The sequence below is a fragment of the Beta vulgaris genome, chromosome 5 (assembly GCF_026745355.1).
Source record: "Beta vulgaris subsp. vulgaris cultivar EL10 chromosome 5, EL10.2, whole genome shotgun sequence".
NCBI lineage: Eukaryota > Viridiplantae > Streptophyta > Magnoliopsida > Caryophyllales > Amaranthaceae > Beta > Beta vulgaris.
The window spans coordinates 12,446,235-12,501,778 of record NC_079206.1 but is presented as its reverse complement, the minus strand read 5'-3'; the positions used below and the strand labels follow the sequence as shown (position 1 = coordinate 12,501,778).

The 55,544-nt window shown below is 34.6% G+C and overlaps 4 protein-coding genes and 1 long non-coding RNA gene across 8 annotated transcripts; 3 read left to right on the top strand and 2 right to left on the bottom strand.

Annotated features, from left to right (window-relative positions):
- Positions 1–33,247: 33,247 nt before the first annotated feature.
- On the top strand, positions 33,248–33,871 carry LOC125497900 (uncharacterized mitochondrial protein AtMg00810-like). Its single transcript, XM_048645614.1, has one exon. The coding sequence runs from the start codon at positions 33,248–33,250 to the stop codon at positions 33,869–33,871; it is 624 nt and encodes a 207-aa protein (XP_048501571.1).
- A 2,949-nt stretch (positions 33,872–36,820) lies between these two features.
- On the bottom strand, positions 36,821–37,708 carry LOC125497349 (uncharacterized). Its single transcript, XR_007273979.2, has 2 exons — positions 37,401–37,708; positions 36,821–37,312 (listed from the first exon to the last, which is right to left on the bottom strand). It is a non-coding gene; the product is annotated as an uncharacterized LOC125497349 (long non-coding RNA).
- A 3,218-nt stretch (positions 37,709–40,926) lies between these two features.
- LOC104892833 (F-box protein CPR1) lies at positions 40,927–45,663 on the top strand. Of its 4 annotated transcripts, none has more exons than XM_010678842.4 (3): positions 40,927–41,174; positions 43,464–44,597; positions 45,304–45,663. In XM_010678842.4, the coding sequence occupies exons 2-3, from the start codon at positions 43,478–43,480 to the stop codon at positions 45,309–45,311; spliced, it is 1,128 nt and encodes a 375-aa protein (XP_010677144.2). In that variant the 5' UTR covers positions 40,927–41,174; positions 43,464–43,477; the 3' UTR covers positions 45,312–45,663. The 4 variants fall into 4 exon arrangements, with proteins under 4 accessions (XP_010677144.2, XP_019105056.2, XP_010677145.2 ...); XM_019249511.2 differs by having other exon boundaries at positions 43,420–44,597; XM_010678843.4 differs by lacking the exon at positions 40,927–41,174 and having other exon boundaries at positions 41,195–44,597; positions 45,219–45,663.
- Positions 45,664–48,219: 2,556 nt separating this feature from the next.
- LOC125497580 (uncharacterized) lies at positions 48,220–51,557 on the bottom strand. The gene is made up of 2 exons (XM_048644891.2): positions 48,389–51,557; positions 48,220–48,313 (listed from the first exon to the last, which is right to left on the bottom strand). Exons 1-2 carry the CDS (start codon positions 48,683–48,685, stop codon positions 48,245–48,247), a joined length of 366 nt encoding a protein of 121 aa, XP_048500848.1. The 5' UTR covers positions 48,686–51,557; the 3' UTR covers positions 48,220–48,244.
- A 1,633-nt stretch (positions 51,558–53,190) lies between these two features.
- On the top strand, positions 53,191–55,215 carry LOC125497901 (uncharacterized). The gene has a single exon (XM_048645615.2). It carries the CDS (start codon positions 53,646–53,648, stop codon positions 54,756–54,758), a length of 1,113 nt encoding a protein of 370 aa, XP_048501572.1. The 5' UTR covers positions 53,191–53,645; the 3' UTR covers positions 54,759–55,215.
- Positions 55,216–55,544: the final 329 nt, after the last annotated feature.

Genomic DNA, 55,544 nt, shown 5'->3' with positions numbered 1-55,544 from the left:
TTGCGCAAATAGCCATGAGAATTCTTATTCAAGGCCGTCTTGAAAAATTTAGAGGCCTTGTTAAAAAAAAAACTTTAATTGGTTGGACATATATATTAGGTAATAATATACAAATTTTATAAGCACATTATAAAATGTAGATTTTTTGTCACGCAATGAGGAAGAAATAAGCATTTTTCATAAGAAATTTTAAAAAATTTAAATTTTAGGCCCTTTTAAAATTGGGACCCTGTGCGATTGGGCTCTTTGCACACCCTCTAGGACGAGCCTATTCCTATTCATATCATCTTTATATTTACAACAATACTAATTAGAGTTATGCGAACATTTCTTTAGAGTTATAGGAATTACTAATTAGAGTTATATGAACATTTTTTTAGAGTTAAAGAAATCAATTACTAGTTAGAGTAATATGAACATTTCTTTAGAGTTATATCAATTACTAATTAGAGTCATGCTAAATTCATCTAAAATCAAAAACATCTCTCAAAGACGAAAATCAAATTAAGTTGCAACACCATTATTGTCTAAACTGAGAGTAAATTCTCCCCTACTCTCTCTCTTTCCTCACGCACCACCACCACTGCATAACCACTCTCGCAACATCTTCTTCAGTTTTCTTCGGCCTCTTCACTAGCGACTTGCTTCGTCCCTCCTCGTCGTTTGAGCTTCCTCTGACATTGTTGTTGGAGCTCCAAGGTATAGAGGACAGATAGTGAGAGGAAGGTGATACTTGAGAGAGGAGATATATTGAAAGGAAGCATATACGTATGATTTTGGGCATGTCATATTGAAAAGCAGAAAAGAAAGAAGTTAGCTATATTACGAGTTTGCCATTAATAATGTGGGATCTTGTTTAACCTTGGATTTTGCTGATCTAATGGTCAAAAATTCTTCGTACTTCTCACCATAATATCCATCCTCACATTAACTCATTTATATATATAGTATTATATACTAGTATTTTTTTTAGACAAAAAAACTCGATTTTCTTCGACATAATTAAAAGTTAAATTTGAGACAGACGAAGTATAATTGTTTTTAGTTGCAAAATTTGATTGGTTTAGTCTGTATCACTTAAGTCTCTCACCAGTCCTTTTTTTAAAAAAAACTTTTCAAAGTTAAATTCTATGAACCAAACAGAAATTTTATTGAATTTATTTATGACTACAATAATTTTTTGTTGATTTTTGAATTAAGTACACTAATTCATAGATTGTGAAGAAAGTGGAAACTTTAATTTCAAGTCAAATTTTTGTGAATATTTTTGTGAGTATGTATTAACGTTTTAGTGTATTGGTCATTTGGTTGCAGTTTGTAAGTAATTTTTTTAGTTTTTGTAAAGTTTCTTCATTTAAGTGATTTGTATAATGTAATTATGCAATTCTATAATTTTAGTTGACTTATGAGTGATTGTTATAATTTTATTTCCGGTGTTTTTGTTTGAAGCCCCCCTTGATTTATAAGTAAATTTGTAATTTTGCAAGGAAAGAGGGGTAAAATAGTATCTTTATTCGGGGACATCATAGCTCCTCCCTTCCCATATATATATATATATGAAAAAATAGTTACAATGAAATACTTAAGTATAATTAATCTATTACAACTTTATATATATATGTTAAAAAATAATAATATTTTTGTAGTTGGGAAGTATTTCAAAAATGGTTTTTTTCACCACGTACTCTTGTGGTATTTCGAAATTCATGGGATACCCCTTTTATTTCCAAAATGCACCAGGTAACCTTATTTTGAGGGTGAAATGCACAAAATGCCCTTAATGACTAACGGTGTCAAGTTTTTGTGAGTCATTAGGGTTAATTAATCCCTCTAATCCTAATTAAGCCCTCTAACCCTAACCTCAAAACCATAACCCTAACCCCCTAACACCTAACCTCCACCATAAACCCTAACCCTAACAATCTAACCAACACAACCCTCTTCCACCCTCCCACCCCTTCCCACACCCCTGCAGGCCCCTCCCCCTTTCCCCACCCTCAAAGCCTCCCTCTCCCTACCCCGCAACCCCATTCCCCCTCCTTCTCAGCCCCGCAACCCCCTCCCTCTCAGCGCCACAAAATCCCATCTGCCTTCTCTGCTTGCCCTGCCGAAACTCTTCACCCTCGCTGCACCTTCGTTGTTGGTCTTGAAGTAGAGGAGGCAATCAGGCGTGATTGAAATAGCAGGCGTGATTGAAGCAGAGCTAGCAACAGCCTGGCACGAAGCAGAGGAGGCAGAGCAAGAGAGAGAAGAAAGAAAGCAGCATAATAGAGAAGAGAGGAAGCTCGTCAGCAGAGCTGCAAGCAGAAGCAACGAACAGGGGAAAGAGCGACGATGGTTAGCGTACTAAGGGGGGGCAGCGGGGGTGGGGGGCAGCGGGTGGGGGAGGGTGGACTACGGGGATGGGTGTGGGGGTGGGGGTGGGGTGGTCTAGGGAAGGGGTGGGAGGGTAGAGGGGGGATGTGGTGGTTGGGTGGTCAGGGTTAGTGTTTAGGATCGGGGTTAGGTGTTATGGAGTTACGGGTTATGGTTAGGGTTAGAGGGTTTAATTAGGGTTAAACGGGTTAATTAACCCTGGTGTATTTTTGAAACAACAGTGGTACCCCCATGAATTATGAAATACCACAAGAATGCCTTGGTGAAAAAACCGTTTAAAATAAGGTCCAATGATAATATTCTCCAACTCTATATTAAAATAATGTTAACAAATAATTAAAAAAAATCTTTATTGCAGTAGCATATTAAATTAATTGATAACCTACTATAAATAGAATTAGGGATGTATACGAAGTTTCTGTCTCCAACTTTTCTACAAATCCTATTCATGTTAGCATTACAAGATGTGTAAGAAGTAGTTTTCCTATATAAAAAAAAATTGTATAAGAATATTAAAGTTACAAAAAGAAAATGGGAAAATTTTCTGCAATAAATACATAAAAGAACAAGAACCCAGCTAGGTTGGCCTGTTCAGCAAAGGAGAACAAAACTCTATACATTATATATTTCTCACCTAATCAATATGTTCTCTATCTTTCACTGTAATTCTATTGAGCATTACACTATACATTCTATTAATCAAAATTATCTTCATTTGTTGAAAAATCTTCTCATCACCCTTGCCAGCATAGCAGCTGAGGTTATAAAGAACGTGAGAAAAATACAAATAATCGAACGTAAAAATAATAAAACAGACGACAGATTTACGTGGTTCACCAATTTAGCTACATCCGCGGGCAGAGAGAGAGAATATTTTTATTGATGTGTGTGAGGAAAAACAGAGTTATAGATGTTATATATTTTAACTTTGTCAAATAAATGATATTAGGTTGAATAGGCATTTAATTCGGCTAATCTAATTTGGAAACACCTAATGCGTGTCAAAGAACCCCGCGCCAGGGGCGAGACAGGGTGCTTAACATGACTCGCCGTCAGCTCTGGCATTTGGCCGCGAGTCGAGACGCTTACCACGAGTCGTCATTTTGTAGATAGCCCGATTACAACATATTCAAGGCATATTTTCACAAATCTCCACCTTGACTTGATCCTCTCACAACAAACCAGAAATGAGATGCATTGCTCATAACGCCCAAAATCTCTCTACAAACAGATATGTCCCAAAAGACAACCAGTAATCCCGGCCCTATGGACCCCAGAACTACCCCACAAGGGCAACTAACAATCATAAAATTGAGTAAGTCGAAACAATAATGTTGAAACGTACTCTGTGAAACCACCTTGGTGCACATATCAGCAGGATTATCAGCAGTTCCTACCTTCTTCACATTAATTCTCGTGTCACTCCTCATAAAATGATACCTCACATTAACATAACTTAGTCCTCTCATGATGGGTTTGATCCTTGGCGAAGCATATTACACTCAAACTGTCACAATTCAAAATAAAGTTTGTGTATTTAGTAGAGATCAAATATAATCCAGTAAAATGAGAGGTGATACGCTTAGCTTTCTAATAAAGAGAAAGCAACTAATTATAAAATCTTACCTAATTTTTTTTACCATCAATCCATCCCCACAACTTCCACTTTCTCTGTTTTTGCTTGCTTCTTCCTTAACCACAAATTTATTACCATCAATCCATCTGATGGACTCGTATGGACTTGTGGGGGAGGCGGAGGAACTCTAAATCAATACTAAGGCTATGTTTAGTGCACCTGAAATTTTCTGATCTAATCTGATGTGATCTGATCTGATTTACAAGATCTTATCTTTTATGAAATATATTATAACTATTATATTATTACTTTGTAATTCATTATTATGCAATACATTATAAGATCTTATTTATGGTATTACTATTATTATCATTTTATTTCCATTACAACTTTTATACAACTTTTATTATTATTAATAATAATAATTATTATCATTATTATGAGAACAAAAACAATATTTATAATCATAATAATAATAATTATTACTAAAAATAATTATATAACCCAAGTCATTAATTTATAAGAGCGCTTATACAATGTGTTCACACTTTCCCATGAAAAAAAATTCACACTTGAGAAGTCGGCAGACTCAACTCTTTTTTTTTCATATAAAATAAAATAAGATATGACATTTATAATGATAACAACAAGATTAATAATAATTACCAATATTAATAATTAATAAGTACAACAACAACAATAATAATCCTTTTGAACAAATGTACTAGTAAATAATATACTCCTTTTGTATTTTTTTTATATTTCTCACTTAAAATCTTGATACTATTCACAAAATCACAACTAGAGAGAATCTTTTAGATTTTTTCAATATATAAGAAAAAATATAGTCACGTGGGGTCTTGTTTGATTCGTCTCAATGAGTACTTTATTAATAAACAGTTATTATAATTTTTACTAATATGTAATGAAAGATATTTAATAGTAATAATGAGTTTTTAAATATAAGCATAATCTGATCTGAACTGATATAATCTAATCTGAACTTATTTTTTCTGATCTGATCTGATTTGATTAGATCTGAAATAAGCAAAAATAAGGTGAATTGAACATAGCCTAAGTGCAAAAATACTATTGTACTGGAGGGGTAGAGGGTGTGAATGGGCTAGGCCCAACGAGGGATAAAGTTTAGAAAAAAAATACCGAGTTCCGGGTACCCGGTTCACAAAACTAGACAGCGTGTTACCTGACCTGGAAAAAGCGGGTCGGATACCCGACCCATTAACTTTCAAGTTTCTTTAAAAGTACACTATTTTTTTAGTTGCGCGTCGGTGGGTCAACGGGCCAAGTTGGCCGAGTCGGGATTTTCTAAACACTCTTAATTGCCTTGAGTTACTCTATGTTAGGCAACCAATGAGACAAAGGTTTGAGGGGGTAAAAAAAATAGAAAATGACTATTTAATAGTGTGAACACAATTATTGCAACTTAAAACTAATAGAAAATTTAATTCATACTCCATTCGTTTTTTTTTTATTTACACACTTTCTTTTTGGTCAATTTCTTTTAATCTACACGCTGTTGCTTTTTCTAATTTTAGTAACCTATCACATCTACTTTCTCCTCTTTTCCCATTCATGTCATCCACTTTTTAATATTTTAACTCACTTTTTAGTTTCTCCCTCTACCTTTTCAGTTTCTCTTTCATACTTTTGTACTTCCTCTTTGATTTTCCTCCAAATAAAATGAGTAAATTAAAAAGAAACAAAGGAGATAAATTTTACTATATGTGGGAAGATTCAAAATAAGAACAATATATTGAACTTTCGCAAAACAAAAGAAAATGGATGGAGTAATTTAACACCCCCTCAAGACAAAAGATGCAAGTAATTAAAAAGGTACATTAACCATGATAGTTATTATCTATCTTGCGGACTCTTCCAAACTACATGTTTTATTTAAGGAATTGACCTGGCACCCAAAACCAAAGTTGTTGTTCTACGATAGAGACTTTAATTTGACACAGTTACTAATTTACCATATATGTAGTTCTAATAATCCCGATTCTTTGAACCTCATCTCAGTAATTTCTCTTAGACGTTTCATCATTTCATCAGTTAAGTAATTCTTGTGATCACCTACTTTTCCTTTCCTGAAAAAAACATTATTTGGAACGTTTGCACCCGGTAAAGTATTCCTCTCCACTTCAACTCGATTCACTTCAAAACTCGTCAAACTCTCAAAACTACAAAAATCAATAATTTTTTCAATCACAACACTTTCTTCCTCAGCCAACGTAAAAGGATACCCTACAAATTCAGCCAACTTCTTCAAAAGGGTAAAAGGTTGATTTTTCATATCTTCATACCTTACAAATAAAACCTTGTTTGGCATTTCTATGCTTGCTTTCCAAAATCCTAAAAATGATCCCAGTAAGAACCAAATGGTGAAACTCCTTTACAAAACAAATCAAAAGCCTCTTCAATGTTTAAAGGTTGAAGTTCCTTGGGCCTTAGCTTATTTGCAAAGTGCCAAAGTGATACAAACACATCATTAGGATTGCGGCACACGTAAATAATAGGGCAACTAGAGCTTTTGATGGATTCAGGCAACAAAGGGTAAGGTATATGTGCAGCAACAAGGGGAAATGTGGTTGGCATTGTTGGATTTGAAGGGTTTTTTGAGGCGTAAAACTCGATCCCAGGAACACAATCATGTGGGCTAGAGGTGAGTAATGGATGTGAGGAATAAGAGTAGCGAGCGCGGTTCATGGTGGTGAAGAGAAGAGCAGCAAACCATGTGGTGCCAGATTTAGGAAGGGTGACTAAGACCACAGTATTTGGTTGCAGCCTTGAAAGTTTTTTGAGTAATAAGGGTTCCTTGAAGAAGTGGTTCATCGAACCAAAATCCTTTGTATTTGTAAATAGTTTTCAGCCACACCCTTTTTCTTTTGGCAAGGATGGGAGGATCCTTTCGATATCTACTACAACCTTATACTTTCACTCAATGTTGAGACTGGGAGTGCCATATTGATATTGGCTTCAACTATGGATTTTTTTTTGATAGATTGGCTTGAGTTTATGGCCTTTTAATAATGCCATTGTATACCTTCTCTCTTTGATGTTAATGGCCATGTTTGGATTTTTACACTATTAATACACTTTTATGGAATTTTCTAACATATGCTTCAAGGCATAGGTTAAAAGTTCCAAAAATCCTATATATATCAGATATCATTATACACTTTTATGGAATTATCTTATGCTGCACAAGGAAAAAGCAAGCTGGTAGAACTCCTTTACACGCCTTAGAATTTTAGCATGCCCATTGACAGCATATCACTTGTAGCACGTCACTTGTTTCATTCTGATTGCTTTTGTTATTAGAATTTTTTAACTAAAATAATACAAACTTTTGACATTTGCTCGTAATAATACAAACTTTTGATTATATGTAATAATAAAAACATTACATCAAAATTCCTATAGTAGGTCAATATGACCTATAACCTACAAAATCGGTAAAAAAATTTTGCCACTCCTCCACCATATCTCCAACACTCCCAGCCTTGAATCTCCCCCCCCCCCGAACTGAACTCCTCCACCAAACTCGAAGAAACACCCTGCCACCACCGTCAGCACCACAAAACCCACTGCCACCACTGAAATCACCCCTAGTCCGTCTCCTCCACCCCACTGCCGCCATCGAAATCACCCCCAGTCTGTCTCCCCCCATCCAAACTTTCCCCTTCTCCCAAATCCACACCAAAACCTATGCCTTCTCTCCTCCAGTCCCAAAAATCTCCCATTCCCTACCTTACCTTAGAAATCTCACAAGAATCCAAGCAAAAAGTTCATCAATGACGTCCCTAATTCGAACCTTATCTCTTTATTCTTTCATCTCTTCGGTTCATTCCAACCATGGCGTCCCCAAGTTCGAACCTTAGAGAGAATGGAAGAGACGAAATCATAGGGGGAAATTCACTCAGGAAGCCCTGAAATTGTTGCAGAGGCGAAATTGGCGATGCGAAAGAGAGAGATAGTGGAGTCCAAAAAAGAGACCATGAAACCACCAAAAAATAAGCAACCATCATCAAGGGCGGACGACAAAGCAACATTCTCCAGAACCGCCTCGTATTCCTCTTCCTTCACAACCGCCATTAATACTCACTGAGCTCCTTCACCCAACACCCACCACAATTTCAGCACCTTGACTCGAAATTCGACCCACCACATCCGTTCCTCCTCGAACTTCGACCCACCACAAAATAACCAATCATGCTCAACCAATTGGGCCAGGGATTTTCGACATTCGGGAATGCGATGGCAGAGGGGAGAACGACTGAGACGAGGAGAGTCTGCGGCGATAAAGAGGCGGCGAAAAATAGTCTGTTTAGGAGATATGAGGGACACGAGATAGTGAGGGAGGGAGAGAGAGGATGGTTTCAAGTGGGGAGGGGTTGGGGAAATGATTATGGGGTGGGGGAGGTATTGGGGAAGTGGTTTCGGGGTGGGGTAAGGGACTGGGATTTTGTTCATGGTTGAGGAGGGGCTGGAGGACAGGAGGAAGAGATAGCAACAGTTAAGGGAGAAGAGTAGAGAGGTGAGGTGGGGTAGGGAGAAAAAGAGTGGAGGGGACCAACAGAAGAAAGAAAAAAATATTTGGGTTTTTCTACGTTATGCCCTCGTATTTTTTCATTTTCTACGTTGTACCCCATCTTTTTGAAATTTCTACACTGTGCCCTTCTGTTATCTATTTTTATTACGAAATGCCATTAATGAGGGCTTATTAATGACGGACGTTAGCTTTGGCATTAAATGTGTCACCTACCGTCAATTTTATATTTTTTTCGAACCAAAAAGAAAAAGAAAATAAATGGGTTAGAGCTTCCAGAAAGGCTTCCAAAACTATTAGAAGAAATTCCTAATTCTCCACCCCAATTCCAAGGCCGCAACTGAGGAAGAATTTGCAGTTGACATTGTTAATGATGGAGAGGAGCTTCAAAGAGAAAAGGAAAAAGATTAAGATTTGGGGCAGGGGAAAGAAGTTAATAAAAGGGAGTCAAACCCTAGTTTTTTTTATGGGAAAGTTTCCCTCTCATGTTTTTTTTAACAGCTACTCAAATTAATTCAATTAATTATTATTAATTCAATTAATTAATTATTATTAATTTCACTAACGGGACACATAACATCCACTTAACGGCAATGGCATTTTGTATTAAAAATAGATGACACAAGGGCACAGTGTAGAAATTCCAAAAAGATGGGGTACAACGTAGAAAATGAAAAAATAGGAGGGCATAACGTAGAAAAACCCAAAAAAAATTTGGTTTTTTTTTGTTTTTCAAACTAAAATAAAACTTTTAAAAACCAACCAATAAGATAATGACCCGTGTCATAGTGACCTGCTGCAACAAGTTAATAACCGGTATTGACCTACTAGGGAATTTTTTTTAAAAAAAAGTTTGTATTATTACCTAATAATAAAATGTGTGTATTATTGTGAGCGAACGACTAAAAGTTTGTATTATTCTAGTAAAAATCCTTATTATTAACGTTACAATTTTTGTAACGTTAATATTTCAAAAACTAAATTTTAAAAAAAAAAAAAAAAACACCGAAATTCATACTTTTTCATTTTTTATAAATAGACACCCATTTTGCTATACTTTATTCACAATTTTAGTTTTCTCTTCTCATCCTACTATCATTTATTTCTTTACATAATTTTGGTTTAGCTTGCAATTTTACAGAAAAAAGCTTCATAATTATGGTTGTTCATAAACCAACAAATAATACCGAAATAATTAAAGAGATAGAAAATGTGAAAAACAGTATGCAATTTTATCAGTTAAAAACATTGCTCTTCCCCTAGATTGCAGAGGTACTAATTATTTAATGTACTATACTATATACATGTCATTATTAATAGTACCTCCATTTCACAAAACATGCACTGCAACATAAAGGAAGTAATTTCATATTCAATATTTGCAGTGGAGGTTGAAGATGAATTAAAAACTGAATCGTTTGATCGTCATTTCTCATTCCAATTTTTAGTTCTGAGTTTCTCACATTTTGTTTTGTTTTGGGTAATTATTTCTTGATGCTTAGTTCTTTAATTTGGAGAAAAAAATATTGTTTAGTTTTTCAATTGTTTATCACTTACTCATTTTCTCCCTCCATTACTAGTTCAAATTGTTTATTTGTCGATGCACCCCTAGGTAAGTGGAAATTCTCAAGGGAAATAGAATTTCCCATGTTCAACCAAACAAAAAAATTTACTTCCTAGAAAATGAAATTTTCATGAGCAATGCAAATTCAAGGGAAGCTATACTTCCTAACTTCAACCAAACGTTGTCCGGTTTGGTGGGATTAGATTTATAGGGGCCTTGGAATTTGGATTGTAGCCTCTATAACCTCTATTTCCATGAAAATAAGAGGGGGGGGGGGCATTCCCTATGGATAGGATTGCCGAAAATGTTGGAACTTTGAATGATAAACACTATTAGGAAAGGGAGAATGTAGTAAGCCCTTTATTTTTTTAATACCTTTTTCTAGTACTTTGGTATCAGTGCCTTCATTCTCTCATAAAAGCAATTTTTTTTCCTTCTTACTCTAATTTCACTATGTTTATTTGATCAATTGTATATCGATTTTTGGGGTAAGGGGACTTTGAGTGAAGTTCTGTAAGAAAGAATGAAAGATGTAACCTGTATTGATTGTATCTTTGAATTCTTTGTAGGAAAATTTGAAATACGAATTATTTGCCATTGTTGTGCATGTTGGACATTGGTCCACTTCAGGGCACTACTTTTGCTATATCCGTACTTCCCCGGACAAATGGTATCGGTTTTACGGTCGTGTATTGGGACCTTATTATAGCATTGGCAACTCAAGTAGGTACAACACTCCTATTGGGTATAATGTGGGTAATACATCAACCAATTTTGACAATATTTCTCTCACCATTGTGTAAGATAAATCATAGTCAAGCAGGATCTTGTTACATTCGACTCAATGAGAGGATTCCAAATGTCAAATTTTTAATTATTACTTATACGCAATTAGAGATATTAATGTTCAAAGAAGTGTGTTGGAATACGTGAAAAAACAAATGTTGCATGCATTTTGAAATGGAGGTAGTATATATGCTTCCTCCCTTTTGTTTTAAATGAAACGTAGGGTCTTGACACGAAATTTATCAAACCAAAACCCTTCGTATTTGTAAAGAGTTTCTAGCCACCACTCTTTTTCTTTTGGCAAGGATGGGAGGATCATTTTGATATCTACTACAACCTTACTTTCACTCAATGTTGAGACCGCGAGTGCCATATTGAGAAATTTTATCATACACCCGGGTGTACCGTGAGCATAGAACACCCAAGACTACTTTTTTTTTGCTCATTTCTCATTTGGAATCGCGCAAATGAACAAAATGTACTAAAAATGATAGTTCCAAATGAACAAATGAAAGTTTCAAATGAGCAAATAAAAAAAATGTACTAAAAATGAGAGTTTCAAATGAGCAAATGAGCAAATGAGCAAATGAATGAACTCGTGTCATATTGGCTTGAGCTATGGAATTTTTTCATAGACCGAGTCAAGTTTCTGGCCTTTCATGACGTCACATATACCTCCTCCATTTGATATTAATAGTAATGTTTGGATTTTTACACTATTCATACACTTTTATTTAACGATCTATCATGAGATTTATTCATAAACATAAATATAATATATTCACGTAAAATTTTGCTGAAATCTTCTCGATATATATTTTAAGAACAGTTGGTCTTGTAAGAAACTGCCAAAATTTAATTTAAAATTAGGCTCAGTCCAATCCCAATATTAATTAAAAGAGAATGGATCACCTTTATGAGTATATTGACTAGTTGAATCTATTTAGTGATCAGTTTAATCCATTTAGTAATCACATTCATTAATTTATTTAGTGATTGGTTTAATCTATTTAGTGACTAGTTTAATCCATTTGCTAAGACTGTCAGATTTAAGAAAGAAATTTTTTGTTGTAGTTCGAGATTCAAAGGGTAACAAAGTAAGAAAAGATGACTAGGATGGTGCAAAATGTGTATGAATAGTGTTGGGTTAAAGTAAGATGTAATGGGCTTGATAGCAAAATGTAGCCTTGAGTTCGTCTAATCTATACAATATATATATATATATATATATATATATATATATATATATATATATATATATATATATATATATATATATATATAGGCTCATATGAGAACACATATGTTATGTGAGAACAAAAATATATATGAGAATGAACCTGAACCATTAGATTATTTGAATCTAACGACTCATATTCCACCCATATCATTAAACTGATCCATCCTTTTCCTTTAACGGACCTATTTCCTCGACAAATTTACAATTTGCAACAATCCTCCATCGGCGACCTCCATCGGCGACCAAACATCGAAACTGTTAATCTTTGTTTGATCTCCATTGAAGCTGCAAAATTTCCGAAACTTAAAGCTTGAAGGTCTGACGAGAATCTAGCTTCATCATCGCACCATTGAAGCTCCATCAAAGCTCATGATTTTCTTGAAGCTCCATTGAAGGTGCTCCACTGAGATGCTTTTTTTTTCTGAAAGTTCTCCACTAAAATGCTTTTTATTTTTTGGATTTTGAAGCTGTGCATTTTAAAACCAATTAACAGTAGAGATTTTGTCTTCTAATCAATTAAAAATACCAAATTTTCTGTTTTTCTCAAACGCGATTCGTTGTTAATTTGCTATTGATTGGAGGACTCAAGGAGGAGACAGAGGTTAGGATTTTTAATTTGTAGTGAGATTTTAAGCATCTTATTGTGTTAAATTTACCAGAAATCAGTGAAATTCTGGTTTTCTTTCTGATGAATTCAAACTTTTGGTTCATGTAGATCATTAGGAAGTTACTTGGCGCCTACTAACTAATGTTATTATGTATGTGCTGCAAATCCATGGTTTGGAGATATTCAATGTATTGCTCCTTAAGTTTGTCTAATTTTAATCCAAGTCCTGTGATTATCAATTCATCTACACAGTTTTGAATTATCTTCTTTCCCTCCAATGTGCATTTAATTGCTAAAACTATCCAACAAAATCATGGAACTTCATTTAATTAACAATAATGTTACTGACATTGAACTTTATTAAGATAATGATTTTTTTGGGTTGTTTCTTGAACAATTATTGAAATATTCCGAGTCAATGTACTTACATTAGTCACTTGATGTACTTATAGAAACATGACAATGTACTTATAGAAGTATGACAATGTGCTTACAAAAAATGGCACAGTATGCAATGCTCTAAATGGAGTTTTTCTTCTTTACTAGAATGAATCTGATTTGATTCAGATTTAGGCATATATCATGAATTTATGCAGAAGTGTTGTGTTCATGTTGCTTAATCGGGTATTTGAAATTTCTAATAAGTATGATGTATATATATATGAGAGTTAATGTATTTGTAGTGTACCGATGATGTATATGTAGTGAAGATCTGATGTACGTGTGTGATCTAAGGATTGTAATTTATTCTCACATATTTTTCTATTCTCACATAACTTCTAATTCTCACCGGATCCTGACTATATATATATATATATATATATATATATATATATATATATTAAAAGGCGTTCCTAGCAAAGTAATGGTGCCATGTGGCACTCTCCAACATATGTGCCACATGTTTATGAACTCATTAAAAATATTAACAATGTGTATAAGAGTTTAACCATCAATCCACTACAATTTCAATGTTTAAGTCTTATAATTCTATTTAAATTTTTATTTTTATCCCTAGCAACTTATCATGCCATAACATCTATTTTCTAATTTTGCACTAATATCTTCTATTATTGCCAAATTTGTGGATACAATTCTTACACATTTTGGTTACTACAATGAAACGTAAATTACGTGACTCTTAGGCGTTCCTAGCAAAGGTATGGTGCAATGTGACACTCTCCAAAATATGTGTCATATGTTTATGATATCATTAGAAATATTAACAATATATGTAGCTATTGAGAATCGAATCCATGACCTTTGAAATGATATGTGAGAGTTTAACCATCAATCAACTACAATTTCACTGTTTAATATTAAAAAAAAAAAAAAAGTCTTATAATTTTATTGAAATTGTTATTTTTATCCCCAATTCCTTAAAAATTTATTATTATTATTATTATTATATTAATTATTGTTGTTGTTGTTGTTATTTAAAAAAACAATGTATCATAACATAACATCTATCATCCAATTTTGCACTAGATGAAAAATTTCGAAAAACTAATAAAATTAATTATGAAATTTTTTATAAATAATAACATATTTGATAATTGTAACTGACTCGGGACATCGCTCGGACCAAAATACTAGTTTTATGTTAAAATTAAACCGTCTATTTTAATAATTTGTATTTTAAAAATATATATAATATCAAGCATAAAATTGAATCTCGAATCTGACCCAGTGATTTGGCCTGTCAACAAACAAATAAGTACATAGGAAACATAGTTGTCTTCTCTTATCAATCAAAGGTACAATAATATCTTCTATTATTGCCAAATTTGTGGATACAATTCTTACTCTTATTGGTTACTACTATGAAACATGAATTACGTGACTCGTATTACTAGCTTATTAATTCATCAAATTTAAGTTAGGATTAATATGAAAAATACATTTCCATAACTGAGAATATTATAAATATATGAAATCTATCTATCTATACTATACTATACTATAAGATAAAATATTGTTTTTGCATATGATGTAACACCCCAAAATTCCACTTTATTATAATAACATAGAATTTTGGCCTGAACGATGTCCCGGGTCAGTTACAATTATCACATATAGTATTATATATAAATTTCATAATTGATTTTATTACCTTTTCTTAATATTTTGTTTAATGCAAAATTGAAAAATGGACATTATGGTATGATGAGATGATGAGTTGTTTTAAAAAAACTTGTAAGGAGTTGGGGATAAAAATAACAATTCTAGTCCAATTAGAGTAAAAGAATGTTATTATTTGATAAAAGTGTTAGTGATCAAAAAGTTTGTCTATGTCCTTATAATTACATATAATTATAAGACTTTATTATGTTCTACTTTGAAATATTAAGCATTAAAATTGGTGGATAGTGGTTAAACACGTACATTTCGTTTCAAAGTTCTTGTGTTCGAATCCTAGTAATTACACATGGTTAGTATTTTTTTTAATGAGATTATGAACATGTGTATTAGAAGCTTGAGAAGACTGACATGTGGCATTGTTTCTTTGATGGGAACGTCTTTTAATATATTATAAAATATTGTTTTTTCATACGATGTAACACCCCAAACTTCCACTTTATTATAATAAACTACTCCCTCAGTTTCAAATTATAAGGCATTTTAGCTAAAAGAATTTGTTTCAAAATATAAGGCATTCTACAATACCAATGTAAGATTAAATGCAACTTTATATTATCAAGATAAGCTTATAGGTTATTTTGTATTATCAATACAATATTTAATGTCAATTCTTATTACCCATGCAAATCTAACTAAAATTAACTAAATTCTTAATCTATGTGCAAAAACCTTAAACGACTTATATTTTGAAACGGAGGGAGTAGTTATTAGGCCCGGGCTATGCCCCGGGTAAGAAAAAATTTCATTTATTAATATAATACTTCTAAATAATAATAACACCAAATACAACTTAGCCTAGTGGTTAAAACTTTAGTTTATGTACTTGAGGTCTCGGGAGTATTTAACTCAAAATAATTAATATGCAAGTTCCCCTCAAAAAAAATACGCGAAAACCCTTTGCTAGCTAAGCCCCCTTACTCAAATATCATTAATCCAAAGTTTCAAACTTATGAAATTAAGAAGAATACAAAATTTGATAGAAATAAAATGAATTTCAACTCCAATAGCTAACTCCCATGTACAAAACTTGTTGGCTGTTACTAACATGAAATAGGGAATAGGGATCATCATAGAACATGCAATCAAACACAATCAACTAATCAGCTAATATTGAATACGTACTTACCCAAACTAGTAGTAGAATATAAAGCCTAAATATGACACTAAAAAACTGTAAACAACATATCACGCTTGACTTTAGAAATTAATAAACAAATTACTCCACAACTTTTATTAGGATTGGCACAAGATGGGAGGATCATTTTAATAGTATCTACTACAACCTTACTTTCAGTCAATGTTGAGACTAGGAGTGCCATATTGGCTTTGGCATTAGAATTTTTCTTTGATAGATTGGGTTGAGTGTATGGCCCTTTTTTAATAATGTCACTGTATATCTCCTCCGTTTGATAGTAGTAATAATGTTTGGATTTTTACATTACTCATACACTCTTATTTGACCATCTATCATTATTTATAAATATACATTAGAATAGAAATATTTACGTGAAATTTTACTAAATTCGTTTCAATAAATAAAATGATCAGCTTGCTAAATTTATCTCAATAACCAATCAAGTTAAAAAAAAAAATATTTCTAAACCCTTGATCTGGCTTCTATATATCAAACAAATAAATAAATACAAAATATAGAAGGGTGGCCTTCTACTACTAACTTTGTGCCATCAAATTGCAAAAGGATAAAGTAACATCATGAATTTAACTTAATTAATAAATTATCTTTTCATATCAATTCAAGGTTTAATTTCTTTTAGGAATTTCAAATTTGTGGGTACATATATTACACTTATCTTAAGTGGGCCTATCTACATGTTCAATTTGAAAGTCATTATTTCGTCTTTTCACCCACTAGACCAATTATAAGATGATACGTGATGGCCTTCTACTACTAACTTTGTGCGATCAAATTGCAAAACGATAAAGTAACATCATGAATTTCAAACGTAATTAATAAGTTATCTTTTCATATCAATTCAAGTTTTAATTTCTTTTAGTAATCTCGAATTTGTGGTTACATATGTTACACTTATCTCAAGTATGCCTATCCACAAGTTCAATTTTAAAGTCATCTCGTCTTTAATTTTCAGCCACTAGACCAATTATAAGATGATACGTGCTCTTATTATTAGTTGGCAAATCAAAAGATACATTAACAACAACACTAACAAGGTATCTTTTGATTTGACATGTTGTTAATGTTTGCTGCCAGGCTAAATATGTGATTGTTAATTTTTTCTATTAGCTTTTCACTTTGGGAGTGTAAATAAGCTCTAGTTATCTTGTGTTTTATGTATGTTTAAGTGAACCTCATTTTGTAAAGTTTCTCATGTGCTTCATTCTCATGGAATATTTTAATAATTTCAGCTTATCAACCAATCATTTTTCCATTGACTTGCTCATACAGTCTGTAATTTTTGCAGTACAAGTATTAGGATGAAAATCGGTTGCTAGGTTAGTTCCTTTCTCTTGCAAGGTAAGGAATAGTTGGATAATCGTCCTTCAACGATCTTTTGTTAGTAAAGAAGCTCTAAGAGAGTAAGAGTGCTGGTTTGATTTTAAGGAGCATGTTTCTTAAGAGTATAACCTGTGGCGCTGAGTTGGTTCATGTATGCCTACCAGAAGGAGAGCTCCTCATTCTGACAAAGATTGAACATTCATAATCCATACCTAATTATAGGATACCGATATAGAATGTGACTATACTTGAATACCTTCAGATTATAATGTTGAGATTTGCTTTAACTTCAACTAAAAAGGCATCGGCTAAAGAAGCCCTCTAGGCTTGTCAATCTAACACATCAAGGACTTCCTTGCAATTTGCAGTTTGTTCAATGATTTATTAATTCCTAGAATTACAAGCAATTTGTCTATTTGTGTTATATGTTATCTTTGGTGTTTAAACGACATGCTTCTTTGTGTGTTAGTATAATTAACAATCTTGAGACAGAGAAAGGATCGGAATTTAATTATGCATTCTCATTGGCCCAGAAGTATCAACATGCTGAAGTTGGTGCTCTTGCTCACATGCTCAGGACAGCCCCACCAGTACACCAAGATTCAAGCTGATATTCATCATGCTTTCAAAGCATTACCACCCACATGATGTTAATTTTGGCACTGGTATTGGATTTTTTATGGCACAGAGCGCATCAGGTGCCCTCTAAGAGTTACAAGGAGATGAAAGAACTACTACTCTCTAAGAGTGGATATCGGGTGATTCAAGGAAGACCTTTAATCTTAGCCCTTGGATATCAAAGGTAGGAAACTTTTGAATACTTTCAGCATATATAATGCAAGGTAGATTATGTAGAAAAATTAAAGAGGTTGCTGGGTGATGATAGCTAAGTATCCATAAAAAGATTTGACTATTACTTTAAAACCTATTAGCTCAAATGTCAGAGCATTGCGCTATGCACAAGATATGGGTTCGATTCCCACATAGGTTATGAAATAACATGTTAGTAAGAACCCTAAATATAAAGGAGAAGAATTCAACACAACAACAATCATGTAGACTAAAACTATAGTTGAAAATTGTGACTAATGTGATGCAAACTAGTGTTATTTTTTTTTCTTGTTTTTGTTAGGTCATGCCGGCTAAAGAGCAAAATCACATCCTAAAAGCATAACAAGACCATGTAAACAAGAAGTGCTTGAAGCTTATCTAGTAATAGGAGCCTGTGTGGGAGTCGAACCCACATTTTTGTGTATTTGCACACACAATACTCTACCAGTTGAGCTAGCAGGCTATCTTGTTTCAAACGTAATTACAAATATTCTACTAGTGCAAGCAAACACCCTTGAGTCAAGTAAATCGGCATAACTCATAAAGTAATGATATGTTGACATACCTCTAGTGACACATTGGTATAACACTAATAAATACCTTTTGGAACTCTAATGACATGTTTCCATAACTCTAACTCACACCTTCTATAACTCTAACGACAGAATGCCATAACTCTAAATCTGTAATTGACACTTACCACAACTATAATAACTCTTACTTCATACCTAATGCATTGCTCCCCTAGTCAAATTAGAAACAAGTTTGCTCATAGCTAAATGGTCATGTTGCCTTGATTTGCAAGTTCCGTACAAAATACAGACTTAGATATTTCTATATGTATGCATAAACAAAACAGAAGATAATCAACACATTCTTTTCAGATACATCAACATTATTGCCGTAACAAGTTCACTCTAACTACCCACATATTCTCATGCACATAGGAAAACTATACTTGACTGTTGGTGGTGCATGCACATACCTCTAACTACAGCTTCCTACAAGTTCAAGAATTGGTATAACTTGGACTAGTTTCTATAGCTCTAAACAAATAATGCTAAAACAAATATTTCTAAAATGCTAACTCTAATTACTACTTCCTATATTTTTCTTAAAAATATTACTATAACTTTAAGTAGTACACCCTATAACTCTAAACGAGCATTTATAGACCTAATAAAGTGTGGACATAACTCTAAATATTACTTTCTATAACTTTAAACAAATGTTGCTATAACTCTAGCTACTACTTTCTAGTTCCTACAACTCTAAGGAAATATTGATATAACTAAAATGACTAGTTCATATAACTCTAAAAAAGAGTTGACATAAATTTAAACAAGCAATGTTATAACTCTAAACAAGTTGACATAACTCTAAACAAGTAATGTTACAACTCTAAATAAACATTCTAAAATGCTAACTCTAATTGTTATTTCCTACAACTCTATACAAATATTGCTATAACTCTAATTAGTACTTCCTATAACTCTAAACAAGCAAATGTTTAATTACTATTGCATATAACTCTAAACAACTATTGCCTTTAACTCTAATTTTATTTCATAATACCTCTAAAGAAGTGTTTTCATAATTCTAATTACTAATTCTTATAACACTATACATAGCTTGTTGTAACTCTAATTACTAATTCTTATAACTCTAAAGAAGTATTGTTGTAACTTTAATTACTATTTTTCATAACTCTAAACAACTATTCCCCTAACTAAACTACCATTTCCTATAATTCTAAAGAAGAGATGGTGTAACTCTAATTAATGCCACCTATGATTCTAAACAAAAGTTGTAACTCTAATATGTAATTTATAAGCTGAACAAGATTTCCTGCAACTCTAATCACTTGACCAATCTACTGAGCAGCAGAATAATCGACCACATTCAGTCGATTAATTAATATAATCACAGTAATTTTGTAGCAAATCCAGTTTGTAATGACATAAATTCTTATATTTTGTATTGCTTACTCAAATGAATTTTGGAATTCAGATGTAAAATTTGAATCAAAATTCTAAAAACAAATTAGAAAAGATTTCTAAATACTAACCTTCTTCTGCAATATATATTGAATGAGTTCCTCGATCACTAATTCTGATCTCTGAACAAGTAAGAAAACTAAAGATGCTCTGTTTGCATTTGATCGATTCGTTTATTCAGATTCATTGATTGTATAGAAACCAAAAAATTGTTCTTGTGTAGAAGAGAGAAAAGATGGTGGCCGGTGAAAAGATGGTGGGAGAAGCTTAGAAAAGTGCGTGAAGATGATAAAACAGGTTTACTAAAGATTAGATCTCAATCGCTGAATTTGGTTAGATCTAATGGTCCATATCCATTCTCATTTCTCACCTAAATAGCTTTCTCATATATATATATATATATATATATATATATATTATATATTATATAATAATATAATATATATATATATATATATATATATATATATATATTCATGTTCTTTTTATGATGTTACTTGTATTCGTGAAATTTACTCTAAAATTTAATTTGTTAAAAATAGTTTCCTAGTCCACAAATTGTGTTAATTATTCAACTACCTACATTTCTTTTTAATGGTTAGTTAGGAAAAATTAGAGCAAATTTCTTTTTAATGGTTAGTTAGGAAAAATTAGAGCAATGAAATAATATAAAAATACATTCTCCTTCTATGTCAATTGACTCAATTCCATTCTAATATATCTCCGTCATTATTAATGTCATTAGAAGCTATAAAATGACAATTCAAATCATCTCGAAATTCACAATCAACCATTATTAGTATTATTATTTGCAAAGTGAATGATATCAATTAATCCAGTATAGTGTTAATAATATTGTGAAAGTTTAGTCAAAATTATAAATAATAGTAGATTAATTTATTTTTAAAAGTTTGATTTACTCCACGCAAGGCAAAGATATGAGGAGATATTGAGTAGTTTCCCACTGCCGCAAAACACAGGAAACTTACTAACTGCCACAGTTTGTATTTAACAAACTTTATGGTTTTTTTTTAATTTATTTGAGGGGAGACAAATTTTATGCAATACTTAATAAAACTTCATCATTATAAACAGGTGCACATAGAGCATCATGCTCTCTTGTGCACCTACAACTTTGCGCCATATTTCAAAGATAGAAACAATTGGGATTTTTTAGAAAGCCTTATGATTAATTAGTGTCAAAATAAAGCTAATGAATTATTTAGAACAGAGAAAGCAAATAGTAGCTTGATTAATATTTTGCCTTTCTTAAAAAAATTAATCTTTTACCTAGAAAGAAATCATTTTATTCAATGCCTAAAACTTATATTGGGGAGCATCATATCTAAATGCTATTAGATAATATTCTTTTTATTATACTTGTATGATCTTGTCATATCATTATTGTGGATTCTTTTACTATATGTTCCTTTATTATAAATTGGATGTTCATTTATACATAAAAAAATAGATTCTTTCATCTAAATTATAATACCTTAAATTGTAGAGTTAAGCATAAAGTTGAGCTCCAAATTTTGGTGTTTTTCACCAAATGTGTACTCAAGTGTTTTATTTCATCAATTGGGTGCTGAGACAAATTTGGACAATAATTATAACTAATCTCTTTGACTTAATTCCCTCATTATACCCCAAATCATAAACTTTTATCTCCTCTAGCAAATTAAGGCTCAAACCACCATCACCTCCTCATACGACTAGCAATCAACCACCACCATTGCCTTATTGTCCGCCACCACAACCACCGCCAGCATGAAACCCTGGTCGCCACATAGCCCAAAGAAACACGACTCAACCCTTTCCTTTTGGTGATTGTTGTTGGATTTGGTGCTGGTTTGCGGGGTTGTGCTCGGGTTTAGGGTGGGTTTTGGAGTGGTTTGTTGGAGTTTATAAGAGGATTATATAGAAACTCAAAAGTTTGCTTCAAAAGAATGTGAAGAGTCTCTTGTCCCACATTGAAAAGATAAAAGAGAGTGTAAAAGTTTATAACCATTATTCTTCCTCTACCCTTTGAGTTGTGTAGCAATGAGACTTTTGGTGGGTATAAGGTGAGTTGAGTTACCACGTGTCGCCCGGGCCTTGGACCTTGGGCCATGGGCTTTGGGGATAAACTTAACTTTTTGGGTCAATATTCTGTCAAATTTATGACCGTTTTAATCCAGTATTAAGTTACCTTTTTTCCCTTAATTTTTCCTTTAATGTGTCTGTTTTCCCTGATTTCATGCCATAACTGCTGCCATTATTCTTCCCATTAAGTGACCGTTTTTATCCATGTTTTCAGCCTCCTTCTGGTTTTTTTCTCTCTATAAATTCCGAGGTTTATTGTTTCATTGGACACACAAAATAATACGAAACACTTTCTTCTCTACTTTCTTTCTTCTCTCAAATTCTGGGCAATATTCAAGAGCGTTCTCAATATGTTTTTCCATCAACACTAGAAACGCAGAAATCGTGTAACCCTGGAGGTTGATTGCTACGAGTCCGTGTGTTGTTACAGGGTAATATCAACTTTAGGGCAGTGATTTTTTTCACGCCACTGTTATCAGATAAGTTAGATTTAATTGTTTCCAGTTTTCGTTCCTACATTCTAGAATTGAATTTTCGATTTTTATCTGTTTTTCAGAAATATGGCTGGTGAAATTCCTTATGATAATGTGCATATTTTTAATGTTGTCCCTCTTACCAATCCCTTTGTCCCTGATATGTCTAAGTTAGAACGGTTTGATGGGAAAAATTATAGAATGTGGTTTGATAAGATGGAATTTTTCTTGGGTCAGATTGGTGTTGATTATTGCTTGTCTATGATGCTGCTCCTGAGAATTCTGTTAGGGATTTTTTGAAAGATAATAAGACTTGTTGTGGGATGTTACTGCATTATATGACTGCTACCCTTTATATGATTTATAGTAAGTCAAAAAATGCTAAGGATATTTGGGATGGTTTGAATGCTAAGTATGGGACTGATGATTTTGGGACTAAGAAATATGCATGGAGTCGTTGGTTGAAGTTTTCGATGTCTGATGATAAACTTGTGCTTGATCAAGTTCACGAGTATGAACATTTATACACTGATATTGTCGCTGAGGGTATGGCAATTCCTGACCTTTTCCAAGCCAATTGTTTACTCGAAAAATTGCCTTAGCTTCTTCCTGGGAGACTGTTGTTCATTCCTTAAAACATAGGCAGAAAGACTTTACCCTTCAGGATTGAGTTTCCCACATTAAGATTAAGGAGTAGAACCATATCCAAATCAAAGGAAAATCAGTTGATCATTCTTCCTCTTGTGCTAATCTTGTGGAAAATAAGGTTGTTGCAGGTAAAGGACCAAAAGATAAGGGTCAGAATCAGTTCCATGGTACAAGGCAGAATTACAACCACTTCAAGGGAAAAGCTAAATTTAAGGGAAGTTACTTTGTGTGTGATAAGTATGGGCATGCTGCCAAGGATTGTCGTCAAAGGAAGGAAGCTCCAAACAAAGCCAAAGACAGCAAAGCTCAACCTTGCTGAAGATGATATCATTGCTGCTGTGGTGTCCGAGGTCAATCTGGTAAGCAATGTTTCTGAATGGATCGTGGATACTGGTGCAACCCGTCATATCTGTGCCAACAAGGAAATGTTCCAGGACTACAGCAAAGTTCCAGAATCAGGATGCGTCTTCATGAGCAACTCAAGCACCGTGAGTGTTTTAGGCCAAGGAAAGGTTTTCCTAAAATTATCATCCAGGAAAATCATTGCTTTGCAGAATGTTTTGCATGTTCCTGACATCCGCAGAAATCTCATTTCTGGTTCTCTTTTAAACAAAGCTGGGATTAAGTTAGCTTTTGAATCTGATAAACTTGTATTGACCAGAAATGGTGTTTTTATGGGTAAAGGCTTTTGTGATGCTGTTTGTTTTGGATGTTGTTATTGATCATAAGAACTTTATTGCTTCTGTTTATATTGTTGAGTCTGTTTCTATATGGCATTCTAGACTAGGTCATGTGAACGTTGCATCTATTAAAAGGCTAAAACAACTTAGTCTTATTCCCGACTTTAGCAATACTTCTTTTGATAAATGTGAAGTGTGTGTAGAAGCTAAGCACCCTAAAAAAGCATTTAACAAAATTGTGTCCCGTTCCTGTACTTTATTAGAGTTAGCCATAGTGACTTAGGTGACTTTAATAAATCCATGAGTAGGGGAGGAAAGAAATATTACATTGCTTTTGTTGATGACTTTTCATGTTATACTAAGGCTTATTTATTGAGTTCTAAGGATGAGGCTGAAGAGAATTTTCTAATCTATAAAGCCGAAGTAGAGAACCAATTGGACCTTAAAATTAAAAGGGTGAGATCAGATAGGAGTGGAGAATATGATGGAATTTCCCTTAAGAAATTTTGTGAGTCTAATGGGATTATTCATGAGGTTACAACTCCTTATACCCCAAAACATAATGGAATAGTTGAGCGGAAAAATAAAATTCTTAAAGATATGATGAATGCAATGCTTATTAGTTCAGGTATGCCTACTAATATGTGGGGTGAGGCTATCCTTTCTGCTTGTTATGTTCTTAACCGAGTTCCCCATAAGAAGTTAGATAAGACTCCCTATATATGAATTGTGAAAAGGCTTTAAGTCAAATTTGGGTTACCTCAAAGTGTAGGGGTGTTTGGGGAGGATATGACTTCCTGACTTTCAAAGGAGTAAGATTGGACCTAAGACTATAGATGGTATTTTTATTAGTTATGCGTCTAACAGTGCTGCATATAGACTCATTCTTAAGGATGCATCTAGTTTTGGTCTTATTAGAGAGTCAAGAGATGTTGAATTTTTTTAGCATGTTTTTCTAATGAAAGTTATTTACAATCATGCTTGCCTGCTGCATCTTCTTCTACTTTGCATCATGACATTGCATCATCTAGTGAGACCTTAAAACCTAGAAGGAGTAAGAGAGCTAGAACTAAGTCCAGTTTCGAACCTGACTTTATTATTACCTTTCTAGCTGAGAAATAGTGCTTAGATGAGCAAGATATCAATGCATTTGTATTAGAAGAGAACCCGGGAACATATGTTGAGGCCATGAGATCGGTAGACTCAAGTTTTTGGTTAGAGGCTATTAACAGTGAAATAGAATCTATTATGAGTAATAATACTTGGATTTTGTCAGATCATCCTAGAGGTTGTAAGAGCCTGAGCAGTAGGTGGATCTTTACAAAGAAATGCAAGTCTGATGGGTCTTTAGACAAGTATAAGGCTAGACTTGTAGTTGGAGGGCATCGTCAAAAACAAGGTTTAAACTTCTTTGATACTTATTCTCATGTGACCAAGGTAGCCACCATTAGAGCATTAATTGCACTTGCATCTATTTATGATTTAATTGTGCATTAAATGGATGTGAAAACTATGTTTTTGAATGGTGAATTAAATGAGGAGATCTATATGAAGCAACCTAAAGGATGTGAGGTTCCTGGTCAAGAGGACAAGGTATGCAAGCTTATTAGATCTTTGTATGGTTTAAAACAAGCACCAAAACAATGGTATGATCAATTTCATCAAACTATTACTTCAAATGGTTTTTTGGTAAATGATTCGGATGCTTGTGTTTATTCCAAATTTGATGAATTTGGTTCTGTTTTCATATGTCTATATGTGGATGATATGTTGATATCTTTGGGACCAATCATGCTTCCCTGCTGCATCTTCTTCTACTTTGCATCATGACATTGCATCATCTAGTGAGACCTTAAAACCTAGAAGGAGTAAGAGAGCTAGAACTAAGTCCAGTTTCGAACCTGATTTATTACTACCTTTCTAGCTGAGAAAGAGTGCTTAGATGAGCAAGATATCAATGCTTTGTGTTAGAAGAGAACCCGAGAACATATGTGAGGCCATGAGATCGGTAGACTCAAGTTTTTGGTTAGAGGCTATTAACAGTGAAATAGAGTCTATTATGAGTAATAAACTTGATTTTGTCAGACTTCCTAGAGGTTGTAAGGCCCTGAGCAGTAGGTGGATCTTTACAAAGAAATGCAAGCCTGATGGGTCCTTAGTCAAGTATAAGGCTAGACTTGTATTTGGAGGGCATCGCCAAAAATAAGGTTTAGACTTCTTTGATTCTTATTCTCATGTGACCAAGGTAGCCACCATTAGACCTTTAATTGCACTTGCATCTATTTATGATTTAATTGTGCATTAAATGGATGTGAAAACTATATATTTGGATGGTTAATTAAATGAGGAGATCTATATGAAGCAACCTAAAGGATGTGAGGTTCCTGGTCAAGAGGACAAGGTATGCAAGCTTATTAGATCTTTGTATGGTTTAAAACAAGCACCAAAACAATGGTATGATCAATTTCATCAAACTATTACTTCAAATGGTTTTTTTGGTAAATGATTCAGATGCTTGTGTTTATTCCAAATTGGATGAACTTGGTTATATTTTCATATGTCTATGTGGATGATATGTTGATCTTTGGGACCAATATAGACGTAGTAAATGCAACTAAGAGTTCCCTAAATTCTTTTTTTGAGATGAAGGATTTAGAGAGGCGATGTTATTCTTGGAATAAAGATTACTAGAACTTCATATGGGATATCTTTAAATCAATCTCATTATATTGAGAAAATATTAAAGAAGTTTATCAATTTGATTGTGTTCCTTGAAAACCCATATGATTCTAGTATTCATTTGAAAAAGAATAAAGGTGATAGTATATCACAAGAACAATTGCAAAAATAATTGGTAGTGTCATGTTCTTGATGAATTATACTAGACCTGATATAGCTTATGCTGTTAGTAGATTGAGCAGATATACTCACAATCCTAATCGGGAGCATTGGGTTGCCTTGATTAGATTGTTGAAGTATCTAAAAGGCACTATCAATTGGGGTCTACATTATCAAAGGACACCTTGTGTTCTTGAAGGATTTTGTGATGCTAATTGGTGTCGGATAATGATGATATTCAATCTACTAGCGGTTATGTTTTCCTCTTGTGGAAGCTATATCATGGAAATCATCAAAACAAACATGTATTGCAAATCTACAATGGAATATGAGTTTATTGCTTTAGAATTGGCAGGTCAAGAAGCTGAATGGATAAGGAGTTTGCTTGTTGATATTCCATTACGGGGGAAGCTAGCTCCCAACAGTTTCTATGTGGTGTGACTCACAAGCAGCAATTGGGGTAGTGAATAATCAAGCCTATAACGGGAAAAGAAGGCATATTCGCTTAAGGCATACCGTAGTTAGAAATCTAATTAGATTTAATGTTTTATCACTCGAGTATGTAAAATCATAGAGGAATATTGCTGATCCTCTCACCAAAGGTCTTTGTAGAAAAATGGTGCTGGAGTCAGCACAAAGAATGGGTTTAAAGCTTATTGTGGAGTGAATTGTGATGGATACCCTTTTTAGGAGTTCCTAAGTTCAAAGGGTCAAATGAAATCACAAAAGAACTCAAGTTATTGTGTACGACTATCATTCCTATTAATAAAAGTGATGTAGTATTTTGTTTTAATCTACTGTGATATGTGTAAGGTTGAGCATAAAGCTCTTAATAATTTCATAGCCTTATTTGAGGTGGTTTGTGACAGTACAAATTGATGAACTTACCTATGTGAAAGTGAGGGTTACGCCCAATCCCCTATGAGAGTCCAAAGGCTTAGTGTAACGCCCCGAAAATTCATAACCTTAATTAAACACAATTGCTCATACTTAGCAGCAGAAATGGAATTTAAGCCTGTGGGATATGGCCCTATATATACAATGCAACCTTAAATAGCCCTTGATAACTATACACAAATACTCGACTCGAATAATAATAATTTCTCTAACACCAGATACCGCACACTTTCCCTTGAACATGTTCCTTATTAACAGCACACTTGCAATGGCTATGCTCATACCTAAAACAGAAAACAAAACATCATGAGCCGAAGCTCAGCAACATACTATCCTAACAACGTAAATTCATTTCGATTCATTTTATTTGCAAACAGGGAGAAGAGAATATAGTAAAACATATTTCAAATTCGTAATGAAATAATAGCAAAGTAAACATTTATGAATAGCATCTCGATACTTCATAGTTCCCATCATCTTTTCATCTTTTAGCTTGGTAACTGGCGAGTAGAGACATGTGATGACCCTCAAGGAGCCCAGCTCCCTTTTTGGGTACACCACCATGTGATGATCCTCAAGTAAGCCAGTCCTATTGTGGATACACCACCATGCGATGATTCTCAAGGAGCCCGCTCCCTTTTTGGATACATGCTCGCACCAAAATAGCATGCGGTACTCCACAAGGAGCCCAGCTCCCTTTTCGGGTGTACGGCGGGTGCGAAGGTACGTGCATGACCATAAAGTAGATAAGCGTAACATTATACTGCCATAACCTCTTTCACTTTTATTTATCATGTTTCGTTCGTTTAGCATTTATCGGCATAAGCCATAGATCTTTCATGAATCATACTTGAGCATCAATAACTCATAAGATCATCATTTACGAAAATCATTCGAAGGCGATTTAATCCCGCAATCCATATAAAAATCACATCGCAAAATGCTTAACATAATTATAAACATCATTTCATAAACACATTTCGAAGGGGATCGTGGGTGTTAGCAATAGATGTTACCTGGATTCCTGCTTAATAACATTGAAAGTCGGGGGGAGGCTGTAATATCCTTTCCGTTTAATCTAACCATGAAATGACGCAACAAAATATAAATATTCGATTTATTTTAAGAACTGACCTTTATTTATTAGTGTTACTTTTATTATGGAGTATCGTTGGTGACGTTACAAAGATTCATTTTTTAAGCTTTTATAATTAACTTTAATTACGTTACTAATATTTAATAGAATTATAATTTAACTTATCATTTGTTTATACTACTAGGTACCTTATTCAATTTAATAAGTAACTAAGCTTCAACAAGTTTTATAATAATTTAAGTTATCGTGGCCCAACTAATCATAAATTACTAATATTCATTTGTGATTTAGATTACAGGAGTAAATTGATAATTACTAAGTGATGTTATTACTAAGTTTTCTCGTCAATTCGTAATATTATATGTTTATCGTAAATAGTTGTCATACATTTATAATTTAAAATAGTGACTATTAGTCTTGTGGTTCATGATTCATACTAATTTCGTAATCAAGGGCTCCATATTATAACTATTTTATTCTTGTAATCTAAACCATATATGTGTGATCATACTTTAATTGTTATTCTTGCTAATATTTCATTCACTAGAAACTTGAGTGGAACTATTATTACTAATAATCACTTTATTCAACTCATATTATAATTTATACCTAACTAGTACCAAGCTAAAGTGATTGCTACCATAATATTAATTAGCTCAAACATAATCATAACTAAGACTTGAATATTTGTAATATAAGCTTAGAGAGTAATTTTACGTTAGGATAACTAGATATTATACTCAAATTTCATATTACAAGAATCAGTGATTATTAATTAGTTTAGCCTAATAAAAGTCAAATTCGTTTTTTATTACAATATTAGTCCAAGCATCTTTCTTAATATAAGTTTAGTCTAATTAAAAAACAGCTTGTTGCTTGATTAGAACAACTAATTAAAGAAGTAATCTAATTAATTAGCCCATTAAATCTAACAAATTAAGTACATGAATCTTATTAGTGGGTTTTACTAAAATTAAAGTCAGATTTTAAGCCCATGTTATAATTAGCTAACAATGAGTTATACACTTATACTTGGGCTTAAACTACAAAAAAGAAACCAAAGTTTTAAAATACGTGAAGAGGTATTTTCATACCTATGCTCATTTGAGCAGGCACGAAAACAGGGAAGAGGAAGGAGAATGACCGGCGGTGGAGTCAAGGCTCCGACGGCAGCGGCACTGCAGTGTGGCTAGGGGCGCGGGATTTCGTCGGTTATGGCGTGGCTCGCAGGCGCACGATGAGAGAGAGCGAAACACGAGAGAGATGGGGCGCGAGAGAGAATAAAGAGAAAGGCGAAAGAAGGAGGGGACGAGCGAAGGTGCAAGCGAGGTGGTGTGGTGGTGGCACACAGGAGGCGCGGTGATGGTTTGGTGTGGCAGGTAATGCGGCGGCGCCGTGGTGGTACGAGGGTGGTGGTGGCCGAAAAAAAAAAGGAAAGAGAGAGTTGCGAAAAAACAGAAGTTTTGGGGCGTTTTTGGTGACCTTTTCCGGCGATGGTGGTGCAACTCCGGAGAAGACAGTGGAATGGTGGTGGTGGTGATTTTGAGGGAGGCAATAATGGGTATTTGTTAGGAATTATCTTTATAGGTTTAAGATAGACTTGAGGGATAGCATGTTATCCCTAATAGGACTCTAGATGCAGGATGTATATATATACTTGATTGATGAATGAGATGAGAGACATAACATTAACCTAAATTTAACATGGTATCAAGAGCCAGAGGTTGAGAAAAATCCTCTCAACCCACGACCTAGAATCGATCAAACAGATCGACGAGAAGAAAAAAAATCAAATCACTGAAACCCTAAACCACTCGAACCAAAACAAAACCAAAAATAACGTGATCTTCGAAATTTTTTTTTTTCACAACCATGACAGAATCTACAGAAACCAATATTCCGCGCGACCCTGCTGGGGCAGGATTGGCAGGCATCTCGCCTGACCAGTGGCAGAATCTCTTAGACTTGCTGAACATGCCTAAACCGCAAAATCGTATGACTGGTGCGTGTTTGTGGATAATTGATACGGGTGCCACACATCATGTGACAGGCCAGTTTTCGCAGTTATGTGCTGCACGGAAAATTCCTGGATGTCCAGTTGGTTTGCCAGATGGTAGTTCGGCAGAAGCTACCCACGAGGGAGATGTTATACTTCCTGGAAATCTGAAACTATATAATGTTTTATTTGTTCCTAACCTGGATTGTAATTTGATTTCCATTCCGCAGTTAGTAGATTCGGCAAATTGTATAGTTCAGTTCACTAAAACATTGTGTGTATTACGGGACCGCAGGACGAGGATGCTGATTGGAGCGGGTGAGCGGGAAGATGGACTTTTCTTTTTCCGGGGTGTTCCAAAGGTAAAGATCAATGTTGTGGAGGGCTTGGCATCTATTGATATCTGGCATAAGCATTTGGGTCACTCTTCGGAGAAAGTTTTGAGGCATTTACCGTGTGTGAGTCCTTCTGATGTTAGTAGTTGCAATAAAGATGGGTGTGATGTGTGTTTTCGTGCTCATCAACCTAGAACGAGTTTTCCTAGGAGTAATAGTAGAGCTAGTCGGATGTTTGAATTAGTTCATTGTGATTTATGGGGTCCTTATAGAACAAAGTCTACTTGTGGTGCGTCTTATTTTTTTACTTTAGTAAATGATTACTCTCGTTCTGTATGGATTATTTGCTATATAATAAATTGGAGGTTGAAACAATGTTCTTGCATTTTGTGGCTTTGATTGATCGCCAATTTGACCAGAAAATTTAATATGTGCGCAGTGATAATGGCACAGAATTTAATTGCCTCAAACCATATTTTTTGCAACAAGGAATTATCTTTGAAACATCATGTGTTAAAACCCCCAACAGAATGGTAGAGTGGAGAGAAAATATGGCCATATTTTAAATGTTGCCCGGGCATTGAGATTTCAGGCTAATCTTCCTTTGAAATTTTGGGGGGATTGTGTGCAGGCAGCTTGTCATTTGATAAATCGAACCCCCTCTGTCGTCCTCAATTATAAAACCCCCTATGGGTGCTTGTTTGATAAGCCCCCTATCATGACTGATATCAAGATCTTTGGGTGTTTGTGTTATGCCTATAATATTCACATGGAGGTGATAAATTTGCTAGTAGGAGCAGAAGGTGTGTGTTTCTGGGATATTCTTATACTCAAAAGGGCTGGAAATTATATGATTTAGACACCCAGAAATACTTTGTTTCCCGTGACGTGAAATTCATTGAACATAAATTCCCCTTTAGTGAGCCTGCACCTGTACCTGTGTCACCTGCAGTTCCTGATAATGTGGTTTATTATGAGGAAGAAATGAGTATGCCTCTTGTGGACACACCAGGACCGGCGGTTGGTCCTCTTGGAGATCAGGAGGGTGGGGCGACGCCGGGATTGGCGGAACCTCCAACGGACGGTGGGCGGCCGGAGGTGGCGCCTACCGTGGGAAATGACCCGGCCCTTGTCCAGGGAGGGTGTAGAACAGGAGATGTGGAGGATTTGGGACGAGGAAAACGAACCAAAATACCGAATAAAAAGTTACAGGATTTTGTTACTCATACGGTAGTGAAAAAGAAAAGTTCATCAACTCAGGCACTTGCTTCGACAACGTCCTCAGGTACCCCATATCCTATTACACATTATGTTAGTTGTGAAAAGTTTTCTGCTAACCATCGCAGGTTTCTAGCTGCTCTAACTACAGGGAGTCCTCCAAAATCATTTAAAGAGGCCATGAAACATGAAGGGTGGCGTGAGGCCATGGGAGTTGAGATACAAGTTCTGGAAAATCAGGGCACATGGGAATTACAGCCACTTCCTCCAGGAAAAAAGGCATTGGGGAGTAAGTGGGTGTATACAGAAAAATATGATGCGAAAGGAAACCTTCAGAGACTGAAGGCACGATTGGTTATCTTTGGCCATCATCAGGTGGAAGGGATTGATTATAACGAAACGTTTGCCCCAGTAGCAAAAATGACTACTGTTCGTACTTTCCTGGCGTTGCATGCAGTCAAGAAATGGGACATTCATCAGATGGATGTCATAATCCTTCTTACATGGAGATTTGAGGAAGAAGTGTACATGAAAATCCACCTGGTTTTCAGGGAAATAAGTCTAATCTAGTGTGCAGGATGAAGAAATCATTGTATGGCTTGAAGCAGGCACCTAGATGTTAGTTTGCAAAATTGGCCACTGCTTTGAAAACATATGGTTTTAAGCAGACCTATTCTGATTATTCCTTGTTTACGTTTACTATGAATAATATTCAGTTGAATGTTCTCATCTATGTGGATGACATGATTATTGCAGGAAATGATCAAAAAGCTTTACTGAACTTCAAAGCTTACCTTGGGAAATGTTTCAAAATGAATGGATTTGAGAGCTTTGAAATATGTCCTTGGTGTTAAGATTGCCAGGGGGCCACAGGGAATTTTTATGAGTCAAAGGAAGTATGCATTGGATATCATTGCGGAGGCAGGGTTACTTGGGGCGAAACCTGTAGAGTTTCCTATGGTGCAGCACCATCAGCTGGCTGTGGCAGAGGGTCCTATGTTTGATGATCCGGAGAAATATCGTAGATTGATGGGCAGATTGATATATCTTGCTGTTACGAGACCTGATCTGGCATATTATGTTCACATTTTATCACAGTTTATGCAGGTGCCTAAGGTGGTTCATTGGGAGGCCGCGTTACGCGTAGTTCGATATTTGAAGAAAAATCCTGGACAGGGCATATTATTTCGTTTTGACAGTGATCTCCGCCTGGAGGGATGGTGTGATTCGGATTGGGGTAGGTGTCCTCTTACTAGGAGATCTGTGAGTGGGTGGTTTGTATTGTTGGGATATTCTCCTATTTCCTGGAAGACTAAGAAGCAGCCTACAGTTTATCGATCATCTGCAGAGGCAGAATATCGTTCGATGGCTGCTATTGTGTGTGAATTAAAGTGGTTGAAGCAGTTATTAGGTGATCTTGGAATTCAACATCCTGCATGAATGAGATTATATTGTGATAGCCAATCTGCCTTATATATTGCCCACATGAACGTACAAAACACATTGAGGCAGATTGTCATTTCGTTCGTGATGCTGTGACTGAAGGTCTTGTGAGTCCGTCCTATGTTCCTACTAAGTTTCAGCTGGCCGATATTTTTACCAAAGCACTTGGTAGGACTCAGTTTGAATTTTTATTGTCCAAGTTGGGCATTCGTGATTTGCATGCTCCCACTTGAGGGAGGGTGTTAGGAATTATCTTTATAGGTTTAAAATAGACTTGAGGGATAGCATGTTATCCCTAATAGGTCTCTAGATGCAGGATGTATATATATACTTGATTGATGAATGAGATGAGAGACATAACATTAACCTAAATTTAACAGTATTTATAGGCATAGTTGGGGGATAAATTTCATGAATTTGGTGGGTTGAATTGATGAAGAAAACTGAAATTTGGGTGGGTTTGTTTTGATAAAAAAATTAGATTTTAGAATGGGTTTGATTTGGATTGAGGTTTTTAATTGAAGAAGAATTTGTTTGTGAATAACAATTCATGGGTGGAGTTAAAACTCCATTGTCGGGTACTTGGGTGAAGAAAATAGGAAAATGGGTTGAAAAGTTTGATGAAACAATATTCTGTTGTTGAGTTTTTATTTTCCTTTTTCTTTTTTTTTTCTTTTCTCTTTTCCTTTTCTTTTCTTTTCTCTTTTCGTTTTCTTTTCTCCTTTTTATTTCTAATACTAACAAATTTGTTCCAACATTATTGGCTTAGTAGTGTTTGTAAAGTTTTATTGGTTAATTTTATTATTTCTTTTCTTGCTTTAACTAATATAATTATTTAATCTAACATAACTTGTATTTATTTGCAACATATATTTATTTAACGAATTAATTATCACTTTACATGGGTATAGAGCAACAAAATTTAGTCATACCTTATAATTAAAGGAAAATTTTAATCACTAATTATTATTAATTAATTTAGGCAAGTTTAAGTTTTCGGGATATTACACTTAGGCTCTCTAGAGCATTCATGAGAATCCAGGCTGATTGCGGGGCACACAATATTATAATTGCGAGAACGTCTCTTGATTTGAAAAAGATTGAGTGTGCAACTATGCTTTTGCTAACTTCGTAAAAGGTTGAAAGAGAAATCTACCTCTTACGATAGTAAAACATATTTGTATGCACTGAGTGTCAATTCAATTCCATAAGACATTGATACTTCAAAACTCAGTAACTATTGCCCAAATCATCTGTTTTCAGCCCTGTTTCTTTATGTTTTCTTCTTTTAAATGATGTGGGGGATTGTTGGAGTTTATACTAGGATTTTTTAGAAACTCAAAATTTTGATTCAAAAGAATGTGAAGAGTCTCTTGTCCTACATTGAAAGAATAAAAGAGAGTGTAAAGGCTAATAACCATTACTCTTCCTCTACCCTTTGAGTTGTGTAATAGTGAGACTTTTAGTGGGTATGTGGTGAGTTGAGTTAACACATGCGCGCGTCGTCTGCCCGAGCAAGGCCATGGGTCTTGGGCTTTGGGGAATAAACTTAACTTAATTAACTTTTTGGGTCAACATTATGTCAGATTTATGACTGTTTTAATCCAGTATTAAGTTACCGTTTTCCCCCTTAATTTCTCCCTTAATGTGACCGTTTTTCCTGATTTCATGTCATAAATGTTGTCATTATTCTTCCTACTAAGTGACCGTTTTTATCCAAGTTTTCAGCCTCCTTCTGGTTTTCTTCTCTCTATAAATTCCGATGTTTATGGTTTCATTAGACACACAAAATAATACGAAACACTTTCTTTTCTCAAATTTTGGGCAATATTCAAGAGCGTTCTCAATCTGTTTTTCCATCAACATTGGAAACGCAGAAACCGTGTATCCCTGGAGGTTGATTGCTATGAGTCTGTGTATTGTTACAGGGCAAATTCAACTTTAGGATAGTGATTTTTTTCGCACCACGGTTATCAAATAAGTTAGATTTAATTGTTTCCAGTTTTCGTTCCTACGTGGTTAAGATGATGGTGTTGGGTTTGCTGAAGTGGTGAAGCAGTGAGATAGTGAGGTGAGGTGGAGCTTGGTCAATGTTAAGGTGGAGTAGTGGTCGGTGGTTGTAGTTCGGTGTCTGGTGGTGGTTGTTTTGTCGCATATGGTGTATGTGTGGAAGAGAAAGAACGAGGTGAGGGGAGGAGAGAGTTGATTAGGAGTGGTTATATTCTAGTCAGGGGGTTATGGTTTAATTATGGTGAAACACATAGAGCTGTCAGTTTGGTTAATAAACTCTTGGTTGAACTGAACAAACTGAAATTTAAACTGAATTAAACTGAACTGGGAGTAACTGTAACTGAAATCAACTGAAAAATACTAAACTGAAACTGAAATAAACTGTAAATGAAAAACCAAAACTGAACTGCAACTGAACTAAAACAAACTGTAACTGAAAATAACTGCAAAAAACTGAAAAGTTGATCGATCAACTGAACTGGACTGAATATTTAACTGAATTAACTGAACTGATTCAAACTGAAACTGAACTGAAACTGATTCAAACTGAACGTTTTTAAACTGTTTTTTTAATTGTACACGAACCACCATATTTATTTAAGTGGATCTGGAAATCAAGCAAAAACATACAGTTAAGAAAAAAAAAACAAAATATAAAGTCCATCATATTTATTTATTCTCCGTTCATATATAAAACGAATACCAGTTATTAATGTCATTTATAGATAAAACAAGAATTCAACTTAATCTCTAGAAACCCCAAAAAGAACAAAAAAAATTTAAAGAAGAAATGAGAATACTGAACAAAAATAGAACGAACCCGAAAACTAGAAAAAAACAACTCCATCCATCATTTATCTTTCCCAAACAATTACTAGAGAAACCAAGAGATAAAAAATTAATCTGTAAAGAAGAGAAATAAGAAAGAAAGAAAAGGAGAGTAAGAATTGGTGATCAGATATAATTAGTTGCGGAGAAAAAAAATCAAACAAAAATAACAACAAGATATGTAAATCTGAAAAAAAAAATTGAAAAATATAAACATGAACTCTAAGAAAACTAGAGTTATCCTGATATTTAGATCTAACACTAAGCATTACATCAAGTATATAAACAAAGTTCTTCAAGTATCAACTTTCAGCCTCTGTTCCTTGACTTCCATCTTTATCTCCCAAGCTTATCTTAGACAACACATCCCTAGCCATCTTACTAACAACAGCATACCTTGCACTATTAGTCCTCCACCAACCTAAGATATCAAACTTCTCAGAATCTTCCTCTGTATCTTCTTCTAAGTACCTATCAATGATTATTTTGCCTCTTCTTTGTCTTCACACTGAATGTTTTGTGTTCCTGGGGTGCAGTAGAAAGATCTGGAATTTCGTCCAGATCAATGTGAACAGAATGAGATGTTTGAGCATTTGACATCTGAATCAATTATCAATGTCCAAAAATTAGATTGAAAGTTTAAATTAAAGTAAAATATTATGAATAAGAAGTTGAAGTAGATGCATACCGTGAATCGTGATCGAAGTTGAAACTTCAAAGGAAACACTAAGCAGAGACTAAGAATCTGTGAGAGAAAATAGAGAGAAAATGAAAGAGTGAGGAGTTAAGTGAGAGAGAGTGTTATGCGGCTAGTACTGTATTAAAGAAGTACTCAATACTAGGACTAATGTACTAGGACTAATGAACTAGGATTATTGCCTTACTGATAATCAATGAGTCAAGTTTTTTAACAATGGCGCCAAAATAGTAAAGTGGGTTTTTGCCTTTTCACTTTTACCTTTCAAGTTTTGGAGCCAAATGAAATTATGTAGCGCCAAGTGAAATTATGTAGCGCCAACTGCCAAGTGAAGTACATAAAGATGGAAGATTAAAAACTCTAAAATTTTAAAAATAGTATTAATTTTTTTAATATATATATATATATATATATATATTAAATATATAGTATATATAATTTTTTTTTGGATTGGACTGGACTTATTGGACTCCAAAGGGGTGAGTCCAAATCCAGTCCGAAAATAGTTGGACTCGAAAATTTGAGTCCGAGTCCAGTCCAAAAACTTTTCTGTCCAATCCAATCTGACAAGTTTGGACTGGACTTGATTGGACTCTGGACTTTTCACAATCCGCTTACACCCCTAGACCTTAGCTTATACTACCTCCGTTTCTTTTTAATTGTTACACTTACACTTTTTACGCATGTCGATGCACTACTTTGAGCCTTTATATCTCTAATTTTGTATTTGTAAAAAATATAAAAACTACATATTAATAAAATACATACTAATACGAATCTAACAAGATCTCACATGACTATGTTTTTATTCACGTATAAATCACAAACGAGGGTCAAAGTACAATTTGTGAATAGTGTAAAATGTCAAAGTGTAACAATTAAAAAGAAACGGAGGTAGTAGTATACTACATATACGAATTTTCACTTTTCATTCAGTATCTTACTAATAAGCAATAAGGTTTACTACGACATACTCCCTCCGTTTCATTTTAATATACACACTTACACTTTTCACGCATGCCAATGTAAAACTTTGGAGACATATATCTTTAGTTTTGTATTTGTAAAAATTATAAAAATTACATATTAATGAAATACATACTAAGACGAATCTAACAAGATCTCACATGACTATGTTTTTATTCACGTATAAATCACAAACGAGGGTCAAAGTGTAATTTGTGAATAGTGTAAAATGTCAAAGTGTGTAGATTAATATGAAACGGAGGGAGTAGTAACAATAATTAACTACTTGTTTCAACGCATATTAGATGATTTGGGTTTCAAAATGAACTTAACTTAAAGACGATTACCTTAGATATAGTATTGTTATCTTCTATTAAGTTAATTAATTAACTTACATTGATACATTTGTTGATATTATCCAATGTCCATTATCGTAAACGAACTTACGCCATCTTGAATTAGCTAATCGACTTACATTGATACATCGATCTAATCCAATATTAACTTGTTTCAATTCAATTCTATGATTTGGGTTTCGAAATGAATTTAACTTAAAGACGATTACCTTAGATAGAGTATTGTTATCTTCTATTAAGTTAATTAATTAACGTACATTGATACATTTGTTGATATTATCCAATATCCATTATCTTAAACGAACTTACGCCATATTGAATTAGCTAATCGACTTACATCGATACATCGATCTAATCCAATATTAACTTGTTTCAATTCAATTAGATGATTTGGGTTATGAAATGAATTTAACTTAAAGACGATTACCTTAGATAGAGTATTGTTATCTTCTATTAAGTTAATTAATTAATTTACATTGATACATTTGTTGATATTATTCATTATCTTTAACGAACTTACGCCATCTTGAATTAGCTAATCGACTTACATCGATACATCGATCTAATCCAAAATTAATTTGTTTCAATTCAAATTAAATGTTTTGATATGAATTTAACTTAGAGACGATTAACTTAAATGAAGCATTGTTATATTGAACCAATCTACTGAGTTATACTGTTCTACATATGTTGCAACTGAATTAGATGTTTTCGGTTCCGAAATGAATTCAACTTAAAGATGATTAATTTAAGTAGAATACTATTATTATCTTGAAATAAACTTAGGGTACTGTTTAAATAGATGTTTTGAGTTTCAATATGAATTTAACGTATAGAAGATTAACTTAAATGGAGTACTGTTATATTAACCAATCTACCGAGTTACATCATTCTACATTTGTTGTAACTGAATTAGATGGTTTCGGTTCCAAATTGAACTCAACTTAAAGATGGTTAACTTAAGTATTATACTGTTATTATATTGAATTAGTTTATCGACTTACATTGATACACTCATTCCAATAACAACATGTTTCAATTTAAGTGAACGTTTTGAGTTTCAATTACTTTATCGACTTACATTGATACATTCATCTAATCTAATATCAATTGTAATTTCTTTTAGTTTGGCTAAGATACGTGAGTTTCAAATTGAATATAACTCGTTAACGATTAACTTAAATGGAGTATTGTTATCTTGATTTCACTTATCGATTCACATAGATAGCTTGAGCTAATCCATAATCAACTTATTTTACGTCGATTATAGGCTTTCAATTTTCAAATACATAGAGCTTAATGACTTATATAGATATATTAATCCATTGAACTAATACACTAAAAGTAAGACATTAATATAATCAACTTTTTTAAAACGTATAACTCGTCTTTTGAGAAAGTTTATAATAATTTATATTGATATGAGACATCCTTTTTAAACCAAATATGATATGATTTACATACAACTAAAAGTTTGAATACCGACTTACATAGATTTGTCTTATTCAAAATCATATATATGTCAGTAATAAAGTACACTTTTACCAATGTCACTTTCATTCACGTTTTTATGAAGTACAACTGTTTTTTTGAGACAATTGTGGAAGTGTCGACAACACTTATTTGTTGCATTAATTTTTAACCGGACCCGAAAAAACACTTGGCCAAAATCGACACAAAGCTCAATTTTTCCCGAACAAATACAAGAGTGTGATTAACTTTTACCCGAACCGATGCGATTATCGTCGAAGTTATGTGGTTTTCGTTAATAACTGAAATAAACCGAAACGAAACTGAAAATAACCGCAACAAATTTTAACTGCTATGGATTCAACCGTTGGTTGGTTTATCTGTTTGGTTAAAACTGATTTAAACTGCAACTGAACTGAACTGAAAATGGAAAGGGAAAAAACTGAATTAAACTGAACTGAAAAGTTTGTTAACTGAACTGAACTGTTAATTATTTCAACTGATACAAACTGAACTGATATCAACTGAACTGTTTGGTTATAACCATAACTGAACTGTTGAACTGAATTGACACCTCTAGAAACACATGATGTTTATCTAATTTGCACGTTTAGTGATTTAGTCCATCCTCTGGGCCGGTATCTCCCCTCATGTGTGGCTAAAATAAGAAGGAAAAAGAATGACATCCAAGTCAAAACTCAAAAGCCCGAAATGTCACACCTGTACAGTTGTACACTTGTACAGTTGTACTGCAATATCTTCATATGAATCTCTCTCCTATGTACAGTAGTATATACGTCTTCTTCAAGTTGAATTGAATTAGATTTTTCATATCTTCTTTCATTGACTTGCAATAATTAAAATGGCTCTATATATGAATCTCTACTTCTTCTCCAATCCAATTCTCAAGTTTCAATAGAGGCGTAGATACCGTCGAGATTAAGCAATCATTTCTTACCTCTTGTCTATTCAGGTAATTTTTGTTTTTACAGTATAATTAATTATCATTATTGGGTAATTGTTAACCTATCAAGTGGTAATTTTTGTTTTTACAGTATAAAAGGCAAAATATTATTTCAGCCTTGCTTAATTTATGTCCTGCAAAATGATATTTTGCCTTTTGGTATGAATTTGGGTTTTATTATAAGACTGATGAGTGATGATTACGTAGTTGTCAGTCACTATTTAAGACATGAATAAATAATCTATAACATTTACTGTTAATTTATACTTCCTCTGATACTAAACAAGTGAGTAAATTGCGATTTTGTTAGATTCGTCGTGAATCGTGATGTATATTTCAAAATATCAACTTCTTATAAATTTTTACATTTAAACAATTAAATAGTTACCTGAAAAAGTGATTGTGAAAAATTACATATAAGGCCACTGTTTGACAATTTAACTATTGGCTATAGTACTTGGCTGATTTAACCTTTAGGAAAAATTCTTGAGGTATCTATGAAATTTCACGTAATTCTCAAATTATCCCTCATATTTGGAGAATACTTTAGATAATTTGATTTTATACTCAAAATACTTTTACTATTGATGGAGCTCTAACGCAGAGGTTCTTTCTCTCTTTGCTCTCTATCCTCATCTTCTTCATCCCTCCTCTCACCATTCTTCATTGATAACATCCTAAACTTCCACTTCTTTCTCTCTCCTTCCACCTACATACCTTTCTCTCTACTCCCCATCTTCATCTTGTGAAGTTCTAATGATGATGGTGAAATTAATTCTCTCTTTGTGAAATTCCCTAATATTAATGATGGTTGTTGTTGACTTGTGTTCTTCTTCTTGTTTAATCTGTCATGGGATTTTCTAGTTTTTAGAAACGGGTTTTACACTCCATTTTCATGGATTTAGGGTAGAAACTTGGCTTGGGTTTTATTTTCTTCTTCTCGGTGTTGGAGGGATGGGTTTGTGGGTTTTGCTTGAATAATATTCCAAGATCAAGGAGCAATGAATTGAAGGGGTTGTGAAGCTAGGAGAGAGAGGGAGAAGATGGATATGAGGATTTTAAGAAGGGTTGAAAAAGGATTAGTGAGACATCGAAATTGCTATGACTGATTGTCAAATGAACATGAAGAAAGATGAAGATGATGATGATGATGAGAGAGAAAAGCACGTAGGTGTAAGGAGAGAGGAAAAATTGAAGGTTTAGGATGTCAAGGGAGGATGGCGGGAGGAAAGATGAAAAATATGAAGATAGAGAGAAGAGAGAAGAAAAAACCTAATGACGATAGGGTTCCATCAATAATAAGGGTATTTTGAGCACAAAGTCAAAGTTCAAGCATATATGAAGAATTCCCAAATGTGAGGAGAAATTTGAGAATTATGTCAAACATCATATATACCTAAACATTTAACAAGCCATTTTATTGGCCATTTGATTGTTGGGTGTTAATACTTTATAGACATATTTAGTATATTAGCTTGTTTCTTTTTTTTTTTTTTTAAAAAAAAGGGGTAAAATCAATACAATAATTGTTAGAGTTGTTTGTATAGTGCAAAATGAAAGCAAAAGTCGAAAGGCAATACAAAAAGCTACTAGTAAATCCATCCTTTAGCTTTTGACTTTTTGTTGAAGGCTAAATTGTGGTTAAAGCATAGTCAAACTCAGTGGGCTCAGGGTGAAAAAGAGATACCGCACATATTACTTCCTTTTTCTTGTACAGAAAGCTGGAGAACCTAATTTAAAAAAATTTAGAGTACTGTAACAATGGAAACTGGAAAGTAGTTGTTACTCTCTAAAATTATACTTAATGCATAAAGTGATTCACTATGTTTAATAATTTAATGAATTTCGTACATTCTTAGTGAGCACTTGCGCTTTGAAGTCTATTAGCACTACAGGCGAGAACATGATGATAATGATATTAAGTCTGTATAATAAAATGTTTAACATATGATAACCTCACACATTGTCAAGGAAAGTGGTTGTAATTAAGCTGTAGCTAGAAGCCTAAAACATTAATTAATGCAAAGTTTTATAAGATGCTTAAGTTTTAGCTGGGAACTTGGAATATTTTATTATGTGCATCTGTCAATCTTTGTCTTAGTCTTTAAAAAACCATTCATGCTTGATCTATCACGAAAATGTTGGTGTTTAATAGTCCATTAAATTAGACTCCAACCAATATCACTGAGTAATCTAATATTAGAGCACTTGTTTATTTTCCCATACTTAGATTATACGTTTTATATGTTCATAGAGCATCATTTGGATATTAAAGCTCCATTAAATCTGATAAGGTAGAGAAAAGATTTTTGATGGCAACTATTCCATTGGAGATAATAACTAATGGTATTCTCCCACGATTGCCTGCAAAATCTCTTATGCGCTTCAAGTGTGTTTCGAAACCATGGTTAGCACTGATTTCAAGCCATGAGTTCATCCACCTTCATCTGCACTATTCCCTCTCCTCCATCACCAATCACCTTCTCATCCTCACTGAAAATGATTGTAGCCTCTTTTCATCTAATTTGGAGTTGCCAGAATGCCCTGCTATCAAGCTGCCGAACTTTGGGATCAAACCGTCTGTTGTTGGATCTTGCAATGGGTTGCTTTGCATCCAAAGTCATAGGCCTTACAGTCTTTTCCTTCTTAATCCATCAACTGGCAGCTACCGCGAACTCTCTACTTTGCTTCCGCCTAGAAGATATGCTGCTCTCAACTTTGGGTTTGGGTATGATTCTGAAAATGATGATTACAAGGTTGTTAGAATCGTTGACCGTCTTGCTTCTCGAGGATTTCTTGGTCATCAAGTCGATAGGATAGTTCAAGTTTATAGCTCGAGAGCAAATTCCTGGGAAATGATCGAGTGGAGTCCACCTCGGGATGCAATGGGAGATCGTGAGAATGGTGCTCTTCTAAACAACAACCTGCTTCATTGGAAGTTTTGGCGTCCACAAGAAGGCTATCACATTCGTTGTTTCAATCTTTGTGAAAAACGTTGGACTTCTGATCTCCCATTCCCGGACTACATTAAAGGGATACGAGATGGAATCCTAGATTTCGGAGTTTTTGATGGAAGTCTTTACTTTTCAAGTAAGAATCAGCAGGAACCTGCTGTTGATATATGGATCATGAAGGAGTATGGTGTTACAGAGTCTTGGGTTAAGCTGTTTCAAATTTCGGATTCAAGGGTCGTTAGATCATCACGAGTCTCACCTATAGCATACTGTCGTCTCAAGAATAAGGTTTTGCTTAGGACGACAAACAAGAGTGAACATAGCATTTTGTGGTACGATATCAAGGGCGAAGCAGCAGAGTGTGCTAAAATCAATGGAGTAGCAGATTGTCTTTGGATTGATGTATGTAAAGGCAGCCTTGTTGACATTCCCAGTGGTTCCCAAATCAGAAATACAAAACAAAACGATGAGAAAGAAGGTATGCTAATTAGAGACTTACAACGAAATTTTAGTTAGTAATTTACATCTACATACTGGTGAGTTTTAGTGGTTTAGTTTCATTCACCTGTCAGTTTGAACATGTTTTCCCAAGGTCAGTTTCATGTGCTACATCTAAACATGGAAATTGTATGATTGAACACATTTTCTGAAGTTATTCTAACTTGGAAAGTCAATACATAAGTTAATAATCTAAAATATTTATTTGTCTCAGATTAGTTGCAACATTTATCATGACACAAAGTTTAACATTTATCATGACACAGATTAAACAACGTTGTGTTTGGGTCATCAATTTGTTTTTCTAATAGAAAAGTAGATGTAATAAAACACGGGATAATGGGGTATGTATATTATTATTGCAAGTTGGATCTGGCATTCCTAGCTTGTGTGATTGACTTGGATGAATACATACATGATTTACAGTCAAGATTTGCGCTGAAACTAATAGGAGTAAACTCGCTGTGACCAGTCTTGTATTGTGATTGCTGTATATTGGGCTAGTGGAAAGAAATCTAGAGATTGAGTAATTAATGCTTGAAGTTTTTGGCTTGATCTCAAAATAGTCTTTGAGTTAAGACTGTGATATGTTTAATTGCAGCTTAATTTTCATATAGTTATGTATATGATGTTCTTGAATCGCGACAAATGCAATCACTGACCCGCTGTTCACTTCTTTGCACCAGCCATCTAGTAGCATGAGCAAGCTTATTGAGGTGTGAATTAGATGTTGATGGATCCCTTGTTTGCAAAGTGATCAGAGATGTCTCATATTGGAGAATAGGAGAGTGAATAACCACTTTGTAAACCTAATGAGCTACTTTGTTTTAGTTTGTAAGTGGCGTGAACTCTAACAATGCTAATTGTATAATTGTTATTCTCTTCAGTGTAAATGTAGTTCTCCTTGCTTTTTTTCTTCCCTTGTATTTGGTTTGTGTTGTAAATGGAACCTTGCCAATAGCAAATGTGCTTTGATTGCTGGTGGCAACAGTTAGCCAAGGAAATGTATTTTCCAGTAAAGAAAGTTCTTAGTTAGTTTGGAAATATATTTTCTCTTCGGGTTTTGTTTTCTCCTCTATAAATAATGGAACCTTAACAAATTTGCTTTGCATAGCTCTTGGTTAGCCAAGAAAATGCATGTTTTAGTAAAGAAAAATATGAGTTGTGGTAGTCCGACAAAGTATAGTCCATAGTTTGTTTGGATTCATGTCGAGGGAGCATCAATCCATCTCATAAATGTGCAAAATTTGTATTCCAAATGACATTTTCGCAAATAAATGTTGTTGATATTATGTCATATATGTTTGAAATTAAGTCGTCGTTTTTCTTTTTTTAACTTTTTTTATGTGAAAAAATCACTACTTAATATTTGAACCTTACGACTTAATACTAGTAACATTTTATTTAAAAAAAATACCTTTTGTTGCACAAAGATTGTACGTATTCGAGATGTGGCATTTCTAATTCATGCCTGACACATTTTATTATGAACTGCAGTCAATAACAGACAGTGAATGTCTAAATAGCTACTACAATTTCTATATCTAAAATTTAGAAGTACGAGTAGGTGGGATATTTATGTAATTTTACTTAGTATTTTTTAAATAGGTAAGAATCTTTTGTCGGTCAACTTGATTCGAGTGACACTTTCAAAAAAAGGGACAAAAGTAAGGGGATCACGTTGCTCAAATTGTCCCTAGATGGGAAGGTACTCTTCTTTTTTTACAGCGCTTGGCATAGGCTCCCTTCATGCCCAATCAACTACGTACACGTTATACACGCTTTAAAAAAGATTGAAAAGAACAGTGTGCGTCACGCTGAGGAGTGCGTCATGCGCTCGACTCTGTGTGACGCATAATGCCTTTTAATTATAAAAACTAGTTATTAGGCCCGGGCTATGCCCCGGGTAAGAAAATTTTCATTTATTAATATTGTACTTTGATATAATAGCACTAAATACTACTTGGTCTAGTGGTTAAAACTTTATTGCATGAACTTGAGGTCACGGGATCAAAACCTATACTATGCAATTTCTAAATTTTTTTTATTGTACATGGATTACATGATCTAAAACTCCCTAGGGAGAGCGCCACGTGGCACCGTTCCTGGTTTACGCACGCCTTTTAATATATTAGTATAGATACCTTTGAAAGCATGTATTTATTAAAATACAATAATTAATTATCATGGATAATTAATTATTTTGGTTTTTTCAAAGAAATGGGCTCAAAACATTATTTATGGGCTAGAAATAATTAATTGGCCTTTAAAATAAGATTAAAAATAATTTCAACACTTTTAGAAATAGTTTTGGGATGAATTTTCATATTGTTCTCCTCTTGAATCGGACCAATTAACACTGTGGTATGTTTCATCACCGTGTCCTTAAATGGAGAGACACGATTGGAACCGGAATTCACCTCACCGATCGGCCTTATTCTGATCCTGGTCTTAATTTGTACACCTTTAGTCCCTATATACGATAGAAATCTTTAAAAAAAATTAAAGAATACTATGTAGAACAAAAAACACATAGGGATAAAATATGAAGTAAAATATATAAAAGTAGGAATAATTCACAGGAACAATCCAAACTATTGATCATCTTCCATAATTAATCCCAACTATGGGTTATTCCTGCATAATCCAACTTATAACCTCATTAATCATATATACTCTAGTAACCTATTGCAACCTATTATAACCGATTACCTAATCATGTGAGCCTCACATGACTTCTTCTTTTCAATCTTCTATTTAACTCCATTGAAAAAACGCAACGGTAAATAGGAAGAAAGGAGAGAATTGAATCCTCCCCCAAACAACTTGCCATGAAATCTGCTTCTGGATCATCTTCTTGGAGGTCTTCTTCTGGCTCTTCTGCTGAGAGAGTTACACTTTGTTTTCATAATACTCCCCCTGAAATTGAGGATAGTGAAAACAATGGGTCTGAATTATGGAAGAAAGTTCTATGTATGTACGTTGTGGCCTGTAAGTACAACTATAATTCGAAGTTTATTTTGAAAGATTTGAATTTCGTTTTGATTATGCTTTGTATATGCTGCAGAAATCAGATTATGGTTTTCTCTTATGGGTAGATGAAAACCAAATGGGAGATGTCGAAGACAATAGTAGAGAAAAGGAAATGTTGATTGACCAATTACTACATGAGAAGAAGATTATAGAAGGAAAAGTGCAGAGGCTGAAAAAAAGAGAAAATAATTAGAGGATGCCCTAACTGAGATAAAGATGGTTGTTTCAAAAAATTCAAAGGGGGAAAAGCATGCAATGACTGCACTCTTTTTTTTTCTTGGGTTTTATTTGGTGTATGTTGTGTTGTATTTAGAGGGGTTTTGATTACTGTTAATTAGTTCATGTATTAGCACACGAAGACAACACTTTTGAGTTACTATGTAACTATTATTGCCTGAAACAATGGCATGATGATATGATATGAAAATTTTGCATATTTTTGGACAATTTTTCCATGATATAAACTTCATTACATTGCTCAAAAACAAACAGCTCAACTAGTCCAAAATATCTAAGTTCATAACTAGAACAAAATGATGCTCATAAAAACAATAACACACTAGAACACAACTTGAATTTCTCCACATGAACTGATTAATTTTGATGAGTGATGTTCATATGACCTGCAATAGTGCTAGTACTCACTCCAATTCCCTTTGCCAACTACAAAACAAACAGACATAAGATTAAAACTATGAAAAAAAGGTGTTGCTGCTGTGAATAGGTGAAGCTTAGTACCTTAGTACCCTTGATGTTGCTGGCTGATGCACCCTTCCCACCTCTGCTTGTGGTGTTTGATGCACCCCTCCCACCTCTGTTTGTGGTGGTTGATGCACCACTCCCACCTTTGCTTGTGCTAGCTCCCCTGTCACCTCCTATGTTGCTGCTAGCACCTCTGCTTGTGAATGCACCCCTACTGGTGCTAGCACCCCTGCTGTCTGTTCCTCTGTACAGAACTCTCCCTCCTTTGCCAGTGAGTGTGGGTTGTGCTGAGAGATTGTGGTGGTCAAAGCTCATAGCATGAGAGTCATCCATTGATCCATGTGCAACATTCTTTGGCCTGCCTCTGCCTCTTTTTGGTTGTGGTTGGACTTCTTTACCTTTTTCAGGATACCTTCTTTTGTTGTGTTGTGTTGTGTTGTGTTGAGTGGCACAAGCTACAAGTCATCTGAGTCCTATACTTTGTTAACTTTCTAGGTTTCTTTGGATCTTCATGTGGATCCTTTCTTCTGTTCTTCCTTGGTCTACCTGGACCAACCTTAATTAGAGGTAGATCAATTGGAAACTCAACTCTTGGCCAGTGCCTTTCCCCAACACATGGGGGAATGACAACTGAATATGACATCAAGTTTGTTTCGTTCTTGTAGCATTCATGGACATAAGTCTCAGCTTCTTGGTGCAAAAAAAGATGCAAGCCACAACATGACATCATGAAATTCCAGTTAATTTCCATTTTCTACATGTACACACTCTCCTAGTTAGATCAACTGTCAGAGTGTCTAACCTATGAGACACCTGAAATACCATTTTGCTAGAAGGCATCACATAACATGAAGCTGCTCAATCCTTCTCTTTTTCCAGTTTTGCTTGAATTCTAGGGCAAATACTCCCTTTGTACTTCTCCAACTCTTCTCTCTTAATAATGAGTCTTTGCATTAGTGATGTCCTAAGGTCTTCAAGCATGAATCTCAAATGTTTGTCCTTGCACTAAGTATATAACTATTGAAGGTTTCTACCATATTGCTCACAACAACATCACACTTAGTCAGTGTATTTGTAAATGCTCTACAAAAACACTTTGGATCATGTCCTTTGAAAGCTTCAACTGCACTTGGACTGACTTTCCCCATCTTCTCCAGTGCATCCTAATAATCTACCTCATTGTATGCCCAAACAGCTTTCCAAAACATACACTTGAACTCATCACCTTTGTAATTCTTATGCCATAGTGCAAAGATATGGCGTGCATAGTGTCCGTGTTCTGCTTCAGGCAAGATAGTACGAACTGCATTGAGTATTCCTTGCCAACAAATTCATTAAAGCAGTATGCACAACATGGTTAGGATATGTTGAATGTAGGTATGTGGAAGTACAAAGTAATGTAAGATAGCTTACCTTATATTCATCAGAATCTTATTGTAATGCCTTCACCATCAATGCTTCAAATGACTTTCCTTAGCTCGCTGATGAACCAATGCCAACTCTCATTATTTTTCCCTTCACAAACTACCCAGGCTAGAGGATACATTTGGTCATTAGCATCACGACCTACTGCAGACAGTAGCATGCCTCCCAAGAAGGTTTTTAGGAAGCACTCATCTACACACAATACTTTTCTACACCTAGCAACCCAACCATCTCTTACACCATCAAAACATACAAAAAAATCTTTGAAAACAGGAGGATTAATTCTCCTAGTTTGGATTAGTTTCCAGCTTAAAGCAACTGTTAGGTGAAGCTTGTTTGAGTGCTTTTAAGTATCTCCCAAGTTAGTTATAGTGGTCTTTCATGCTGCCACGAAGCTTCTTGTGAGATAAATACTTCACTTTGTAGACCAAATTCTTCTTCACAAGAATTTTGTAAGCTCTTCTTACTGTTTCAATTATGTCCTTATAGCAGGCCAATGGGGTCTACTCTTAAACACTTCAAAAAAATTGCTCTGCCACCCATGAAGCTTTCAATTGCCTATTTGCTTCCATGTTTATATTACAAGTATGCTCATATATGACTAACTTAACTACAAAACATGCTTTGTTGTTGTCCCAACTTGCATAGATCCTAAAAGGACAACCTTTTACACACTTTGCTCCTAACCTCTGCCCTCTTTTTTGTCACTCACTGCAATAAACAAGTTCCTTATGCGACTACAAACCTCACTATGGTATCCCTAAACTTATCTCTGTTTTGCAACCTAATGCCAACCTTCCATTGCAAAGTGTTGAAATCAGTGTTCTCATCCACAACTTGTACCCTAACCTTCCTTCTTCTGCTAATTAATTATACTGTCCTCATCACTTGAACTTGGTGTATTTGCCTCTTCATTAGTGTCTTCATATTCACTTAGGAAATCATTGTTGGTTTCTTCAGCTCCACTTGGCTCACCCCCTTTCTGCTTCTACTGTCCAGTAAGCTTACCTAATGCAACCTCATTTTGCATTTGTTTTGCAATCCCAACTATCCTACTGTTCCAACTCCCGAGTTAATCCTTGACCACCCTCCATTCCTCATCATCATCCCCTCCATCAGATCCTACCTCTAATCCCTCAATATCTTCCTCACCTTCACCATCTAATCCCTCAATATCTTCCTCTTCTAGTTTTGTCTCAACATTAGATGTATCCTCACCATCAGGAATAAATTCAGCATCTTTTGGATCTATGTCATCATAATCAGGCTCACACCCTTGAAAAAACTCATCCCAATCTATAGGTTCCTCACCTCTTGGAACATACCAAGCAAAATACTCATCAGGGTTCAATTGTTCAAAGTTTTCAGAAGAATGATTTATTTGGCTTTGTTTAGTTTTAGGTTATTGGCTTTGTTAAGTTTCAGGCTATTGGCTTTGTTCAGCTTCTGATTGTTGGCTTTGTTCAGCTTCTGATTGTTGGCTTTGTTCAGTTTGAGATTGATTACCAGCATTTAATATAGTCTCTATTAGTGATGGCCACTGGTGCGGGCAGGATCGTGGGTCGTAGTGGGCTGGGGTGAGATTTCACGGCCCAAGATCGGACCGTGAAATTCATGGGTTGTGCGGGCTGGTCTGCGGGCTGAAAAATCAAGCGGTTCTGTCGGTTCGTGGGTCTAGTGGATGGACCGGGCTGACGGACCGGCATGAGAATTGTTTTTCAAAATTATTTAATGATTGAAATTATTCATTATTGTTATATAAAATCTTTAAAATGAATTAAAATATATACAATTTGATAAAAATATACAATCAAATTATTCATTATTGTTACATGAAATTTCATTATTTTAAAATTTGATTGAATTATAATATATGCAATTTGATTAAAATATATACAATTTGATTAAAATATACACAATTGGTTCAATATTTACTTGGACTAGGCTGGTCCGATTCATGGGCCGGGCGGGACCGATTTCGTGGTCCGGACTGGACGATTTTATTAGCGGGCTTTAGTGGGTTAGGCTCAAAAAATCTGGTCCACGACCCACCCACAAATTTCACGGTTCGAGCTGGGCTGGACCAGGCTTTTTAGGGGACTCGGCCCACACGGCCCACAAGGTGGGGTGGGCTAGATTGACCCGCACTGTTGGCCATCTATAGTCTCTGTGAAGGTGTTATCCAGGTAGATGAGTCAACATGAGTACGAGGTTCATTTTGTTGTGTAGCAGTAGATTCTGCTTGGGTAAAGTGAGGGATTCTTTCTGAGTTGCTGACTGGTTAGTTGGTGGGGTAACTTTTTGTGTTTCTGGGACCATTGGACTTTTATGCCCCTTCTTCCTCCTCTGATAGGGGTAATTTTTTTGGGTCTAATATCCCTTCCTTCACTTAAAGTTGAGACCTTAGTTTGGCTTTGTGTGTCTCCTCCAATTTCAAGAATTACCTCTTGTGTATCTACCCCATGAACTACATAGCAACCAATACACATGTTTTTAAGCACAATCTCTATCATAATCCTAACCTCCGAGTCATTATACACCCTATTCAAACCCTTGTCAAATGATTCAAAATGGGGGGCCAAATAATAAATCTCTAAAATACTAGAGTATTTGCCACACTTGTTAGCCAAAATCTCTAAATAGAACCAACACAGTTCATTTGCATCCACCTGAAAAGTCCTAGCATCCCCTCCCACAAATTCCATTATTCCCTTTTTATTCTTCTTAAATTGACCACCATGCCACATCCTTATACAAACAGTTGTACATGCCATAATTATCGACTAAACCTAGAAATTTAACAGCACACCAAAATTATTAAATTAATACAACAAAATTCAGAGAGTTTTCGTGCTCAAATTCAAAGTTCAATACTTTAAGAAGAAGAATTTTTTTAAAAAAACTTTTCTTACCTACAATGGCAGAACCTTGAGTAGCGAAGAAATCTCCAATCACCTTCAGCTTCACCTTGATGTGTTGAAGAAAAAGAAGAGTTGATTTTTTTTTTACAGCAGAACATTCATGGTAGGTGATGATTAGTTGTCTAGAATAAGGCGGAAAAAAACACGCTCATTAACTTCCTCCATTAACTCTTCTGTTCAGTTTTGAAGGGAAAGTTACTTTTACCGAATCAACAAGTTTCAAGTTAATGGGGAGTATTTTCGGATTAATGAGGTTATAAGTTGGATTATAAAAAAGTAATCCATAGTTAGAATTAATCGTAGAAGATAGTCAATAATTATTCTTGTGAATTTGTTCATAAAAATATAGAAGTACCCTATAATAAAACCTTAATGATTAACTACTTAAGAAACAAATAGAGGAGAACGGGAGGGGACCAAACCAAGGAGAAAGATGCAAATAAAACAAAAGAGAAGAGAAGAGTGGTTGAATTGTAGGAGTTAAGAAGAGTGAAAGATAGAACTAGACAAAGAGAGAAGGTAGGGTGGTAGGCCAACCAAAGTACCAAACCCAAAAACCAAAACCAAAACCAAAACCAAAACCAAAAACCAAACCCAAGCCAACCAAGTAACGGTGGCAAAGTTATTAGTTATTAATTAGTTGGACTCCTCCTAACTCCTAAGTCCTAAGACTCCTAACACCTCAATTCTCACCTCAACAACACCTTACAACTTACAAGTTTTCCAGGTCACCTTACGTATTACACTACACCCACTGCGCACGTTAACCTCTCCCCCACCCACCACCCACTCACCCGGTGGCCCTCATCTTTCTCTCTCCTCCCTTTCACAATCTTATCAATGCATCCACCCACCACCTCTTCCTCTCCTCACCTTCTCCTTCTTTCTCTCTCCTTTACTTTTCTCTCTCCTCCTCCTAATTTTCTCTCTCCTCTAAATTTACCATCATGTCTTCTCTCTCTCCTTCCGCCGGAGATCCAACTCCGACGCCGGAAAATCCACCACCTCCCGTTGTTCGTAAGTTTCCGGCACCTTGTTGGACACAAGATGAAACCCTAGCTTTAATTCATGTTTACCAAGATAAATGGTATTCTCTTCGTCGTCGGAATCTTCGCACTGCTGATTGGGAAGCTGTAGCTGATGAAGTTAATCGTCGTTGTCCTGATCAATCTCCGCCTAAATCGTCGGCGCAGTGTCGACATAAGATGGAGAAGCTACGAAAGCGTTATCGAGCGGAAAAGCAACGTATTGGTGCTCTTCCTTGTCATAATAATTTTGTGAGTAATAGGTTTTTTCCTTCTTCTTCTTGGGTGTTTTTCGATCTTATGGATGCTATGGAGGTTGGATCTGGATCTGGATCTGCATCTGGATCTGTTAGTCTTGTTGTTAATAATAATCATAATCATAATAATAATAATAATCCCAATGTTAATGTGATGAAGGAGAATAATGGGGGTTTTGTCAAGGAAGAGAAGAAGAAAGATGATTTAGGCAAGTATTTTGATGAGATTTTGATGGGAATGGGGAAAAATACTGGAACTGGGAGTGGTGTGAAATTTAAAGTCAAGAATCATAGTGATAGATTGTTTGATGAGTCTAAGTATGAAGGCTATGATTATGATGGTGGAACTGGGAATGGAAGTGGGTTTGATTATGGTAAAAGTGGGAGGAGTTTTGTGTCTGGGTTTAATAAGAGGAAAGTAGTAGGTGGTGGGGTTGGGGAGAGATTTGGGGAGGATTCGTCGTCGAAGATGGTTTTGAATGGCTCTTCTTCTTCTAAGAGGGGAGGAGGGATGGGTTCGGGTTCAGGTTCGAGAGCCAGAGGTGGTGATGCGGTGCTGACAGAGATGGTGGCGTCGATTAAGATGTTAGGAGAAGGGTTGGTGAGGATGGAGAAGATGAAGATGGAGATGATGCAAGAGATTGAAAGGAATAGGATGGAAATGGAGATGAAAAGGAATGAGATGATCCTTGAATCTCAACATAATATTGTCAATGCTTTTGTTCAAGGTTTCAAGAAGCATAAAAAAGGACATGTCAAGGTTATGCAAATTGATTGATTATTCAACTTGGGTTTCCCACTTCAAACTCAATTTAGCTCAGGAATCAAAACTCAAACTCTTTCATTTGTTTGATTGAGAACATACTCTAGTTAGTAGTAAGTAACAAGTAGTAGTATATAGATTGGTAGTTTTAATTGAGAATGAAAAGTTGTCATCTTTTGGCAAATCAAATACTTCTAGTTCTATGTAGTTGAATATATAAAAAAAAGGGGTATGTTATGTTTGATCTTCTAGTGTTTGGTTTGTAATTTTCTAATAAGTTTGTGACATTTTAATGTAGTAACTACTACTAGTATGTAGATATGTATAGTATAGAGGGGTGAAAACTATAGGCTACTCAAAATTAAGCCTTTGTTTTTGCCTCTACTATGATTAATATGTGATGTTCATGAATTGTAGTTTTCTGGTTATGGAGAACTACTTTGAAGGAATGTATGTGTTCCTAAATTCTGCATCTGATTTTGATCTGTTCTGAAATGAACATTGTATAGATAAACCTGGCAAAGCTCACAAGTCACAATAACCAAATGAGTCATGTGGAAATGCTTTGGGAGGAAACCTGGAATCTGAATTGTTCCAAGTTAATCAATTGTATAAATAACAGAAGAAATATTATGATTGTTGATGCCAAATTTTCTGTTGGATCTAATTAAAGTGTCTCTGTTAGAAATGGAAATGCTTCGTCCCGCCAAAAGAAAGAAATTTAATCGCTTCAATCACAGGATTATGAAAAAGATTTGAGGGAATATACTAATATTAGCTTTATACTTATATACCCCTCAT

Bases quoted from the DNA above. Each gene is read 5' to 3' on its own strand.
- LOC125497900 (XM_048645614.1), top strand. From the start codon at position 33,248: ATGGATTTGAGAGCTTTGAAATATGTCCTTGGTGTTAAGATTGCCAGG.
- LOC104892833 (XM_010678842.4), top strand. From the start codon at position 43,478: ATGGCAACTATTCCATTGGAGATAATAACTAATGGTATTCTCCCACGA.
- LOC125497580 (XM_048644891.2), bottom strand. From the start codon at position 48,685: ATGGATGACTCTCATGCTATGAGCTTTGACCACCACAATCTCTCAGCA. The intron at 48,314-48,388 runs GTACTAAGCTTC...TTTGTTTTGTAG, and splicing joins GCAACATCAAGGGTACTAAG to TTGGCAAAGGGAATTGGAGT.
- LOC125497901 (XM_048645615.2), top strand. From the start codon at position 53,646: ATGTCTTCTCTCTCTCCTTCCGCCGGAGATCCAACTCCGACGCCGGAA.